This window comes from Triticum dicoccoides, chromosome 5B (assembly GCF_002162155.2).
Source record: "Triticum dicoccoides isolate Atlit2015 ecotype Zavitan chromosome 5B, WEW_v2.0, whole genome shotgun sequence".
NCBI lineage: Eukaryota > Viridiplantae > Streptophyta > Magnoliopsida > Poales > Poaceae > Triticum > Triticum dicoccoides.
The window spans coordinates 621,819,008-621,891,096 of NC_041389.1; the positions used below are offsets into that span (position 1 = coordinate 621,819,008).

The 72,089-nt window shown below is 48.1% G+C and overlaps 1 pseudogene; it reads right to left on the reverse strand.

Moving 5' to 3' along the window:
* Nucleotides 1-39,318: 39,318 nt before the first annotated feature.
* Nucleotides 39,319-47,557, reverse strand: LOC119312130 (annotated as a pseudogene).
* Between the last annotated feature and the right edge of the window lie 24,532 nt (nucleotides 47,558-72,089).

A 72,089-nucleotide genomic window follows, 5' to 3' on the forward strand; every position in this document is an offset into this window, starting at 1 on the left:
GATGAATTTAGAAATCACAACTTTATGTACCCACCTTTTACTTTCTGTTATTTAGAATAAATAAAGCAAAATAGTATTATCCATCTGTTTTCTGAATTTTCCGTGCAATACAAAATGTCCCGAAAATAAAAGTTCTCTGAATGCCCTGAAAAATTAGTACGATTTTTTGTAGAATGTTTTAGAATTTCTGGCACTGAGAATGCACCATGGGGCTGCACCAGTGGACCATAAGGGTGGAGGGCACACCCCCAGCCTTGTGTGTTCTACGTGGGCCCCATTCACTTATTCCAACACCCATCCACTTTGTATTCCTCCAGAAAAAATCATCCAATTGCTCAAACCCATGTTCTAGCTCACCTTGCTGCCATTTTCGATCTCCTTATGCAAAGCTCCATTTGCAAAACTGTTTTGGGGAATTGTTCTTTGGTATGTGACTCCTCCAATGGTGCAATTAGTTTTTGTTCTAGTGCTTTATATATTGCAAATTTTTGCTATCGTGGTGACCTTGTTGTTGAGCTTGCATGTCAAATTTATATGGTCCAAAGTAGTTTTGATGCATGATATAGCCCCTAGAAACTTGTAGGAGTAGTTGTTATCAGTCTTTTTGAGTTTGGTTCACTTTTATTTTGAGTCACTAAAATTTTTAGAAAATTTTCAAAGAAGAAAAATGTTTAGGAAGATATACCAAGGTGGTTCCTCAAGCAAGAAAGCCCCAAGGCTCGCTATATGTGAGCCGGATCTTGAACCACCAAGGGAAGCTCAAGTACGGCCTTGCGAATGGCTTCATGGTTCATGCAGGTTTCAAAGAGGAATTTGATGCGTACGTACAAAATGTTAATCTTGAGGACTTTGTTTCAGATAAGTGCAAGCAATACTATCACCTCACAGATTCATTTGTGCGAAGGTTTAAGTTTACATCTCAGTGCAATACGCATATCATTTTATTTGATCTTTATGATAAATCATATACCATGGACCTAGAAGATTTTAATGAAGCATGCAAAATCCCCCATGGGGCATCATTAGTGAACCCCATAAGACCGAGTATAATGATTTCCTTACTAGCATCATTGTGGGAGAAACTAGAACTACTACACAAGCTACCATGGGGAGCATTCACTTTCCTGTTATACATTATTTTGCTCTCTTTATAGGTAGATGCATTAACGATAAGCATGAGCATAGGCACCTTTGCATTCCAGATCTTAGTATCCTCAAGTGTGTTGTGTTGGGTGATAAACAATATAACTTGGGGGCTATTATTGCGAGGAGGTTACATCTTAATGCTAAAGACAGAGATTTCTTTGGTGGAATTTATGCCACTCGTCTAGCTAATTATCTTGGGGTGCCCATAAAGGGGGATGACATTGAATTACCACCTGCTTTCCTTGATTATAATGCTTTGGTACACTACCAGTTTCTTGTGAGGAACGAGCAGTACCTCCTGTACAGACTAATCTTTGACAGACACATGCTGTCCATATTACCCTTCCTACTCCTGCCTTCTTTAACTTTCAGGTAAAATGGAGATATTTTATAACTATGGAGGAGGCAAACAATTATGAAAGAGAGGTCGAGGCCGCTCGCCTCCATGCTGCAGCCCTTCAGGCAGTAGCTGTCGCGTCCCAGTACAACCCCGACTATTGCTGTCGTGGTGGGCGCACGGCAGGTGCCAAGGGATGGCTAAAGAGAGAAGGAGGCTCGAGGGCGCTGGTGGGCTCCAGAGGCGAGGTTGATATGCGCGGGCGCGGGACGCTGGACATACCCAGGTTCGGGGCTCTCCGGAGAGATAACACCCCTAGTCCTGCCGAGTTTAGTTGGATGGTCGATAGTACAATGTCGCTCCTAGAGTTGTATGGAGGAGGAAGGAGACTAGGCAAGTCTTGGGCTGCTCCTTCTCCCCGGCGTTGCTGTGTGGTGGCTAGTCCTATGCTTGCCTGGGTCCCTCTTACATGCGTCTTGTGTCTCGCATCGTATTGCGTGTTCTGTTGCTTGCTTGCCCTTGGGTTTTTGCATGCCCTACGTAGGCGTGGGCTCCTGGGGGGTTTTATAGATCAACCCACCCAGGGTTACAATGGTAATACGTCGGGTCGGTGGGTTCGTATTGTCGGTGTCCGGAGTACCGGGCTGGGTCCCGCTTGTGGGCTTGTGTTTCGCCGGGTTCCCCTAGGTGCGGGCCCCGCGTGCCTAGGGGGACTGTGCGCCGTCTTGTGGATTGTCATGGCATGGCCGAGTTGAGCCGCGCAGTGTTCTCCGTCAGGCCGCCGCTTGCTGTCGTCAGCGGTGAGGGCGGGAACACTGTTGCCACGCCAGCCCTGGTCAGCGGGTAGGTAAGGGGCACTGTTGCCACGCTCCGGCTGACCACAGGCATGGGCGGGAGCACTGTTGTCTTGGTCATCGGTGATTGAGGTCTCGTCCCATCGTACGACCTGGATGGGACGGGAGCTGACCCGTGGCTGGGTTGCCGTGGACGCCACGGGTGGGTTGGCTTGCTGGGGAAGCCATGGCTGTGCCGGGTTGAGTTGTCTTGCGCCAGCTTCTGCGACCGGGTCGACGTACCTTGCCGAGTCGAGGGTCTTGGCCGGGTTGCGAGCCTTGCCGGGTTGAGCGACCCGGCCAGGCGCGTGCTGGTTTGCGGGGCGATGCGGGCCCTGCTGTTTTTGAAATAGATCTGGGTTCCATTGCCTTCCCGGGGTTCATCCCCCCGACAGTAGTCCCCGAAGCTGTGAAGGTCCGCCGTCTTCGGATGACTGGGCCTTCGTAGTTTCCCCCTTGAGCAAGGCGGAATCTGTGAGAGCCGGGTTCGACAACACCCACTGTGTGCCGGTTTTCTCAGAAACCGGATCGTGGCACCCCGACCGTGGCGGGAACCGAGGAGTCCGTCGAATCTTGAGGCGACCCCTCGGGCTTCGCGCAGGCGCCACGTGGTGCCCGGAAGTCGGAGGGGCCTGACAGGCCACGCGCGTGACGGGACTAGGCGACGGGCCGAGGCCCGTCGCCGCGCGCCTTTGGCCCACGCGCGCGGATTTATTGCAGCGTCTGGGAGCTGGTTGCACTTCCCCGCGCAGTTAGTGCGCGTGTACGTGCGCACTTATTGCGGGGTAGTGGAACGGGCGTGTGCAGACGATCCCACTTCCCCACGTTTGAATCCGGGGGTTATAAATTGAGGGGGGCAAGGGGGCGGCGGACATTATTCTTGCTCGCGCCCTCCTGTCCCCCTGCTCCTGCTCTACTCCTTGCCACCGACGCACAGCTGCGCCCGCGGCCCCCAGCAGAGATCTCTCCGTTGTCGTTCTTCTCTCTTTCTCTTCCGGCGATGTCGCTGCTATCGGGCTCCTGGATGGGCTCGACCGTCACCACCGACGACATCACCTACCTTCAGTCTTCGCGGCGCCTGCCGCGGGAGACGGACGTTGGTGTCCGTCTGCTACGCGGTGAGCAGAGGCCCCGGCCCGAGGGGCAGGAGCGCGTCGTCTTCCTCACGCACTTCGAGCGTGGCTTCGGGCTACCGGCGATCACTTTCTTCCGCACGTTCTTGGAGTTCTTCGGGCTCCAACCGCACCATCTTGGCACTGGCGCCATCGTCCAGCTCTCCGGCTTCGTGACCCTGTGCGAGGGGTACCTAGGGGTCGAGCCAACCATCGACCTCTGGGCGCGCTTCTTCTCCTTGAAGCAGCAGGGCCTGTCGGCCGGGGAGTTTGCCGACTGCGGGGCCGCCGTCATCTCGAAGTGGTCGAGGGCGGACTTCCCCAAGATCCCGCTCGAGGATTCTGCCAAGAAGTGGCGGGACTCCTTCTTCTACGTCCGCAACCACGGTGCATACCACATCAACCTTCCTCCCTTCGCCGTCGCGCCCCCGCGGGCGAAAACGAACTGGGGCTACTCACTCCGGCGCCCGTCATAGGAGATCGTCAACCTCTGCGAGCGGGTCACGGTGATGAGGACGCAGGAGGGGCTCACCGGCACCGACCTCCTTGCCGCGTTCATCACCCGCCGGGTTCTCCCGCTTCAGAGGCGCTCCTGCCTCATCGGCGAGATGATCGGGCTTCAGGACCCCTACCGAATGGGGTCGACGCGGCTGTTTGTGGAGCAGGTCGCACGAGGCATGAACGGCATCTCCAAGGCCAACCTTGGAGACGACTGGCGATTCAGCAAGGCGTCATACAGCCAGGCGAATCCGGCGCCGCAGGTGAGCGTCTGGTCTTCTTATTTTTCTGCCGCGCATCTTCTCATTCGTCCCGACACGTCACAGGAGATACTTCTGAACGCGATCCGACATCCTTACGCCTGGGCTCCGGCAGGTGGCGTCGGTAGCACTAGAGGAGCTCGCGGCCCACGTCGGCTAGGAGGTGGCTGAGTCCGATGCCGGCGTTGGCCGTCATGCGGGTAAGTCTTGATTCTTCTGCTTCTTCATTTGTCTCGAACAGTTGGTTACGTTGTGGCGCGGGTGACGTTGACGCCGGTTGTTGGTGCAGCGGCGTTGGGCGGGGGAGGCGGCAAGGCGGACGGAGACGGGTCCTCTCATGGGGCGGCGCCGAGCCGCCCGCACGGGAAAGATAGTATCGCGCCGCAACCCCGGGCCCCGAAGCGCACGGCGGACCCGGCCGAGCCTGGGAGGCCGGCCAAGAAGAGGCGCGGGAAGCCGACCCCGGTCCCAATCTTGATGGGGCAAGTCCTATTTCCTGCTTGCGCCTGGATTCCTTGAGTCAGTCTTGTTTCTTGCTTGCCTATCCTTTCTTCTTCTTAAGGTCGCCGATCGCGCTAGCGAGGGCGGCGGAGGAGGCCGCGGCCGCCGAGGGGGCCGTGTTCCGCAGGAGCCGGTCCGACCTCGCTGGCCTGGCCGGGGAGGAGGGACGGGGCGACTCAGACCTCGGCCTAGACCCGGACGACGCCGAGGCCTTGGCCTGGCGGGATAGGAACAGGGTCGAGGCGAAGTTGGAGGCGACGTCGGTCCGAGCTTGGACCGACGCGGCGGCAGCATGGGCGCGAGGCGGCACGGAGCCGGCCTGGTGCGAGATGCTGGAGGGCACGGTGGTGGCGGCGACGGTTTTTGAGCCGTCGACGGTGAGGGAGCGCGGCCACGGAGGCCGGGCTGAGGTGGTGGTCCTCGACCGGGAGGTCGTGGAGGTGGGGGGCGATACACCGCCGCGAGCCGACGTGGTCGAGCGTGCGGGGGCCGATGGTAGCGGAGGCGGCGTTGTCTTGGAGGAGGCGCCGCCGGCTATGGAGGAGGCACCGCAGGCGGCGGTGCCTGAGGTGGCGACGCAGGGCGTCTTGGCGTCCGAGTTGCTGACGACGTCGGGAGGAGCGTCGAAGGAGGTGTTGGCCGCATCGCAAGCGGCCAGGGGGGGGGCATGCCTTGGTGCTCCGGCCGGGAGGGCGCCGAGCTGCTGTGCCGCAGCCCGCGTGAAGCGGGGGCACGACCGTCTTCGGGCCTCAGACCCAGGAGGAGGCAGCGCTGGACACTGTCAGCCGCCGTCTGCGAGGCCGGACGGAGCGGCTCGAGGCCTTCGCCCAGGCCGAGGTGGAGCGAACGCGCGACCTGGAGCGCGCCATCTTGGTAAGTTCCTTTTTCTTCTGTTTTCTTCTTTGTGGGGGCGCGACAGCGCACCCACTGGGTGTAGCCCCCGAGGTTCGGGCCAACTATGTATTAGTTGGGTCGAATCTTAGGAGCGTCGGCCTTGTTCTAACTTTGGTCTGCTTTCAGCATCTTGACGCCTTTCGGGTTGCCGCCTTCAACCGGCTCCTGGGCAAGCATCGGGAGCTCAAGGAGCAACTCGCTGCCAAGGAGGAGGAGCTTCGCGTCGCTGCAGGTACTTTTGTGCTCTTTTCTAGTGGGGGCGCGCTAGCGCACCCACTAGGTGTACCGAGCCGCCAGGCCAGCAGTGCGTCGCGCCCGACCCCGTATCGCCTTGGTCACCCGACCTCTTCCCTCTCTCTCTCTCTCTCTCACGCTAACAGAGGGACCCACCTCATCTCCTTCCTCCCAAAACCGCCGTGCCGTATCTCGCACGCGCTTGTGCCGCCCGACTCTGCCTTCTTCTGCTGCAGCCGCCGGACGTCTCCGCCGCCTTCCCCGACCACCGGAGCGACCCCGCCGACCACACCCGAGCCGCCGCCGTTGTCTCCGTCCATCGCTGTTGTTCGCTGTAAGCCCGAGCCCCTCTCCAACGTTAGATCTCAAACCAACGCCCTAGATTAGAACCCCGAAGGGGTATGGTTTTTTTATATTTTTGGATTTTTTTATGGTTTAGTTAGTGGTTCAGTTAGCGCGAGTGTGTTTTAGTTAGTTTTCGCCCGAGCGATAGATAGGCCCAGTAGCGCCTGTTTTTTTTTAGTTTCTGTTTTTAGTAGAAATAGTTCTGATCTTGTAAAAGCCATAACTATTAGGATATTTATTATTTTTAGTTGTTTCTTTTTTTGTTGATTTACAAATTTCTTGTAGTTTCTGTAGAAAATAGGTTCGGCCATGTTTAGGTTTATAAAAATTGTTTTATATTAGTTTTCGTTAGATTAGTATTTCTGCTATAAATTAAGTTAGGATTATTCTATTTTAGTGATTCCTTTTGCTACTGCTTAGTTTGACTTTGCCTAGCAGTGGGAACTTGTTTGTGTATTTTTAGACTTTATAAAAAATAGTTTTACTCAAAAACAAGTTTTTTCTAGTTTTTCTAGCTTGCTGTTGTTCTTGCTGTTCTAGTTACTTTAGAATTTTATTTTACCTCTGTTATGTTTTTGTTCAGATTAGTTTCTATAGTTACAGAGGGTGAACTTTTATTTACAGTAAAATAAAAGGTTTTATTTTATCTTATTGCTAGTTTTGTTCTAGGCATAATAGGAGTTGTATAATAGCTTTTGATGTGATTCTTTTTGCACCTAGTTTATATGATGTTTTCCTTTCTGTTAGTTAGCAAAACCCTTGTTTAGGTTCTGTTAAGAAAAGTTTTAGTAGGATAAAACTATTTCCAAGTTGTTTGCTTGAAGTGATGAAAAGCTTGATTTGATTTCTTCGAGTTTTCTTTGGTTTTGGTTTGAGTGCTTGTGTGTTTTACTTATCTTGTTGTTATGTTATATAGTGGTATACTTATTTGTGCTATGTTTGACTCGATAGAATTTCCGGAGTGCGAGGCCTGCTATTACGAGTCGCTAGCTTTCGAAGACCGTCAGCCAGGCAAGTCATTTGATCATGTTTTTACAATACCTATGATTTTGTTGCATTAGAACTGTTCCTCCCCACCATGCATGCAGTAGGAGAATTTTAAGTTATGTTCTTGAGTAGTATCATGAGGTAGGATGAACCCATTTCCCTTTTTACCAATGCCCGGGATTATGTAGTTGATTGTTATGCTTTCGTAGACGGGGTTGGTTGTGTGATTCATAAGGGAGATGTGAGAGTCAAGATGATGACAACCCCATGACTTAAAGCTCAAGATGGACTTCAAAATTCACTACTGGGTGGAGGACGGTTGACGGGCACCCTGGAGGAACTAGCGGATGGCCGGGATGCATTGAGAAGTGCCATGACATCTTGCGGAAAGCTTCACCCAGCCACGAAGAGACGAATGGATACCCCCTTAACCATAAGTTTCATGTTTGAAAAACTTTGAAAAAATCACAAAAAAATGTTGCTTGCTTCTTTTCGGTTTTTCTTGCTAGCATAGTTAGTTGTAGTATCAAAAAGAAAACCCCAAAAAGATTTCCTTGTTCTTCTTTTACTTGTTGGGAGCTCTCCTGTGTAAATAGTTTTTCTTGGTTTTGTTTTCTCTTTAATTTGCTTTGTTCAAGAAAAACTAAAAACTCCAAAAATATTTCAGTGGGTTTCTCTAAAATTCTTTTCTTTTTATTGAGTCATACCGAGGGTAGACCATGATGAAAATGTTGAGTGGCTCTCATATGCATTATTGTTGATCTAACAAATAGCTCAAATTGCCTTGTCTTCTCATCTTGAATAAGATGTTTGCAGATTCCAGCTTAGTCCATGGCACTCTTGCAATTATTATTTTCATATCATTCGGTCGTGCAAATGAAAGACAATAATGACGATATTTGATGAACTAGCTGTGGCAGAGAGAAACAGGTATGAACTCAACTTGTTCTGTTTTTGTAAATATGTTTAACCTAGTATCCATGATTCAACCTATTATTATCAAACATGTTTGCAATGACAATTAGAGATTATTGTTTCTCATGTCATGCTTAAGTAGCTAGGAGTGGATAATGATTTATCTTGGATGTTAACATGCATTAAAATGATTGTGATGTGGTATGATGATATGGTATCCTCTCCCGAATGTTCGAGTGGCTTGACTTGGCACATGTTCATGCATGTAGTTGAATCAAAGCCGACATAGCCTCTATGATATTTATATTCATGGTGTTCATATCCTACTCATGCTAGTATCCAATGTTACTTATGCATAATACATGTTCATGACCGTTTTCTCTCTTTAGTTGGTTGCTTCTCAACCTATTTGCTAGCCTTTGCATGTACTAAGCGGGAAAACTACTTGTGCATCAAAATACTAAAACCCAAGATATTCTAGATGAGTCCACCATATATCTACATATATGAGGTATTACCTTGCCATTCTAAGTAAATTTGCATGTGCCGCCTCTAAAAACTTCAAATAAGCATCCATTTTTGTGTGACTGGATTGTTCATAGAGTGAGAGGAGGTAGTCAATATCTTCCATGCTAAGCGGGTTATTCTCATGATGAGTGTTTATTCATTCGTCCTCGCACGAGCAGGGCGGTAATAAGGATTCCCAGTCTCAAATTTAAAAAATGCAAATAATTAAACAAAACTCCCCCAGGACTGATGTTGGTATGGACGATACCCGTGGATTCGGCTAGCCTTGGAGTGTGGTTGTTGGTGGAGGAGGAATAAACCTTTACTTTTATCGCTTGGGAACTGCCACTAATGTGCTTAGCATGGAAGATATCTATAACCAATGTCACCGAGTAAACAGGAAGGGTGCATTTCTCAAAATTTCATTTATTTCTGTTTTAAAACTCTGAGCTCTGGAACCACTGCAAATCACTGCTTCCCTCTATGAAGGGACTATTTATTTAATTTTATGTTGTGTCATTACCTTCTCAAAGAAGCGCCAGATCTGAGAGCACAATTTTCATCCTCATGCATTGTGTATAGCTAATGTTGGATGCATCATGACAGGATCTTTTCTACCATGAATTACAATGTTTAGCCGCTGCCTGAACTTTGGAGGTGCTCTGCATTTATGTTTCTGCGGTCTCAGAAAGGGCTAGCGAGATACCACTGTTGTCATATTATATCATGATTGTTTTGACAAAGTGTTTTCATTCGAGATATCTTATTATTGGTCACTAGTTGCTTATGCCATTGATATGAGTTAATATAATTTCTAAGAGTTATTGTTGACATGGTTAGTTATAATCTTTGCTGAAAACCTGTCGGTATAACAAACCTTCACGTGTGTTGCCTGGACTGTACATAGGCATGGCAGCAAGGAAGCCAACTTCATCAAGTATCCAAAACAAGAACCAAGCCAAAGAGAGCTCTTTGAGAAATCAAAGGGCGGATCAAGAAGACCAAGACAAGCCAAGACAACAAGATATCACCAAGGAAAAGCCTCCCTTACCAGGCAGGCGAGCCCAGACATGTCGAGGCCATCCTGAAGACAAGTCCCAAGACTTTCCCCGCAAAGATTGTTGGGGCCACTGGTGGCCTGCATCCCCGCTAAGACCCCACCGCTTAACCGCATCGCAATGTAAGTCATCCATCAGTGTGGTGTCGAGTCCCACATAGATAAGTGGTTGTCATTTGGCACGTGGCAGCCATTTAGGAGGAAGATCGCCTCTATATGACACACGTCCAAAGGCGTGTCAAGCAAACAGGTGGAAGGTGACTAAGCGGCGCGGAAGGCCTGCCGGGCCACATCCACAGCATGACACCTAGCAGTGCATTTAATGCACTTTGTCCTAACTGCCAGAGTTAGGTGTGATAGCACTGTTAGCTATCTAATCACTCGATAATGACCGTTCTGCCATTGTGGTAACCCCTTAGCCTATAAAAGGAGGACTGTAGCAACCTTAGAAAGGATTCGGACCCTCGTGCACTCATACGCGCATAGCTTCTCTCCCCAAGGCGACATTGCCGGGCTTCAGCGTTGTGCGTTCTTCACGGTCCCTCCATCAATCCACCAAAGCAGGAGTAGGGTTTTACGCTTCTCAGCGGCCCAAACCTAGGTAAAAACCACCAGCATCATCACTATCGTGCTGTCCCATGGCCTCCTCTCTTTGTGCAATGTGACCTCCCCCCTACCGAACCACAAAGGGGCCGATGGCCCCATAGGTGGCCGTGTTCTACCATGACATCTTTACCGCGCCAAGTAGGGGGAAGCACTTGCGTGAACCCAAGGGTGTAAGCAACGCGTCAATCCTCATCATCATCTTCTTCATTAGTAGCTTAGTCATCCAGGGCGCCCAAGAAGAAGTCCGGGACAACAGCTCACCCTTCCACCTTGAAGGCCCCCTCGCATGCAGCCACTGATACCGTGGGGGTTGCGGTGGCGTTAGGGGACGTGGCCGCCACGGGGAACATGACCGGCGCAGGCGGCGCTGTCATCGTTCCCCCTACGGTCGAAGTAGGAGCAAAATACGCCAGAGGAAAGCACCATCAGCAACACCCCGGTGGCCATGTTCCATAAGGCGCGGGCGGGGAGAATATCTAGTCTCCGCCTCTCCACCTTGCTGAAGGGCGCAGCCGCAGCGATGGCGCCCGCTCTGGCGCAAATCACAACCCCTAGTTGTCCCTGCTGTGGGCGCGGTTACAGGGCGCGCGCCTTCCCCAGGACAAGGTAATCAAGATGAAGCACCGAATGGGGTCATTATCAGTGTCAAAACCGACGGATCTCGGGTAGGGGGTCCCGAACTGTGCGTCTAAGGCTAATGGTAGCAGGAGGCTGGGGACACGATGTTTACCCAGGTTCGGGCCCTCTCGATGGAGGTAATACCCTACTTCCTGCTTGATTGATCTTGATGATATGAGTATTACAAGAGTTGATCTACCACGAGATCGTAAAGGCTAAACCCTAGAAGCTAGCCTATGATTATGATTGTTGTTGTCCTACGGACTAAACCCTCCGGTTTATATAGACACCGCAGGGGGCTAGGGTTACACAGAGTCGGTTACAGAGAAGGAGATCTACATATCTGAATCGCCAAGCTTGCTTCCACGCAAAGGAGAGTCCCATTCGGACACGGAACAAAGTCATAAATCTTGTATCTTCATAGTCCAACAGTCCGGCCAAAGTATATAGTCCGGCTGTCCGAATACCCCCTAATCCAGGACTCCCTCAGTAGCCCCTGAACCAGGCTTCAATGACGATGAGTTCGGCTCGCAGATTGTCTTCGGCATTGCAAGGCGGGTTCCTCCTCTCAATACCTCATAGAAGATTTTGAACATGAGAATCGTGTCCGGCTCTGCAAAACAAATTCCAAATACCACCGTAGAGAGAACAATATTCCATAAATCTAATCTGCCGACAACTTTTTGTAGCGTGACATCACGCCATGGCCCGGTCATTATTCGAACCGTTTTTTCACAACCAGCTACTGCGCGTATTGCGAGGTGGTTTCCTTGGCACGTCTTATCGAGGCAGAGATCGTGTCCCCTTATTGCAGGATTCTCATCAATACGGGTGTGGGTAACCCAACCGTGTTTGTTAATATGACTCCTTGATTTAGGCAAGTTCCAAATGGTCATGCAGGGGACGCTTGATATTCACCACCTTTATAAAGGGGCCAAGGTCTTATCTTTCTATACCAACGCTTGATCCTCCCCTTCCCCCACCTCGAGTTCCAACACCCAAGGCTCAGGCTTAAGCACTTCGGACCTTCAATCATGTCTGGATCCAACCTTCAAGGCCGGTGGATGGCCTCCTCCGTCACAGAGGAGGACATAAAGAAGCTCAGGGAGGCCAGGTATCTGACCGCCGACATCTTGCATAGGCTGCCTGCTCAAGGGTAGGTCATCCCCACCCCCAAACCCAACGAGAGTGTTGTATTTGTTTCCCACTTCCTCCGAGGGCTAGGCCTTAGTCTTGATCCCTTTGTTAGAGGGCTCATGTTCTATTACGGGCTAGATTTCCACGATCTGGCTCCGGATTCCATCCTTCACATCTCGTTGTTTATAGTCGTGTGTGAAGCCCTCCTCCACGTTACCCCACACTTCGGTTTATGGCTCAAGACATTTAATGTGAATCCGAAGATGATTGACGGGCGACACGCGGAGTGCGGAGGTGGTATAATAAGCAAAGGCGTCGATGCCCCGTGGCCCAAGGGTTCCTTCCCGGAGGTGTCCGACTTATGGCAACATGAGTGGTTCTACATCACCGCTCCTCGAGGCACAAAGTGGGCGGATGCCCCTGCCTTCCGCTCGGGCCTTCCGCCTCAACTGGAGTCATGGGTCAACAAGGGACTGGACTGGGGGGCTGCTAATGACGTACCGACATTGAAAGCCACATTCGGGATATTCTTAAGAGGGATGTCAGTCTTGTCAAGGTAATGCTAGTAATGCTAGTCCGTCGGGTCCTGCCGTGCAAACGTCGACCTCTCCGGATGTGGGAGTTCAACCCAGAAGGACCGCGAACTATTCAACACTTCTTCGGCATGACGCTCGAAGGGATGTATCGGTTATTCTTCGGATCACGAATAAAGTGTCCGGATACGAACGAAGATGTGGGCCTGAACTACAATCGTCCGGATACCCAAGTAAGTATTTCCACACCCGAACACGCTATTTTATGTTCTATCACAACATTATTCTGAAAACTACCCTCGGCCAGCAATGGCTAAGAAAGGCAGAGAGGATCGGGTGTTCGTCCCTTCTTCCTGAAAGCTTATCAGATCCCTTATTAACCAGGATGCTTGAGCATGCACCGTATCAGGTGCCATCAGGAGAAGATGAGGGGGGGGGGATAGAGAAGCTGAAATCGGGCTTCATGCATTATACATCCAGACTAGTGGAATTGATGTCCCCAAGAAGGAGGGTAATCGGGAAGGTGAATCAAAAATCCCCTCCCCCCACGGGAAGAAAAGGGTTGCCTCCAAAAACATGGAAGCGGAGGTTTCTAAACAAGGGAACAAACCTTTGCTAGGGGGCCCTGCCCCGGAGGGCGTCCTCACCGCGCAGCGCCCGCAAGAGGGACAGCCCTCCACCGAGCCGTAAGTGAATCAAAAGTACTTCGGCAGATATATCATGTTTTATCTGGGAATAATAACTGAGACCCTTCTCTTGCAGTCCGGCTCGTAGCCCTTCTCAATAGAGCTCGTCTTCGGGGGATCTTCTTCCGGAGATGATGGAGAGCGAAACGCCTCCCCCTGCCTCCCCGCCCCATGGGGCGGATGACCCCGAGGTGTCGTCACGGAGGATTTCTCCTGATCCGCCAAGGCCAGAAGCTAATACTTCGGCCGCCCAAAGCCCAGAGTACTCGGCTCCGAAGGAGAGCAATAGGAGGAGTCCAGGGTTGTCCGGCGCACAGCCGGACACACTGATGGGTCTTCTAGAGCAAGCGGCTATCCCAGAGGCGCATCGTACCTTAATGGGTACGGTGTTTGAGAGGATTTCGTCCGCCAAAAGCGGAGTGGATGAAGCTTTTACGAGCCTGCTCAAAGGCTTTGAGGTACACAAAATAATATGTACATTTTCAGCTGTACCGCACATGCTAGGTGTGCTCTGTGTAGATAGTATCCCCTGAGACTCTGGTTGCCATCCAGAGGTGGCAAACAGAGGATCACAATCCGAGGAAATAACCATACTGCTTTTATGTACATGCAGCTAAGAGTCCGGCGGCTGACCGGACTGCTGATTTTGCCGAACTAAAGCGGCAACTTGACGTGGCGGATGCCGACATCGTGCTTGTGAACAAGCGGCTTGACGAGGCCCAGGGTATGTATTTTCGGCTTGTCAGCAAATATTAAGAGGAGCATGATGCTAGTATCTATAATGTGCTATGACTGCAGATGGAGCTGCTACCGTGGAGACCCTTGGGGCGGAGCTTGCCCGAGCAAAGGAGCAAGCCAGGAGAAGTGATGCGGCTACCCTAAAGGCGATCGAGGAGTTGAGAGCCGAACAGGCTGCTCATCGCCAAAGCGAAGATAAAATAGCCAAGATGGTTGTTGAGCTTAAGGATGCCGCCGACCGATATGAGCTCCTTGAAAAAGAAAATCAAGTGAAAGTGGCTGACCTGAATAAGGCCTTGGAAGCAGCTAAGGAGACTCGCTCTGAGATCAGGGCGGCAAAGGAGGAGCTTCGTCAAGCCGGAGATATCACGGCTGGGAAGCCCTTTCTGTTGTGGACGAAGTATGGAGATCCTAAGTATGCCCCTCTGGATCAATTATGGAGTGTTGAGGACGCGTACTTGGACTTGGCCAAGAGTGTTGCTGATGCGACTGAATATTTCAAAGATCAGAAAGATCAAGAGGCAGAACGGTTGTTCTGGTCGCAGTTCAGTGCTCCAAAGCGTCAGCTGCTATTGAATGAACAAATGGCCGAGTGGGCCGAGCTCCATAGGTTATCTGGGCTTTCCATGAGGTCTGTCGTGGATCATCTTTGGCCGAAGGGGCCAAGGCTGAATAGTTATTTTGGTTTAGTGTAACAATTCCTTGGTGCTGTTTCGCATATCAATGCTGTGAAGAGGTCGACGTGCATAGAGGGTGCGCGGATGGCTCTTGCCCGTGTCAAGACATACTGGGCAGGGATGGAGGCCACTGCTATTGCGACCCGGGGTTCGACGGGAGGCCAGGACCCAGCCGAGCACTATTTTGAAGAAGTCCTAGAAGGTGCCCGCTTAATAGAGGCGCAATGCTCGAAGAGTATCATGTTCGAGTGACATGTATCTGAATTGTAAAAACAATGCGATATTGATTATAAAGGTTGTGTTTATACTTTTGCCTGAAAGTATTATAGTGCCTCCTGTGCGGCCGTTTATGTATGTATGTATGTATATAACCTGAAAGTTAGCAGTCGTCGGCTTCCGCCCCCACGCATATGATGCAGGGGTGTTCGAAAAAGCGCGTTATCACACTTGATCCAACGTCTTGGTCCATTAAGTAGGTGATAGCACGGCGAACCAGGCAATCGGACTATATAGCTTTAACACTTTCACTTAGCCATAAGAGTTTGACGGTGGGGCTACTATATAGCCCCTGGTACATTCGCGTTCATCCGAATACGGTGCACGTACATACGTGACCAGGAAACCGGTCCTTCGTTAACGGAGGAATCGCAAAGATTCCGCTGAGTCATCGAGTGGTTGACCAGTCTCTTGATTTATCATGACAGTCAGTTTTCGGCTTTCTCTACTGAGGTGCTCACCCATATGAACCAGGGCACAATCGCAGTAGTTCTCCCAGTGCCCCCTTAGCCGATAGAGCGGAACATAAGGCAACAAAACACGGGAGCTGGGCAAACCCAACATTTGACCAAAGACATGATTCGGAGCTGATGCATATAAGGAAAAACTCGCGACGCCGAACACTCCCTAAGGTATTCGAACTTTATGACATATATTGGGCTGAGTAACGCCCTTGATAATGAGCCATGTGTTTCCAGATACATGCATTAGTCTGGCATGATGAAATTTCAAGAACGCCAGTATCCCTCTCTGTTCTGTGAAGTGTCCGGAGGGTATGAAGCAACAAGAGATAGTAAAAAAGGTTTACGCAGGGTCTTAATCTGAAAAGAAACCTTTGGGTGGGGCCCTGCTACATGTCTGCACCTTTATCTCCGTTGTTCCGTATTCTGGAAGGGTGTAGCACGATGATCATCTGTAAAAAGGAAAAACCTAGGTGAAAAAAACATTGTGCGAAGAGTTGGTTAATCTAAACAAACCATGAAAATGCAATATGTTATTAATAGGGTCGAGCCGAACTATGGGCTTCTTCTTGTGAGCAGCCCCTAGCACCACCTATGGGAGTATATCATCTATTAACACAAGCTCAGGTTCATCTGAGTTGTTACATCTGGTGGGGAGCCGGACTCGCATGGCCGTGTCCGTGGTCCTGACGACCGACCGTTCTTCCTGGTTGGAGGGGCCGCTCAGTGTTCGGCTGCTAGAGCCGCCACATATTCTTACGCACTTAAGGAACACTTTGTGTTTCTGCTAATTGTAATGACGCCGCATGGACCGGGCATCTTAAGTTTAAGATAGGTGTAGTGTGGTACTACGTTAAAACGAGAAAATGTTGTTCTCCCGAGTAGTGCGTGATAGCTGCTTCGGAATGGAGCGATGTCGAAGATTAGTTCTTCGCTTCTGAAGTTGTCGGGAGAACCGAATACAACCTCTAGTGTTAGAGAGCCCGTGCAGCGGGCCTCGACGCGTGGTATCACTCCTTTAAAGGTAGTATTACTTTGGCTGATTTTTGACGGGTCTATCCCCATTTTGCGAACAGTGTCCTGATATATCAGGTTAAGACTGCTACCGCCATCCATGAGGACCCGAGTGAGATGATATCCATTAATCACTGGGTCGAGCACTAAGGCAGCCGATCCTCCGTGCCGGATACTGATACGTCTCCAACGTATCTATAATTTTTGATTGTTCCATGCTATTATATTACTTGTATTGAATGATTATGGGCTTTATTATACACTTTTATATTACTTTTAGGACTAACCTATTAACCGGAGGCCCAGCCCATATTGTTGTTTTATTGCCTGTTTCAGTATTTCGAAGAAAAGGAATATCAAACAGAGTCGAAACGAAATGAAACCTTCGGCATCGTGATTTTTTGGAAGATTATCATCCTGGAGGCTTGGAGATGAAGTTAGAAGATCCTCGAGGAGCCCACGAGATAGGAGGGCGCCCCCCCTCTTACAGGGCGCGCCCCCTGTCTCGTGGACCCCTCGAGCACCTCCCGACCGACTTCTTTCGCCTATATATTCCCCCGTACCCTAAAAACATCGAATATCAAGATAGGTCGGGAGTTCTGCCACCGCAAGCCTCTGTAGCCATCAAAAACCTCTCGGGAGCCCTTCCTGGCACCCTGCCGGAGGGGGGATCCATCACAGGTGGCCATCTTCATCATCCCGGCGCTATCCATGACGAGGAGGGAGTAGTTCACCCTCGAGGCTGAGGGTATGTACCAGTAGCTATGTGTTTGATCTCTCTCTCTCTCTCGTGTTCTCTCTCGTGTTCCCTCTATGGCACGATCTTGATGTATCCCGAGCTTTGCTATTGTAGTTGGATCTTATGATGTTTCTCCCCCTCTACTCTCTTGTGATGAATTGAGTTTTCCCCTTTGACGTTATCTTATCGGATTGAGTCTTTTATGAGAACACTTGATGTATGTCTTGCCGTGCTTATCTGTGGTGACAATGGGATATCATGTGCCTCTTGATGTATGTTTTGGTGACCAACTTGCGGGTTCCGCCCATGAACCTATGCATAGGGGTTGGCACACGTTCTTGACTCTCCGGTAGAAACTTTGGGGCACTCTTTGAAGTACTTTGTGTTGGTTGAATAGATGAATCTGAGATTTTTTGATACATATCGTATAATCATGCCCACGGATACTTGAGGTGACAATGGATTATCTAGGTGACATTAGGGTTTTGGTTGATTTGTGTCTTAAGGTGTTATTCTAGTACAAACTCCTGAATAGATTGATCCGAAAGAATAACTTTGAGGTGGTTTCGTACCCTACCATAATCTCTTCGTTCGTTCTCCGCTATTAGTGTCTTTGGAGTGACTCTTTGTTGCATGGTGAGGGCTTGTTATATGATCTATCTATGTTATTATTGTTGAGAGAACTTGCACTAGTGAAAGTATGAATCCTAGGCCTTGTTTCCTATCATTGCAATACCAGTTACACTCACTTTTACCACTTGTTACCTTGCTGTTTTTATAATTTCAGATTACAAATACCTTTATCTACCATCCATATTGCACTTGTATCACCATCTCTTCGCCGAACTAGTGCACCTATACAATTTACTATTGTATTGGGTGCGTTGGGGACACAAGAGACTCTTTGTTATTTGGTTGCAGGGTTGTTTGAGAGAGACCATCTTCATCCTACGCCTCCTACGGATTGATAAACCTTAGGTCATCCACTTGAGGGAAATTTGCTACTGTCCTACAAACATGTGCACTTGCAGGCCCAACAACGTCTACAAGAAGAAGGTTGTGTAGTAGACATCAAGCTCTTTTCTGGCGCCGTTGCGGGGGAGGTTAGCGCTTGAAGGTATATCTTTAGATCTTGCAATCGAATCTTTTTGTTTATTGTTTTATCACTAGTTTAGTTTATAAAAGAAAACTACAAAAAAAATGGAGTTAAGTTTGTCTCATACGCTTCGTCTTTTTAATATCTTTCGTGAGTGTGATGGAAAGGAAAATTGTGCTCAAGTGCTAGAAGAAGAATGCATTAAAATGCTTGATACTAAATCTTTGAATGATGAGCATTATTGCAATGTTGTTAGTATAAACTCCTTGAATATAGATAGTACTAATGATGATTGCACTAGTTATGATGAAAATATCTCTCATAAGCATGTCAACTTTTGTGGAGTGCATGTTTGCATGAACACACCAAATAGAGAAGATACATATTGCAAAAAGCATAAGTATTTAGAAACTAAGAGGCTGCAAGAAAGGCTAGATAAGAGTGCGGAGAATTTAAGATATCTTTCCCGTTGTGAATTTTGCAAAAAACAAGATCATTTACATCTCCAATGCAAATTGTTTCATGATCGGATCGTGTCCAAAAATTGTGATGATTTGATCTCCCCTTCTCATTACAATGAACTTAGATTGGTTTTGGGTTGTGAAGAGTTGAAACGTTTAACTAAGCCTATTCCATAATTTAATCTTAGGCATTTCCTTGTTATTGATCTAGAAAAGATTTATATGTTTTGTGCGGAGAATTGCATTGAAAATCCTTATATTGTGAATTACATAAAGAAAAGAAAGCAAATAGAAGATGATGAGAATACTAATGAAAGGGAAGAGACTTCCCAATATCCTCCTATTATTTCTCATAATCTCTTCGTTCGTTCTCTGCTATTAGTGTATTTGGAGTGACTCTTTGTTGCATGTTGAGGGCTTGTTATATGATCTATCTATGTTATTATTGTTGAGAGAACTTGCACTAGTGAAAGTATGAATCCTAGGCCTTGTTTCCTATCATTGCAATACTGTTTACGCTCCATATTGCACTTGTATCACCATCTCTTCGCCGAACTAGTGCACCTATACAATTTACCATTGTATTGGGTGTGTTGGGGACACAAGAGACTCTTTGTTATTTGGTTGCAGGGTTGTTTGAGAGAGACCATCTTCATCCTACGCCTCCTACGGATTGATAAACCTTAGGTCATCCACTTGAGGGAAATTTGCTACTGTCCTACAAACCTGTGCACTTGCAGGCCCAACAACGTCTACAAGAAGAAGGTTGTGTAGTAGACATCAGATACTAGTCGTATTATCCCTGTCATCAAAGGTGATCGAGCAGGCCGACCAGGGATTGTATTTGGGGGCCACGGGCTCTACAGCATATACGTCTCGGAGTGCGTGTTTGCGCCTTTTCTTTGGAATGTGAGTTGCGTATATCATATTCACTGTTTTCACTGCTGGTGGGAATTTTTCTGTCCCCCAGTGTTCGGCTGGCGAGGTTCTATCTCATCTTCACTTGGCGTCTCCCTTCCTTCGTGTTCGGCATTTAGCTTGCTGGCCTGCTTGAAAACCCAACACTCTCTATGGGTGTGGTTTGCAGGTTTTTTTGGGGGTGCCATGAATCTGACATAACTTTTCTAGAATCTTATTTAAGCTGGACGGTCCATCTCTAATGCCTTTAAATGGCTTCTTCCGTTGACCGAGTCGAGAGCCCCTGAATCCGACATTGACCGTCGTGTTATCTGGGCTGTCTTCATTATTCGGTGCTTGTTTTTATTGCGTCGCGGCTTCCTGTTGCCATCCCTGACTTCGGATGTACCTGGGTCGCTGGTGCCGCTACGGGCCAACCAGATGTCCTCGCCCGCGCAAAAGCGGGTCATAAGGCTTGTAAGGGCTGTCATTGTTCTCGGCTTTTCTTGGCCGAGGTGTCTAGCGAGCCATCGTCTCGGATACTGTGCTTGAAAGCCTCTAAGGCTTCGGCATCCGGACAATCGACGATTTGATTCTTCTTACTAAGAAATATGTTCCAAAGTTTTCAGGCTGACTCTCCGGGCTGTTGAATTGTGTGACTTAAATCGTCTGCATCCGGAGGTCGGACATAGTTCCCTTGAAAATTGGCCCTGAAAGCATCCTCAAGTTCTTCCCAACTTCCAATGGAGTTTTCGGGGAGGCTTTTCAACCAATGCCAAGCTGATACTTTTAACTTGAGGGGCAGGTATTTAATGGCGTGGAGATCATCTCCGCAAGCCATGTGGATATGGAGGATAAAGTCCTCAATCCAGACCCCAGGGTCTGTCGTTCTGTCGTATGCCTCTATATTTACGGGCTTAAATCCCTCTGGAAATTCATGATCCAGCACCTCATCGGTGAAGCACAGGGGGTGCGCGGCACCCCTGTATTTGGATGTGTCATGGTATGTTGTCGACGGTTGTTGTGTTCAGTATTGATTACGAGCTAGTATTCGATCGGTACAATCGTTTTGGTGGATGTGATCTTGCGCCGGAGCACATTTTATAGATCCATAAATGGACCTGGCCACCCCGGTTTTTTGTCCAAAAGCTCACGTAGATCGTGTGCTGACTTGTGTGTAGCGTCAGCAGCCGCTCTGTCGCGGGCACGGGGTGGTCGGTCTGGCTGATCGGCCGTATTGTTTTGGGGTGGAATAGGCTCTATGGCCTCATCGTCGAATTTGGGCAGCAGCTTGCGCTTTGGGTAGCTCTTTGTGTGGAGATCATCGCTATATTTTTCTTCAGTGTCGAGCACTTTGTTCCATTTGCCGTTGAGCGTATCCTGCGCGGCTTTAAGCCTTTGCTTCTTCTTCTTCAAGCTCCTCGCCGTGGCAATAACCCTTCAATGGAAGTTATCTTGTTCCAAGTGTTTTTCCGGGATGATGAATGCATCATCGTCCGGACTGTTCTCTTCTCCGGAGACGGGTTGATGAATTTTACCCTCGGGATCGGTGTCATCTGATGTCAGCTCCGGACTATGTTCACCGTCCCCTGGCTCATCCTGCTCCATCGATGGGTCCATGGGGTCGTCGTTTCCATTGGAGTCGACCGGGGTGTTATTCTTTCTTGCGTTGTTTTTACTGTGGCTTGATTTAGAGCGGCGCCTACGGTGTTGCTTTGGTGGCTTATCGAGGGGTTTATCCTTCGTTGTATCATCGCCATCGCCTTCTTTTGGCGTGTCCACCATATATATATCATATGATGAGGTGGCAGTCCAGCGCCCGGTGGGCGGTGGTTCCTGTTCTTCTCCTGCATCGCCGTGAATACCGTCGATGTCTTCGGAGTCGAAATCCAACGTGTCGGTTAAGTCATCGACAGTGTCTATGAAGTGGGTGGTGGGTGGGGAACGAATTTCTTCGTCGTCCGCTTTCCACTCGAGCCAAACATAGTTTGGCCAAGAGTCTCCTGACAAAGAGAGACACCTTAATGAGTTTAGCACGTCACCCAAGGGAGAGTGTTGGAAGATATCCGCGGAGGTGAACTCCATGACCGGTGCCCAATCAGATTCGAGGGGCACGGGTGTACGCGGTTCGGATCCTGTAGCCGGAGACGAGTCCGCGGGTCCGATGATACCGACCTCATGGGAGGTGGGATTAGTGTTCGGCTCCAAGGCCGATGGGTGTGCGGCCTCCATGGTGGGGTCCATCCACCCGTTCTCGGATGGCACAATCTGCTCCGGATTGTTCCCCGGGGCAGCCGCAGGCGCGATCCCCCGAATACCATTTGATGGCAGATCTAAGTCATACTCATTGTGACTGTTCGGCGCACCTGACACGGGCTCGAATCCGTCGAAGATCGAGTCTCCGCGGATGTTGGTGGTGTAGTTCAAGCTTCCAAACCTGACCTGATGGCCAGGGGTGCAGCTGTCGATCTGCTCCAGATGGCCAAGCGAGTTGGCCCGCAGTGCGAAGCCGCCGATTACGAAGATTTGTCCGGGGAGAAAAACCTCCTCTTGGACCGTGTTGTTGAAGATGATTAAAGGAGCCATCAAGCCTTATGGCGATGACATAGAGGAACTCTCAATGAAAGCACCAATGTCGGTGTCAAAACCGGCGGATCTCGGGTAGGGGGTCCCGAACTGTGCGTCTAAGGCTAATGGTAATAGGAGGCTAGGGACACGATGTTTACCCAGGTTCAGGCCCTCTCGATGGAGGTAATACCCTACTTCCTGCTTGATTGATCTTGATGATATGAGTATTACAAGAGTTGATCTACCACGGGATCATAGAGGCTAAACCCTAGAAGCTAGCCTATGATTATGATTGTTGTTGTCCTACGAACTAAACCCTCCGGTTTATATAGACACCGAATGGGGCTAGGGTTACACAGAGTCGGTTACAGAGAAGGAGATCTACATATCCGAATCGCCAAGCTTTCCTTCCACGCAAAGGAGAGTCCCATCCGTACACAGGACGAAGTCTTCAATCTTGTATCTTCATAGTCCAATAGTCCGACCAAAGTATATAGTCTGGCTATCCGAATACCCCCTAATCCAGGACTCCCTCAGTCATCAATCCCCAGGCACATCCTTCTCGTCATCATGCTGGCATGGAGACTAGCTCGTGGTTACGAGAGCACGGCGCCGCCACTACCATTACTGTTAGAAGTCGGGCGATGTCGTGGTCTGCATCGTTGTCCATGCCAAGCACTGCTTCGGAAGCCATGGCGCGAGCCGAGCTCCTGCTAAGACTCCCCCCAGTGGCCAATCAAATGGATGAGTGGAGAGCCACCATTCAAATTTTGATTGGTTTCACTGAGGCAGGAGCATCATAGCGGACAGGTCCACCATGGTACCTGCAAGCAGCAACAACGACCCGAGCTACTGACCATACTGAAGGGCCACTCTAATGGTGCAGTCCCCTCCATGGTAGCTAGCATAGAGGTTGCAGCCAGAGCCACGCGACTGAGAGCCCGACGAGGTGTCGATGGCTTCATCTGATCCTCGGGCCCGTCGAGATCAGCGGCAGGTCCTGGAAGATAGGCGGAGGGAAGACACGCGCGTCACCATAGAACGGCGCCGCGAAACCCGCCACAAGTCTTACAGGCGCAACGGCCACAATGACAATGAACCCGTGCCCAGTGGAGGTAGATACCTACCTTTCAAGGTTGGGTTCCCCGCCTTCACTCGCGAGATGTGGCAAGTCCATTGGCCGTCTGCCCGTGTGTTCAAGCCAGATATACCAGAAAAGTATGATGGAAGACTAAATCCGGCAGAGTTCTTGAGCATCTACACCATCGCCGTTCAAGCCGCTGGAGAAAGGGGAAAGGGTATTCGCCAACTGCTTCCCTTTGGCACTCAAGCCAAATGTGAGGTCATGGCTGATGCACCTTCCGGAGAATTCCATCTCATCATGGGCTAACCTATGTCATGAGTTTGTTGGCGCCTTCACGGGTGGCTACCAAGAACCAGGATGGCCTAGCGATCTGCAACTCCTTCCACAAAAGGAAGGGGGAGCTTGTAGAAGTACATGCAGAGGTTTAGCCGGATGCACAGAAACATTCCAGATATCCACCCGGTAGTTGTGATTGTCGCGTTCTAGTCCAACATGCCCAACAGAAGGATACGTCCCAAGATGAACGCCCGGTTGCCCAAGACTGTGAATGAGTTGTACACCTTGGTGGATAAGTGTGCCCGCACAGAGGAAGGGAGGCGGCTCCCCGGAGAAGAGGATGGTGTCAAAGTTGACTCAGAGGAGGACGATGATGTCGCAGACCCAAAGAGGAAGAACAAGAAACGCAATAAGAAGCATAAGGAAAAGGCAGTATTGGCTGTTGAGGGCTATGGCACTCCTAGTACTGGCAAGAAGGCCAAGACTGAAGCCCCAGGCAAGGAAGTTGCCGCGTGCACTGATTACCTGGAGGCTGCGGCGGCCGAAAAGGCTGGGAAGGCTGACGGGACATACTACAAGATCCACTGGACAAAGGGCCATGATCTCCAAGAGTGTCTCCAAGTTGCGCAACTTGTCAAGAAGCAAAAAGCTGAGTATGGGAAGCGTGACAAGGAAAGATACCAAGAAGGTGTTGGCGGGAAGGGCCAAGGCGGCAGAGGAGGCCGCCACGGCAAGGTTCCACAGCATCCAGAGAAACCTGCAAGAGGCCGTGAGAAAATAGAAGGAAATGATGAAAGTGATGAAGGGGATGAAGAGGAAACCGGTGAGCAAGAGTTCTAGAAGGCTACTGAGGCCCTCTGTGTTGACGGGGGCACATCTTTGCACTCCTCTCACTGCCAGCTTAAACAGTGGACGCGTGAGGTCAATGTCGTAGAGCCAGCGGCACACTCCCGGAAACCGCTCAAATGGTCCCGCCCACCCATCATCTTTGACGAAGAAGATCACCCTAACCATACAAACGTGGTAGGGTGCTTGCCGTTGTTGGTTTCACCAACAATCTGCAACCTCAAGGTCACAAAGATGTTGGTTGACGGCGGGGCTGGGTTGAATCTGATTTCCCCCAAGGTGCTCATCTAGCTTCAAATATCAGATGAAGAGCTCAATATTACTGGCACTTTCCAAGGGATCAACCCCGGCAGGAGTCGTCCTGAGGGAAAGATCAGACTGTCGGTAATGTTTGGAGGAGAATTAAACTATCGGACCGAGAATGTTGTGTTTGATGTGGTTGATCTCCCCTGCCGTACAATGGAATCCTTTGTCGTCCCACCCTGGCAAAATTCATGGCGGCGTCCCACTATTCCTACAACACACTGTAGATGCCAGGGCCAATGGGCATCATTTCCATTTCATCAGATAAGAAGGACGCAATCATATGCATGGATAATATGTACCGAGACACAATCGCTGCCGAGACCGTGAAAGCAATAGCTCCTGCCAAGGAAAACGAGAAAGGGAAGAAAGCTAGCAAAGATACCGGCAAGCAATCTGAGAAGCGCACCTCTCCGGAGTGTGCTGCACCCGTTGATGATTTGCCGGAGAGCTCCACTAGCAAGAAACCCAAGGGTACCTCACATGCAGTGAAGAAGGTCCCAGTAGGGCTGGATGGCACTAGTGGTACGTTCACCATCATCTCCGCCCTTGATGGCAAATAGGAAAGCGCGCTTGTTGCCTTCCTGCGGGCGACTGTAGATGTGTTTTCCTGGCAACCATCTAACATCCCCGGTGTTCCCAGGGAGGTAATTGAGCACCACCTAGCTGTCTGCCCTCATACCCGGCCCATCGAGCAGAAAGTCGGGAAGCAAGCTTTGGAGCGGCAACAGTTCGTTGCTGAGGAGATCAAGAAACTTGAAACGGCTGGTTTGGTCAAAGGAGTGTTGCACCCAACATGGTTGGCGAACCCGGTGGTGGTGCGCAAGACGGATTGTAATCAATATCAAGAACAATAAAATCTATGAGCACATAATTCCTATTTGCAAGAATAAGAACATCATTAATTCTTCCCATAGGCTCTTTAATAGTAGAATCCCCCAAGTGCAAATTTAAAGAAATTTCTTCAATATTGGTAAGACCAAGCACATCACATAAAGATTTCAGAATTGTGGAAACACTAGCACCCAAGTCAAATAAAGCAAAACACTCATAGTTTTTAATCTTGACTTTGATGGTAGATTCCCATTCATCATGTAATATTCTAGGAATTGAGATCTCTTATTCCAATTTTTCTTCCAAAGCTTTCATCATAGCATCAACAATATGTTTAGTAAAAGCTTTATTTTGTTCATAAGCATGGGGTGAATTTATCATAGATTTCAACAAAGAAATACAATCAATCAAAGAGCAATTATCATAATTAAAGTCTTTGTAATCCAAAAGAGTGCGCACATCACTAGTTAAAGTTTTGACCTCTCCAAACCCACTTTTATCAATTTTTTCATCAAGATTTTCACTCTCCGAATTATTGGGATGCCTTCTAACCAAAGTTGACTCTTCTTCAGTCCCTTTATCATCAACTTTAATCTTACTAAACAAGGAACCAATAGAGGAAACACCATTCACTTTAAGATCTTCATCATTTTTATCTTCTCACGAGATTGGTTTAGCGGCCATTTGATTTACTAGGGTAGCTTGTGCATCGGATATTTCCCTAGCAAACTTTCAGCAGAAGCATACTTAGATTGGAGATTAGAAACTTCTCTACTAATATCATCAAGTTGTTTTGTTATAGCATCCAGTACAACAGAGTGTTCCTTAAGTTCTTCGGTAAAATATCTATTGTGCTCAAATTGTGTAGTCATATATTCCTTAGTACTTTTCTCAATTTCAAGAAAAATATTGGGGTAAGGAACATCATAATATTTTCTTTAAGGCATCAAGACTACGCAAACAAGATTGCACACAAAAATAGATGTGACGAGAAAAAGGCGAATGAAAAAGGGGGCGAATAAAATGACAAACTTTTGTGAGGTGGATGAGATGAAAACGAGAGGCAAATGGCAAATAATGTAAATTGCAAGGAGATGAGATTTGTGATTAGGAACCTAATAGATGTTGATGTTGTCTCCCCGGCAACAACGCCAGAAATCCTTTCTTGATGGCTCATATCCGCATCAGTATTTCCCCGAAGAGGAAGGGATGATGTAGTACAACTTTGGTAGGCATCTCCCTCGGTTATGAAACCTAGGTTATCAAACCAGTACGAGAACCAAGCAACACTATGTAAATGGTACCTGCACACAAAGAACAAATACTTGCAACCCGGCGCGTAAGAGGGGTTGTCAATCCCTCTCGGGTAAAAGATAGATTTGTTTGTATGATTTTGGGTAAATAGATCTCGCAATAAAACAAAACAAAATAAATAAATAAAAAGTGCAGCAAGGTATTTTGGGGTTTTTAGAATAATAGATCTGAAAACAAAAGCAAATAAAAATAGATCTAGAAGCAAATATGATAAAGAATAGACCCGGGGGGCATATATTTCACTAGTGGCTTCTCTCGAGAAAAATAGCATACGACAGGTAAACAAATTACTGTTGGGCAATTGATAGAACTTCAAATAATTATGACAATATCCAGGCAATGATCATTAGATAGGCATCACATCCAAGATTAGTAGACCGGCTCTTGCTTGCATCTACTACTATTACTTCACACATCGACAGCTATCCAGCATGCATCTAGTGTATTAAGTTCATGAAGAAACGGAGTAATGCAATAAGAACGATGACATGATGTAGACAAGATCTATTCATGTAGGAATAGACCCCATCTTGTTATCCTTAATAGCAACGATCAATACGTGTAAAGAGATAGAGGAAGCCATCTAGCTACTAACTACGGACTCGTAGGTCTACAATGAACTACTCACACATCATCGGAGAGCACCAATGAGGATGATGAACCCCTCTGTGATGGTGTCTAGATTGGATCTGGTGGTTCTGGAACTTTCCACGGGTGGAATTGTGTTTCGTCGACTCCCCTAGGGTTTTTTGATTTTTGGGGTATTTATAGAGCAAAGAGGCGGTGTGGGAGGCAGCCGAGGTGGGCACAACCCACCAGGGCGCGCCTGGGGGCCCAAGCGCACCCAGGTCGGTTGTGCTCCCCTCGGAGCCCCCCTCTGGTACTTATTTGGCCCAACAGGTGTCTTATGGTCCAGAAAAAATCTCCAAAAAGTTTCACTGCGTTTGGACTCCGTTTGGTATTGATTTTCTACGAAGTAAAAAACAAGCAAAAAACAGCAACTGGCACTAGGCACTATCTCAATAGGTTAGTCCCAAAAAAATGACATAAGTTGCTATAAAATGATTGTAAAACATCCAACAATGATAATATAACACCATGGAACAAGCAAAAATTATAAATACGTTGGAGACGTATCATGGTGACACCCGCGTCCAATGCCAACTTTGCCGTGGCCCTGGGCACTATGCTTGGGTGTGTGGCCAGCGCTGCAACCACGCCTTTCAACCCCAACACTCCAAGATGCCCAGCCTGGCAGCTGCTTCTCCACCGTCCATCCTCGATGATCCGACCTGGTTCACTGACACGGGGGCATCCAATCACTTTACCTCTGACCTAGATCGCCTCACTGTAAGGTAGAAGTACCCAGGGAGGGACCGCATCCGCACTGCCGTCAGCTCAGGTTTGCACAAAGCTCATCATGGTCATGCAATCCTACCTACCCCCCTCTACCAATCTTAAGCTTCGCAAAATATTACATGTTCTCAATGCAGACAAGAACCTTCTCTCTGTAAATCATCTTGCCGTTGATAATCATGCTTATCTAAAGTATTATCCTACTCACTTTCCTATGAAGGATTTGATCACCAAGAGGGTTCTTCTTCAAGGCAGATGTGAAAATGGGCTTTACCCCAGTCGGCCTTCCCCCTTTCATGCTCTATCTTCGGTTAGGCTCTCTGCTGCAGACTGGCATGCTAGGCTCGGTCACCCCTCCACACAAGTCGTTAAGCATGTTTTGGTGTCCAATAAATCACCATCTTCCAGTTGGTCTATGACCCATGTGTGCAATGCATGTAAACAAGGCAAAGCACACCAGTTACCTTTTCCTAGATCTTCGAGTGTTTCCTCTTTTCCATTGGAACTTATTTTTTCGGATGTGTGGGGACCCACCAAGACCTCGTCTGGTGGATTCTAGTACTATGTTTCATTATTGATGATTATAGTAAGTTTGTGTGGATCCATCTTCTCAAAAGAAAATGTGATGTGTTTGATGTTTTTTGTGGTTTCCTTGCTCATGTTGAATGCCTCTTGTCTTGTAAAATCATATGTGTTCAATCTGACTAGGGGGTGAATACGAAAAACTTAGCAATACCTTCTTTCGTCAACTTGGCATCACACATCACATTTATTGCCCCCCCCCCCACACACACCAATGGAATGGTTCTACCGAAAGGAAACCTCGTCACATTGTTTATATGGGCCTGTCATTATTATCACATGCATCCATGCCTTTATGTCTTTGGGACGAGGCTTATTTGTCGGCATGTTATCTTATCAACCGCCTCCCTAGTCGCGTCATCGACAACATGAGTCCTATGGAGAAATTGTTTCAAAACAAACCCAACTACACCTCTCTCTGCATGTTTGGTTGTGCATGTTGGCCCAACTTGCGCCCCTACAACACTCACAAACTTGCGTTTAGGTCCCAACAATGCGTGTTTGTCTGGTCTAGTATTTGTCACAAGGGTTACAAGTGTCTACACTTGCCTACGGCTCGTGTGTACATTTCCCGTGATGTCACTTTCGATGAGAATGTTTTCCTTTTGCTAATACTCAACCCTCTCTCGCACCACCTCGAGTTGTTGAACATGCCATTCTCTTATTCCCGCATGACCACATGAACTATGGCACACCTGTTTTGCATATTAATCTGGATGTAGGATCATCTTCGGCACAGAAGATCCCAGCTATGGGATCCAGGAGGATCCTGGTGCCGGATCCACAGCGGATCTCTCCTTGGATCACGCGTTGTTAGCCGACAGCGATGCATCCTCCCTCGTGCCTAGAGACACCGATCGGGGTGCGCTGCGATCCTCCATGGGCCGCGTGGCGTCCGTCGATGGGCGGCCCGACTCGTCATGCGCAGCGCCCACTCCTCGTGCAAGTCCGCCGCCCGTAGTGGTGGGACCTGGCTCTGGGCTGGTCGCTATCCGTCTTGCCATGGGCTGAAGCCCACGTGGCCCCTACTGGACCGATTCCTGCTGCGGGGCCAACTGCTGTGCCCACCTGCGGCTCCTGATCCCAAGATGATTTGTCGGCTATCTCTGCACGTGACGACGACACGGGATCCCAGGTCGATTTGCCCGCCTGATCGGCTGCATGCATTCCCTCTGAATCTTCTGTGGCGCCCGGATCCGCTGCTCCACCGCCTCATACTATGGTCACACGCACTCGTGACAACACACGAAAACCATTGCAGCGGAATGATGGTACGTTCATGTATGATCCGTCTCGTCGTGCGTTCCCGGCATCATGGGAGCCTGTTGATCACCGAGAGGTTGTCACCTCTCCGGAGTGGCGGCGGGCCATGCAACTGGAGCTTGATGCGCCTCATCACAATGGCACTGTGACCCTGGTTCCTCCTCCATCTCATGTCAACGTCATTGACTGCAAGTGGGTTTTCAAGATCAAGCACAAGTCTGATGGCTCTGTTGATCATCACAAGGCACGTTTAGTTGCAAAGGGGTTTAAACAGTGATATGGTGTGGACTATGATGACACGTTCAATCTTGTGGTTAAGCATGTCACTGTTCGTCTAGTTCTCTCCATCGCAGTATCACGTGGTTGGTGCTTACGTTAGTTGGACATTCAAAATGCGTTCCTTCATGGCCTTCTTCAGGAGGAAGTGTACATGAGGCAACCTCTTGGTTTTGTGGATCCTTCTGCTCCTCGTCACTTGTGTAAGCTCCGCAAAGCTATCTATGGACTCAAACAGGCTCCTCGTGCATAGTACTCCTGGTTGAGTGCTCACCTTCAACAACTTGGTTTCTTGGCATCCAAAGCTGACACTTCTCTCTTTGTCTTCAATCATGGTGGTGTTACCATTTTTATGCGTATCTACGTGGATGACATCATTGTAGCCAGCTCCACTTCTGCTGCCATAACCAAGTTGTTTGCTGACCTGCAGGCCTCATTTGCTCTCAAGGACCTTGGTCCCTTGCATTTCTTTCTTGGTGTACATGTCCAGTCTTCGCCAGGGGGATAATTCTGTCTCAACAGAAGTATATTGGCGATATCCATATCCTTCATCGTGCCAACATGGAAAATTGCAAGGTTTCCACCACGCCTATGTCTTCAAATGAGAAAATTCACAAGGATAGTGGATCACCACTATCTATGGACGATAGCACCAAATATCGCATCCTAGTTGGAGCACTTCAATATCTGACACTCACGAGACCGGATATCTCGTTTGCTGTAAATCGTGTTTGTCAGTTCCTTCATGCTCCCACAACTACACACTTCTTGGTAGCCAAGAGGATTCTGAGATACCTGAAGTACACACGGAGCATGGGTCTCTCTATACGAAAATCCCCATCAATGTTACTTAGCTGTTTTTCATATGCAAACTGGGTTGGGTGCAGTGATGACCGTAGGTTAACAGGAGGTTTTATTGTCTTTCTTGGTCCCAATCTTGCTTCATGGAGCTAAAGAAAGCAAGCTACGGTCTCTAGGTAAAGTACGGAGCCAGAGTACAAGGCTCTTGCTAATGGAATGGCTGGGCTAATCTAGATATAGTCAGTTCTTGGTGAACTTGGTGTTTTCCTATCTCATTCTACTGTCTTATGGTGTGATAACTTAGGAGTCACTTATCTCTCCGTAAATCCGGTGTTTCATGCCAGAACCAAACATATAGAACTGGATTTTCACTTTGTTCGAGAACGAGTTGCGGCCAAGGCACTTGACGTTCGATTCATCTCCTCCAAGGAACAAGTGGCGGACATCTTCACAAAGAAATTGGCTGAGGCGTCGTTTGTTTCCAACAGGCACAATCTGAATCTTCTCAAAGGAAGTTCAACTTGAGGGGGGATGTTAAACTGTATTCTGTTAGTATCTAGGAGTTTTTAGCGGCTAGGGTTTTGGTATATCTCTTGTAACAAACTCTTGAGTTATCGGCCGAGCCGCATGCCCTAGAGGCAGTATATATATGACCTAGAGGCCACTGTATTGGTTGCGCTATTCCAATCTACATCTCTCTTGTTTCACACACTCTGGCTTTGTCTTTATATCCATTTGTAAAACACTGCCAACATGTAGCAGTGTAGAGGATGCAGAGGCTCGAGCAATATTGAGCGGAATGCTGGCGCTGGTAGATGTTTACAAGGGGCCCATTGTTTTGGAGATGGATAGCCAATCAATTGCTAAGGATCTGGCTGCCCATGTCCCAACGCGGTCCCCATGCTATGGAGTGATAATGGATATTAAAAGGGCCATGACAGTATTTGCTTATTGCAGCTTAAAGTGTATCAGGCACAGTGGTAAGAGCAACTCCAACACAGGTACCCATTTCGTCCACCGCCGTTCGTTTGGGTCGCCGCGGACAAAAGAGGTGTCCAACGCACCGACTCATTTTCAAAACGCATCCGCTTTGCATCCGCGCGGATCCATTTGCGACCCAAATTTGTGGCTGAAATGCATCGGCGCGGATGCAAAGCGGACTCGCCGCGCGTCCTCTCGATGTTCGTCGCGTCCCCACCTGGCGGCCGCCCAACTACCGCGGTCAGCTTTATTAATGACGACCGCCCCCGCAAGCCCACGCATCAACGACGGCAGTCGGCCTTTTTTAATCCGAGCGTGTGCTGGGGGCCATCCTCATTCGCTTCCAGACGCCTCATCCCCATCTCGCCACCCTGTGCTCCCCAGCCAACGACAAAGCCTAGCAAACCCTAGCGACTGCAATGAGCCTCTTCTGTGGCAAGGGAAAGGGCAAGGGCCCCGCTGCCTCTCCCGCCTCGTCTTCTTCCTGCCGGCCCAGGCAGCACATTGTCGTCCCAGTGCACCAGGCAAAGTGGCACTGGGAGCACCGTGTCCCCTCCCCTACACCGACGTCACGCTGTCGCACGACTAGCACTTGGATCCAGAGAGGATCCTAGTGCCGGCGGTGCCGCAGTCAGCGCTGGTTCGTCTTCGAGCACGAGGAGGCCAGGAGGTGCGGTGTCCACACGTCCGCCGTGGCTCCCCGCCGCCGGCCCTCGTCGTGTGCGATGAGGACCAGGAGGAGGAGGCCGCCTACCAGGCGGCGCTGGCCGCCATCCTCTGTGAAAGCGAGGAGGAGGAGTGGCAGAAGGAGGAGGAGGCATACCATGCGAGCATGGCGGAGGCCATGGCACTCTTCGCAGCCATCGATTGCGTTGTGCAGCCGTTGGCGCCGCCGTCCCCCGTCAAGGCCGAACCCGAGCCCGAGCCCGAGCCGACCCCCATCGAGCGCTAGTCCTAGACGAGGCATGTGCTTGAGTGGGTCAGCGCGCCACCGGTCTGTACATATGTGGTAAAATATGTAGAAACCTTCTTGTATGATTAAAATGACAAAGAGGAACACGGCTAAATATATAACTCTAACCTCCCCCTCCCCTAACTGATAGTGGATAGACAATACTAAATTTGAAGAGACAGAAGCCATATTGTGCTATACTCTGAGTCTTCGTAAAGTAATCCATCAATTGTATCTCGAAAGACACATACTAAAGAGCAACAACATGATCCTACACACCAGCACACAAAAAAAGCATCACTAGTATGTTTGATGAGCTCATGCTTCACAGGTCGACGTGCAATACTAATAGCACATATAGTGTCAGACAATAACAGAGTACGCGTAGTGACAAAAACATCAAACTCTTGAAGTAACTATTGTAACTAAGTCATCTCTGCCGTCAAAAGGGCCACAACATATAACTCAACATCTGTCGAATGGGAAATGCAGTATGTTTCTTCATCTTCCAGGCAATAAGAGAACCACCAAGAAAAACGCAATAAGCAGAAATGAACGGCGATCTGAGGCATTGCTAGCCCATGTAGCATCCGAATAGGCCCGAAGTTGTATTGAACTGGAACGGAGAAGAACAGACGTTGAGTGATCTTGCGGTGAAGATATCAGAGAACATTGAGGAGGTGACTATAGTGAACTGAAGTGGAGAAGAGACAAACTGACTCAAAATATGGACATGATAGGAGATATTCGTACAAGTGACGACTAGATGGACAAGAGTCCCAACAAGATGATGGTAACATGTGGACTCAAACAAGGGGTCACCATCAGTAACACAAAGGTGAATATTGAGCTCCATGGGAGTCTCAAAAAGTGTGGACACCGACAACTTTGAAACACTTTGAAAAGCTCCATGGGAGTCTCAACAGTGCGTTGATTAGTAAGAGCAACACAAGCAAGAATATCCTAGATATTCTTTCTTGGAAAATAGAAAAGCCTTTAGAGATAGAAGAAACATCAATCCCAAGAAAATAGTGATTGGCAAGATAAAATATAAGAAACTTCTCACTAAGATGTGCCTTCGCAAAGGCAATATACTCAGGGTCGTCGCCAGTGATGATCATATCATCAACATGTAGAATAAGAAGAGCCCGACCACGAGCAGAAAGGTGGACCAATAACACATGATTATGGCCACTCACTTAAAAACCGGTGGCAGTCACCAGAGAGGCAAAATACTCACCCCAAGTACGATGGTCTTGCTTAAGGCCATAGAGAGAGCGACAAAGACAACATATCATGCCATCAGGAACAGGATACCCAGGCGGAGGCTACATGTAGGACTCCTCACGCAACTGACCATGCTAACAACATTCTTAACATCAAGATGAAATATAGACATGTGGAGAACAAAGGTCACGCGCCACAGGAGCAAATCGTAATCAAGACCATGCTCCCATTGAAAGACACGAGCCACAAGACAAGCTTTCTAGTGCTCAAGAGAACCATCAGAGTGAGTCTTAACCTTGTAGACCCACTTACAAGTGATGGAATGAACATGGGGAGGAAGAGAAACAAGAACCCACGTGTCGGTGGGCTCAAGAGCCGCAATCTCATCTGACATTGCATGTTGTCATTTGAGATGAACAATAGCATCACGATAAGGAGTCGGCTCAAGAACAGTTGCACTAGCTCTTGGAAAACCAGGGCGGTCAACAAGCGAAAGCGAACAAGGAATCGAGGATGCAGGCCATAAGTTGTTGGAAATATGCCCTAGAGGCAATAATAAATTGGTTATTATCATATTTCCTTGTTCATGATAATCGTTTATTATCCATGCTAGAATTGTATTGATCGGAAACTCGGATACATGTGTGGATACGTAGACAACAACGTGTCCCTAGTGAGCCTCTACTAGACTAGCTAGTTGATCAAAGATGGTTAAGATTTCCTAACCATAGACATGAGTTGTCATTTGATAACGGGATCACATCATTAGAAGAATGTTGTGATGGATAAGACCCAACCGTAAGCATAGCATTTAATCATATTAGTTTATTGCTACTGCTTTCTTCATGTCAAGTATCTGTTCCTAAGACCATGAGATCATGCAACTCCCTGACACCTGAGGAATACCTTATGTGTATCAAACGTCACAACATAACTGGGTAACTATAAAGATGCTCTAAAGGTATCTCCGAGTGCGTCTGTTGAGTTGGCATGGATCAGGACTGGGATTTGTCACTCAATGTGATGGAGATCTCAGGGCCCACTCGGTAATACAACACCATAACAGGCTTGCAAAATGTGACTAAGGAGTCAGTCATGGGATCTTGTATTACGGAATGAGTAAATAGACTTTCCCGTAACGAGATTGAACTAGGTATGGAGATACCGACGACCGAATCTTGGGCAAGTAACATACCACTGGAAAAAGGGAACTGCATACGAGATTGATTGGATCATTGGCATCATAGATCGACCAATAAAGATCTTCGTGGAATATGTGCGAACCAATATGCGCATCCAGGTCTCGTTATTGGTTGTTGACCGAAGAGGTGTCTCGGTCATGTTCACATGATTCTCGAACCCATAGGGTCCGCACGCTTAACGTTCGGTGACGCTAGAGTAGTATTGGGATATTCACGTTGGTGACGAATGTTGTTCGAAGTCCCGGATGAGATCCCAGACATCACAAGGAGCTCTGGAACGGTTCGGAGGTAAAGATTTATATATGGGAAGTCATATTTTGGCTACCGAAAAAGTTTCGGGTTTTACCGGTATTGTAACAGGAATGTTCTAGAAGGTTCTAGAAGGTTCCGGAGGAGTCCAGAAGGGTCCCTCCAGAACCTAGGGCGTGCATGGTCTGTATAGGGCGTCCTATCCTTATTGGGCCAGGGGCACCAGCCCCAAAGAGGCCCATGCGCCTAGGGGAAGGGAAACCCTAAGGCGGAGGGCCCTCCACTTGACTTGGAGGGCACTCCTCCCCTTGGACGCCTCCCCTCCTTGGAGGAGGGGCTGCACCCCCAGGCCTCCCACACCCCTATATATAGTGGGGAGGGGCGTGGGGGCTGGGCACAACAATTCCCATGCCCTACGGCATCTCCTCTCTCCCATACTGTTGGGAATCGTTGCATGGAAAAAAATCTAGGCACACGCAATGATCTATCCATGGAGATGCATAGCAACGAAGGGGAGAGTGTGTCTACGTACCCTCGTAGACCGTAAGCGGAAGAGTTTCACAATGTGGTTGATGTAGTCGAACTTTCTTCGCGATCCACGATCGAGTACCGAACGTACAACACCTCTGAGTTCTGCACACGTTCAGCTCAGTGACGTCCCTCGCCTTCTTGATCCAGCAAGATGTCGAGGTAGTAGATGAGTTCCGTCAGCACAACGGTGTGGTGACGGTGATGTGAAGTGGTCTCCGCAGGGCTTCGCCTAAGCACTACGAAAATATGACCGGGGGTGTAAACGGTGGAGGGGGCGCCACACATGGCTAGGCAATTGTCTGGTTTGTGCTAGGCGCCCCCTCCTCATATATATAGGTGGGAGGGAGAGGGGAGAGGCCAAGCAGCACCCCAAGTAGGTATGAATCCTACTTGGGCTCCTGCCCTTGGCCGCCCCCTCTCCCCCATGCCATATTTGTCGGAGGGGGGAGGAAAGAGGGGGGAGAGGGAAGGAAGGGGGAATCCTATTCCACTCTTTCCCTTCCCTTCCCCTCTTTCCTTCTCCTCCTAAGCCGGTCCATATGGGGGGCGCACCAGCCCCTTGTGGCTGGTGCATTTCCCCTCTTGGCCCATATGGCCCATATCTTTTGCCAGGGGTGCCCGAAACCCCTTCCAGTGACACGATAAGTACTCGGTACCCCCGAAACACTTCCGGTGTTCGAATACCATCGTACTATATATCAATCTTTACCTCTTGACCATTTCGAGACTCCTCATCATGTCCGTGATCTCATACGGAACTCTGAACAACATTCGGTAACCAAATCACATAACTCATATAATACTATATCATCATTGAGCGTTAAGCGTGCGAACCCTACGGGTTCGAGAACTATGTAGACATGACTGAGACACCTCTCCGGTCAATAACCAATAGCGGAACCTGGATGCCCATATTGGCTCCTACATATTCTACGAAGATCTTTATTAGTCGGATTGTTATGACAACATACGTAATTCCCTTTGTCCATCGGTATGTTACTTGCCCGAGATTCGATCGTCGGTATCTTCATACCTAGTTCAATCTCGTTACCGGCAAGTCTCTTTACTCGTTTCGTAATACATCACCTCGTGACTAACTCCTTAGTCATTTGCTTGCAAGCTTATGATGTGTATTACCGAGAGGGCCCAGAGATCCCTCTCCGGTACTCGGATTGGCAAATCCTAATCTCGATCTATGCCAACTCAACAAACACCTTCGGAGACACCTATAGAGCATCTTTATAATCACCCAGTTATGTTGTGACGTTTGATAGAACACAAGGCATTCCTCCGATATCTGAGAGTTGCATAATCTCATAGTCGAAGGAATATGTATTTGACATGAAGAAAGCAATAGCAATAAAACTGAACGATCATTATGCTAAGCTAACGGATGGGTCTTGTCCATCACATTATTCTCCTAATGATGTGATCTTGTTATCAAATGACAACACATGTCCATGGTTAGGAAACCTTAACCATCTTTGATCAATGATCTAGTCTAGTAGAGGCTTACTAGGGACGCGATATTTGTTTACGTATTCACACATGTATTTAATTTTTCGATCAATACAATTCTAGCATGAATAATAAACCTTTATCATGAATAAGGAAATATAAAATAATAACTTTATTATTGCCTCTAGGGCATATTTCCTTCAGAGACGTCATCGAGTCGTACGTGTGCTGAACGCGGAGGTGTCGTCCGTTCGGCGCTTGGATCGGGAGTTCGTGGACGGATCGTGATTGGGTCGCGAAGATGTTCGCCTACATCAACCGCATTTCTTAACACTTCCGCTTAGCGATCTATAAGGGTATGCATATGCAATCTCTCCTCTCCTAGATTGATCTTGGTGAGCGTAGGAAATTTTTTGTTTTCCATGCAATGTTCCCCAACATAAGTAGGCAGAGACGAGGAAGATGGCGCATCATAAGTAGATGGTGCATCAGTAGATGCACCCGCACCATGAGAACGATGAATATAAAAGTGAGTAAAAGATGGAAGAATACAAGGAGGAATCACCGGGATAAACTCAGTTGATGGAGATGGAAGCCACCGGGGATGAAGGTGTAGAATCCTGTAATAAGCAAGGTGAGGAAACCACGGGAGATGGCGGCATCAATTATGTAAGAGTCGAAGAAGCAGGAGAAGTAGTACGGGTGGAAAAGGGCTCAACAGGAGTGATAGGAGCACCGGAAAAAGTGAGGAAAGTGATATCATGCACTAGAAGTTCGAGGAAAGTGGGCGTGGGTAGAAGGGGCGAGACTCATAAAAATTCACATCCCAATAAATAAGCATCTGACGACCAACATGATAAAAAGTGATACCGTTTTGCTCACCACTATATCCTAAGAAGGCACATTCAACAGACTTAAGGATCAGTTTGGTGCGTTCACATGGGACAACAAGGATACAACAAATACAACAAAACAAATGAAGCGCCATCAGGAGAACGATCAAAGAGATGCTCGAAAGGAAGCCACCCTGCAGAGCAATGGATGGCTGAAGGTTGATGACATAGGTGGTAGTCGAGACAATCTCTGCCCACAAGTGAGGCGGAAGAGAGGCGGTGATCATCAAGTCACGAGCCATCTCAAGAACGTGATGATGCTTGCGCTTAGCCATACCATTCTGAGCATGAGCACCCGGACAAGAGAACTGAGCAAGAGTAACCTGCTCAACAAAGACTCCTAGCAACATCTTGGGTACTCTTTAGTAGAGTCATGCGCTTCCTCCTGATCGTCCATCACGAGTTTTACACTTTCCCTGTCAGTCAGATTCATCCTCTCCATCATCTTCTCCATCCCTTCTCTCTCCTTACCAGTGTTCGTTGACGAACTAGCCATCACCACCGATCCCCCTTGACTTCTCCCTGAACCGTCCCGTGTATAACGAGGGTGGGCAGGGTCGCCAGGACCCCCCGTGATCACCCCGAACAAACTAACCAAGAGCGGCAGAGAGGGGCAGAGCCTGGGGCAGGAGACCGCGGCCGGAATCTCACAATCGCGCCTCGGGAGATAGAGTCGCCCAAGTGCCATCAGTCCACTCGAAAACCTAGAAAACATTTTGGGGATTAGATTTGCTTTTATTTATAACAGGAATTGAAGATATTCATTCTCGTAGTAAAAAAATACTGTACATTATAAGCAGAATCGCAGCACGTGCATGCCTGCCGTTAGATGAAAACCCAACGCTTATGATAGATCCACGTCGATAGCTGTTTTATCTCCTCTCATCTATACACAGCAGCACACAGGCAAACCGGTCATTGTTCAGCGTACCACACCTTCATCGTGTCATTACAGCAGTACATATACCCACGTTTCGACACAACTTACATGCAACTACGATCACGCCTTCACGGCGGCGCTGGTGGCGGCGGAGCTGAGGCTCTGAAGGTGCCTCTCGACGACGTCGAGGCCGCACAGCTCCTTGACGTCGGCCATGGTCGCCGGCACGTCCATCTGGAACGTCAGCGGCGAGTTGGCCTTGAATTCCTTCCTGGCCGCCCTGATGGCCTCCCGCATGGCGCAGTGCACCGACGCCGCCAGCAGCAGCGGCGGCTCGCCGGACGCCTTGGAGGAGAGCACGCGCTTCTGGTCGCGCGCGCTGTTGATGAGCTCCACGTTGAACTGCTTAGGGATGGTGTCAACCGTAGGGATCTTGTACGTCCAGGTGCCGTCGTTCACCACCAGCCCGTCGGCGTTCCTCGCATAGTCCTCGTTCGTGAAGAACCCCACCCCTTGCACGAACGCGCCCTCCACCTGATCCATCCAGCAAAAATAAATTCAGATTACAACGATCTTCAGCAATAGCAAGTGGATGTGCTGATCGGCGGCGAGCTCACCTGGCCGAGGTCCACCGCCGGGTTCAGGCTCTGCCCACAGTCGTAGACAAGGTCGCTCCTCAGGATCGTCGTGCCCCCAGTCAGCACGTCGATTTCCACCTCGCTGACGGCGGCTCCATAGTTGATGTATTTTACAAAGGCTGGGTCTGGCGTCCAGAAGGCGTGCGCCGACAGGTTCACGCTTGCCATGTTCGCTTGGGTGATCAGGGTGCTCCATGGCACCGGCGCACCGGACTTCGCCTCGAGGCCCTCTTTGATGGGCTTGAGGCGCTTGACGAGCACGGTGCACGCCTGCCTGACTGCCTCGCAGCTGCTCTCCGAGGTGGTGCTCCCGCCGGTGAAGCCGCCCTGGATCATGCTCAGTGAGTCGGCCTGGATGACACGCACTTTGTCAAGGAGTCTGTCGGCGTCGGGGCAGAGCTCCCCTAGCCCGAATGCCGTCATCTGCTTCACCTTGGTATACAGACCTTGCCCGATCTCCACACCGCCGACCTCCACGGCGATCGAGCCGTCGTTCAGGATGGACACCTTCCCCGGCGTTGGCCGGAGGGTCACCTAATAGGTGATCGGCACACATGAGATGCCGCGCTTCTTCCACCTGCTCCCGCCATTGAACCGCTCAACAGCCTCTGCCCTGCTTTGGTACTCCGCCGACGAGGCCAGCTTGTCAAAGATGCCCACGAGGCTGTATGTTGGGGCGTCTCCCGCGGAGTCGCTGTAGAACTTCGTGAGGCTCTCGACGCTGTGGAGGTTCTTTCTCCGGATGACGTTGGTGTCAGACCCGAGCACGGACGCCACGTGCTCGATGATGGCCTCGGCAATGAAGGAACCCTGCACGTCGCCAGGCGCCCGCACCACCGACTTGGACGACATGTTCGTCTTGCACAACTTGATGTCAAAGGCCAGGGCGCCCCAGTTGTACTTCTTCAGAGAAGCGATGGTGTAAGCCGGGATCAACGGGCTTAAGTCCGGTGATATCCCGGCGTTGATGCCGAGATCGACATGCAGCGCCGTGAGCGTGCCGTCCGACTTGAACCCGACGGAGTACTTTGCCTTCATCGGGTGACGCCCTCCCGCCATGATCATGTCCATCTTCCGGTCGAGGTACATCCGGACAGGGCGCCTAAGCTTGAATGCAGCAAGCGCACACGCACATGCAGCCTGAAGAACACAACAATTTCTCCATGATCAGTTTCATAAATATGTGAATCTCCTGGGTTACACAGTGGGGCACTTACATGGGATCCTTTCATTCCCTTTCCACCAAAGCCACCTCCAACCCTCCTGGTGATGATGCGAACATTGTGGCAGGGAATGCCAAGGAGGTCAGCGACGACATTCTGCGTGATCTCGGGTAGCTGTGTCGAGACGTAGACGGTGATGCAGTTGTCTTCGTCAGGGATGGCCAATGCGGTCTGCGTCTCCATGTAGAAGTAGTACTGCGATTCAAGCTTCACCTGTCGGAAATTAACAAAAGATACTAGGTGTCAATATTTGGGCCTTGTCTGAAACTAAGAATGCAGCCTCCTAAATATCAAGTGTGTACCTCTCCTGATAGGATCTTGTGATCTGCTTCAGACATCCCTTGCTCGAAGTCCCCAATTGGCTGAGGAGCAAAAACTGGGAGAACAGGGATGTAGCTGTCATGTTGGATGGCATCCTCTATTGTCAGAATTGGCGGCTCAAGATTCTCGGTGCTATAGTCAATGATAGCTTGCTTCGCTGCCATATAGGCATACTTCTGTGTTTCAGCGATCTGAGTGATGGCAAAGGAATATGATGATGCGATAAGTTCAAATGACCTCTTAAAATTCAGGGTAAAAATATACTACTGGTTATGCATTTTCCTGAAATTGAGTTCAAGCGATTCAGAAGTAGGTACCACGATGCCAATATTTTGACCAGCAAATTCAGAAACCGGATCGCCGAAAAGAGCTTCGTGTCCTAGCATCGCCCAGCCGGATCCAACATTTTTTCCACCAGCAGGAATATCCTTTGTGGAGATAACTGTGATGACCTTTTCTGAAGCCAGAGATGATCGGAAGTTGACACTTTTTATATGGGCGTGAGGGTGTGTGCTGTAGATAAATGCTCCATAGAGGCAATCCTTGGGAGCAGGGATGTCATCAACATACACAGCCTCCCCTGGAAATCAAGAAGGAATATCGTCAAGCCCATGTTTCAGGACAGAAGTTAGATGTGCCAACATTTTTTTTTTTGAAGAAATACATTCAGGGATGAGGCATTTCAAATGGTTCAGCATGATTGAAGCAGTGTACCAAAGATGAATAAAAAGAAATCCCAAACAATCTTGTTCAAGCTACAGAAATCTAAGAAGTTAAGTCCAGGACATAAATTATAAGGTTGAAGTACTACTACCACTTGTAATTCAAGAGTACAAACTAATATAAGTAAACACTTGTAAGCTAAATAAAAAAATGGAATCAGAGTGTAGGAGTATACCAGAAGCTTGCAGCTCGGCCCCGGATTTCGTGATCGGCTTGCCGACAGGTTTGTATTCGTCATTGAAAACCAGTTCTTGCCTTGAGCGAATCGGCAAGTCATCGTTGGCAACCTTACCATGCTTCTCGGGACCATTAGCACATGATCCATTGGGAGCATTCAGGTTGTTACCAAGTGCAGAAAGGAAACTGAATAAGAAACTGACAGCCAAGCTGACTCTGTATTCAGGGTGTGTGGTGCCTTCTGACGGCGAGATAACATCTTTCAGCAACTGAACTGCTTCAAGTATAACCGGTGCACTCACTGATTTCCCCTTCAGGAATTCCTCAACCTTCCGAGCCCGGGTGGCGTGATCGACGCCGTAAGCGCCAAATGCGAGGCATATATCTTCAATTATGAGCCCCTCTGAGGCTGCATCCCCTGAAGTCCTTGCCAGGAATGCAGAATTCACATAGGAGACAGCATTGCCGAATGGTCTGGGAGCTGCACGAGAGGTCTCGAAGATGATATTGTCTGAACCCCAATCAGGGACAAATATGGTGACCAGTATGGTCTTCGCATCGCAGGGAGGCTGCTCCAAGAATTCCTCCAGTGTTAGGCACAGCATCTTGGAAGCAGTCTGGATTGTGACTGTCGAACCCGCGGCGAGAAGAACAGTGACGATGTCTGAAGCGAATGGCAGTCGCTGCGCCATGATTACGTTCCCACCGATGGTCCCCATGTTGCGGATGAATGGCGAGGCCACCTTGCTGAGATGACTGGCGATCTTTCTGAACACCGGTGTGCCATCGGAGAAGATCTCGATGGCTTTGGAGATGGACACGGCTGCCCCGATCTCCACCCCCTTGTTGGTCCTGTCGATGACCGAAAGTTCTGGTATCCCTTTGATGTCGATGTATTTTTTATATAGGTCTTGATCCTTGTACACTCCGGCACCAGTGTTTGACGCCACAATCTTGACGGAGTTTTCATCGAACCAGTCGGAGTCAAAGAGGGTATGGAGCTCCTCAATGCTCTTGGGATGGTACCAGCCATCTTCGTCGGCGTTCAACACTGGAGCATCTTTCATTTGAACCTTGATCTCGGACTTGAGAAACTCAGGGAAGGTGCAGACGGCGCCGCTGGAGTATTCTGGCAGCTTGTCGACGTCGGCAGGGTCGGTGCCTTTCTTCCAGAATGAGTTGAGGCCGAGGTCCTCGAGGTCGACGTCAGCGGCGAAGCTCTTGCACGTGTCGAGGATGGGCCGGTAGCCGGTGCAGCGGCACAGGTTGCCAGAGACAGCATGCTCGGCCTCGGAGCAGGTGAGCTTGGAGAATCCCGGTGTTGGGGCGGGGCCGCCGGTCTTGTCGGCCTTGACAAGAGCAGAGAAGATGGACATGCACATGCCGGGAGTGCAGTAACCGCACTGGGAGGCATGGAAGCCGGCGAGGCGCTGCTGGACAGGGTGGTAGCCATCGCGAGTGTTGCCAATGCCCTCGCTGGTGGTGACCGAGCAGTGGTTGAGGCTGCCGAGGAGCGTCAGGCAGGAGCTCGCCGAGAACTCGGTCACCACGTCCGTGGCCGGATCATACTTGGAAATGAGGACCACGCATGCGCCGCATCCACCTGCACGCAGCAACATGACATCGTAAATCAGAAATTAAACACTGCCGGCTACAGAAATGGTTGGGCAGGCCAAGCTACAGAAGAGCACAATTTTCCTTTTCTTCAAGTTCGGACCGCACTATTTCAATAGGCATTAACTCGGTTATTTCGAGAACCATCTCGATTCCAAACAATATGAATGTCTTTTGAAAACCAAATCTACTTAAATTGCAATTTATAAACTTTGTAACAAAACAATTGACTGACAATTCATGCTACCAAATCGCTAACATTTTTTTTGTACACTTGCCAAATCGCTAACTGCGAATTTCAGATTTCTATAGCCTATAGGGAAACTGGTATTGAGAATCTGAGATGATGCCGTGAAGTGCGATTAGGGCAAAGAGAGGAATTACTAGTGCGTGGTGCCTGTGCGGCCGGTTGTGCTCGTTGGCTGGGTCGCCCGTCGCCGGCTCGCCGCAGCTAGGTCCCTGGAGTATGGCCGCGCCGCCGCAGAATGGGGGATGGGTCGCCCTCGGCGCTGCAACTGGCTGCCTGGCTGCCGGGCCTCAACGCCGCCTCCCCGTCTCCGCCGTGCGAGCTCCGTACCCTAGCGTGGCTGAATCGTGAGCGTAATGGAATTGGATTTATTTTTTCTCGACTCGAGGGGAAGAATCGGGAACGAAGGTCTGGTTTTCTCGTCGACTGGGCTGCAGTGGGCTGGGCACTCGTGCATGCTAACGATAGGTAGTATCTCGTGCCTTCAGTCAGGCTTCTCAATGAGTGGTGATTTTTTGTCCTAAATATAAATCATCAATCCACCCAGATATTAGGCCATGTATTATTGTTGGTAGTCCTAAAAAATTTATAATGTTGGTTATATATTTTTTATCTATGTTTTTGATTTTCAGCTGATGGAAATTCCAAATATTATTATTTCAAAAAGTCTAAAAAAGTTCAAAAAGAGTCTAAAAAGGTTTAAAAAGAGTCCGATATATTTTTATTCCTATTTTTTAATTATTCAGTAAGTTCAATGGAATTGAACAACAATAATTATTTTAATTTTAGTTTTCCAAAATAATTTAAATATATAATTTATAGGTATTCACATTTTAAAAAATCACTTATATTTTAATCAATTTTGGAAAAATTGATTAGTACTGTCATATTTCCGAAAATATTTCACACAGGTACCAAAATTTTCATTATCTCAAAGTTTATAAATCAAATCATGAGTTGTGCGAAAATGTAGTCAATTGTTCATGTCTTGTGTACTCATAATGACGCAAAACTTTTTACTAAAGTTGGCAACTTGCTAATTCTCAAAAAGAATAAGTTGGCAACTTGCACATTTAGTTAGGGAAGCATATTCTGTTTTCGTGGTACAATGATTCCATAGTACTATTTTCTTTTCTTTTTTCTTTTCTTTTTCCTGTCAGCTATGTGAGAAAACAAGTGGAAGACTATATAATGTCTGAACTAAAAAAAGGCAATCGTGAAGCACATAGTCCCATTAAATTACCTCGTTTATTTGCTATTTTCTGTAAAGTGATGCGAATCTGTATAAACATCAATTTAACTACAAAAAGCATCTGTCAAATTGGTACAGGCTAAAGTTTACTGCTTGATTAGAAATATCGCTAAGGAGCAAGCTGAAGCACGTGCCAAAGGTTGAAAAATCGTCGGTTGCACATGGGACCTGACCACCAAACGGAAAAATTAACAATCACAAATCCGGGGGTCAAGGTCCAATGATTTGGGATCGTTGTATGATTGCAGTGCATGCCTGCTCCACTACGAGAAAAGAAAAGTACGACGGCAGGGTATGATTTTGTCTCCATCATGCCTGAGTGGCCGTAAAGAACCAATCTTCCAGCTTACCGATTTTTTTAATCAATACTGAGTTATCCCAAATAATATTTAAAAAGATATTAATCTCCGTACCATCACTAGGCCTGAGCGTAGTGAAAGTAACGTGGTATTTGCCATTTGGCATGAGTGGTAAGCCATGTCAAGAAACAAATCACACTGAATGTTTGGAAGAATACTACCAGGTGATTCGTAAAGAAAAAAAAAGAAGAATCCAATGTCTTCCACACAAAAATTGAGTTATATACCTGAGAGCAGGTTGAATTATTTTCTTATGGATCACTATATGAAAGGAGCAGCGGCTAGTTCGATTGTCTGTGTTGTCGAAGTGTTAATACTAGGTTGGAAAGTCAGCGCCTAGATCCTCTCCGGCCGGCAAGCAATACAAGTATAGTATGTGCCTTTCTATCTCCGTATGTGCTTTTCTATGTTTCCGATTGTGTATACATGCTTCGTTCTTGTCGGAAAAAAAATGCAGGAGATGGTTAGATTCTTTATGGTGCAACCAGTCTATCAGGGTTCAAATTCTTGACTTGATATTGATGCTTACTTTTTTGATTTATTTCAATATTTATGGCGATGTGCTATGAAGGTGTCTATGGTGTCTTTGTTAATATCAAGATTGTGTGGTAGCTCAATCTCGCTTGGAGGTGCTCCTACAGGTACGTAGGTGCTCCTAGAGACATGTAGGGTGTGTGCATGCATTCATAGGGATGCATGTATGTGTATATGTACGAGCGTTTACATCTATAACTGTTAAATCTTTTTTTTTTTGCAAGAACGAAGCATGTATAGTACGTGCCTTTCTATGTCTCCGTTTGTGTTTCTTGCGATATCCGTGATCAGATCGTCGCATGCTACGCTGCGCACCACGAGGCCGGAGAAGGCAAGAGGGTTCCCAGAAGAAGAGACACATCTGTGATGGTTGCTGAATGAAAGATGGCGCCAAAAGAAGAGAAGAAACAGAGAAAGAAAAGCAGATACATGCCTACCAACCTACGATTGATCCTTTCCTACCTACCTACCTGGGCGATGTGTACGTGACGAGACGATGAAGGACACCGTAGCGCTGGCTAACCTAGGCGAAGACGAGACGAGAGGGACCTGGAATCGATGCGCATGTGGCGCGAGGTCCTACGTGCACGTATGCAGAGTTCAGTCGATCTGGCTCGATCCGCTTATTCAGGCAAAAAATCTCTCTCACACACCCACACCGTAACGAACTAGTAGCACTGACTACTGAGCGAGCTAGCCGCCGGAGATGAATCGATCGAGTTGTCGGGGGTGGTGCTGTGCTCACCTTCGCCGCAGCCGAGCTTGGGCCCCCTGATGGGCGTGCGCGTGCGGAGGAACTCCAGCAGCGTCATCGACGGGTCGACGCCGGCGGCCTCGTGCCGCGCGCCGTTCACCGCCAGCACCACCCGCTCCCGCGCCGCCGCCGCCTCCTTCCCCAACGACCCCATCTCTCTCTCTCTCTCCACAGACCACAGTCCACACCCGGTCGACCTTCCTCTTGGAGCACCACTCGCTCACCAAGTGCGCGCAGGGACACTGAGCCCCGGCTATTACTCTATCCTTTGTATATACGGGGGGCAGCCGGCCGGCGAGGCGCCTCGCTAGCTATGAAATGGCGTTGGACGGGGCCAAAACGACGGGAAATGGCTGGCGTGCTTGTGTGCTCAGCGTGGACGTAGGTTCACGTGGAAGTCGAGGGCGCGACGTTGGTGATCGCGCGGTCCGATGGAATGGGTCGAGGTTGGTACTATTCCTCGTCAACTAGTTCTGCTGTTTTTTTTTCCGAAAAACTAGTTCTGCTGTTATACGAGTAGTCCTAATTAAGTATATCAGCAAGTCGATACTATGGGCATGTACAATGCATAGCCTCAAGGTGATGTCTCGCATGTCATGTAGGATCGGATATGACGTAAAGTAGGTTTGGATAGAGAAGCGGGATCCTCTCTAGAAGGCGGGTGCTTGAAGAAAAAAAGTGTGGTCCGGTGACAAAAAATGAAAAGGTTGAAGTGAAAAGTAGGGATGCATGTATACTAGAGTCTTTATTTTCTATTTCTTAATTAGGCCACTAGTGGTAGCTTGCACGAGAAAAAATAAAATAAGTGTCTCAAATTATTTTTTGTCATCAGGCATATGTATACATATGCCACCATTGTACATGTCCTACTACTAGTGATCAGAAGAAGGGGAAAAGGTAATTAGAGATGAGTATTACAGAGAACGGTGTGAGTGGCAGGCAGGCTTTGTTTGCTTTTGCACTTTTTTTATTGGTCATGCGAATCACGAGGCCCTGCTGCATCAACACTAGCAGTGAGGTGACGGATCGCGGGCTTATTTTAGGAGAGGGGGTGGGACAGAGCGATGGGTCTGGCTGTGGGACATGAATGGTCGCGAGGCGATTTTTTTTTGACACAGAAAAGGGATCTTTATTGCTTAATGGAAATTCGGTTACAATCTGCCACAAGGCTGCTCACGAGGAAGTCTGGACTTTCCTTTAGGCAGCCCCGCCAGACGCAATGAGTATCATCTGTTGGAACTGTCGAGGTCTGGGGTCGGACTCGACAGTTGGCGAGCTTCGCTGGCTCGTGAAGCTCTACCGACCCTCCCTCCTCTTTCTTTCTCAGACAAAGATGAGGGATTCGAGAGTTAAGAACTTTATGTGGTCTCTGGGTTTTTCCAGTTGTTTTGCTGTCAGCAGCGAGGGTCTCAATGGGGGCCTGGCTCTCTTATGGTCAAGTTCGGCAACAGTGACAGTCAGGGCTGCAAACAAACGATGCATTGATGCCGTGGTCCAATTGGAGGAAGGTGAGCCGTGGAGGGCTTCTTTTGTATATGGAGAACCAAAGCGGGAGCATCGGTCTCACTTTTGGGAGCTCCTTCGACGTATGCAACCTTCCTGGTCAGGCCCTTGGATCTGTTGCGGTGATTTCAGCGAAGTTCTTCTCCAGGACGAACAGTGTGGTCCCCGGGACCGTCTGGATTCGCAAATGGCTGCTTTTCGGGAGTGTTTGATGGACTGTGGCCTATCTGATTTGGGGTACTCGGGCCCGAAGTTTACTTGGTGTAACAAGCAAGATCCCAATAGCAATGTTCGGTGTCGTCTTGATCGTGCTGTGTCTAATGCTGCGTTTTCCAGCCTCTTTTCTGAATGCAGCGTGGAGAATGTCATTGCTACCACGTCCGATCATTACCCCATCCGCATGTCTCTGGACAATATGTCCCATCAGCGTCGTCCGGCTCCAGTACAGCACGGTTTCAGGTTCGAGGCTATGGGGTTGCGGGCGTCTGACTATAAATAGACCCTCGAACAAGCATGGTCTACTGGAAGGGCTGGGCTCTCCTCTCTAAGCTCTACTTGGGCAAGTTTGACAAGTGTGGCTGCCTCTCTTCGCACATGGAGCAGGGAGTCCTTTGGCTCCATTCGCAAGCAGATTGGGAAGATGGAGTGCCGTCTGGCGTCAATCAGATCCTCCCCTCCTTCCCCAGCTTCCTATTCTGAAGAGCGACATATCGAGACTCAACTCTGTGAGATGTTTGAATGGGAGGAAATTATGGAGAGGCAGCGTTCGCGGGTGGATTGGCTGAAATATGGCGATCGTAATACAGAGTTTTTCCAGGCCAGAGCGTCGGCTAGGCGGAGGACTAACAGGATCCATTCGCTCCTTCGGGAGGATGGTTCGGTTTGTAGCGCTCAAGGGCAGCTTATGGGCATGGTTTAATCTTTCTACGAAGATCTCTTCACGTTCGAACCCCGACCAGCAACTGATGAGGTTGTGCAGGCTATCCCTAGCAAGGTTTCTTCTGAGATGAATTTGGAACTGTGCAGGCCCTACTCTGATGAGGAGATCAAGACGGCACTGTTTCAAATGGGCCCTACCAAGGCTCCCGAACCGGACGGGTTCCCTGCCCTCTTCTATCAAACTCATTGGGATTTCTTGGGAGAGGACATCTGTCAAGCGGTTCGGGGCTTCTTAGAGGGGAGGCCGATCCCTGATGGTTTTTGTGATTCCGTCATTGTGTTGATTCCGAAGACTGTCAAACCCAAACATTTGAAGAACTTCCGGCCCATCAGTCTCTGCAATGTGCTCTACAAAACCGCTTCCAAAGTTTTAGCCAATAAACTAAAGGTCATCCTGCCGGTGGTGGTGTCTGAGACTCAAAGTGCTTTCGTCCCCGGCAGATTGATCACGGATAATGCCTTGATCGCCTATGAGTGCCTTCACACTATCAGGAAGCAACGAGTGAAGAAACCTTTCTTTGCTCTCAAGATTGACATGATGAAGGCCTATGGTCGTGTGGAGTGGAGTTATCTCCATCAATGCTTGACCAAGCTGGGTTTTGCCTCTTCCAGGATTGACACTGTGATGCGTTGTGTGACTAATGTCAGGTATGCTATCAGAGTCAACGGGGAGCTTACGCAACAGGTCATTCCATCATGTGGCATCAGGCAAGGTGACCCGATCAGCCCTTATCTCTTTCTCTTATGCACTGAAGGTCTGTCTAGTCTGCTATTCCAAAAGGAGGCTCGTGGCGAGCTACATGGGATTCAAAACGGCCGTCATGGCCCGTCTATCTCACACCTCCTATTCGCGGATGATAGCATTTTCTTTGCTAAGAGTGATCCTTAGAGTGTGGCATCCTTGGAAGAAACACTCGGTTCTTATTGTGTGGGTTCGGGGTAGGCAATCAATCATGATAAATCGGCTGTTTTCTTTGGCAATCATTGTCCATCAGTGGTCAAGGACAGAGTTAAAAACCAGTTGGGTATAAGTAACGAGAACTTTAAGGACTCTTATTTGGGTATGCCTACGGAGGTGGGTAATTCCCCCACGAACACCTTCAAGTTCTTGGTTGACAAAGCTTGGCAGAATATCTTTGGTTGGGCAGACCGACCTTTGTCCAGAGCAGGGACTGAGACATTGCTGAAATCTAAAACTCAAGCAATCCCCACCTTTATTTCGAGTTGTTTTCGCCTTCTAGTTGCTATATGTGAAAAATTCAGGCAAATTGTCGCTGATCAATGGTGGGGTCACGAGGATGGCAAAAAGAAGATGCACTGGTGCTCGTGGGACTATCTTTCCACTCCAAAAGCCCTCGGTGGCATGAGTTTCAGGGATCTTGCACTCTTTAACCAGGCAATGCTTGGTAAGCAGGGCTGGCGCCTCCTGACAGAGCCCGGATCACTCTGTGCGTAGGTCTTAAAGGGAAGGTATTTTCCTTTCACTGATTTCTGGAATGCTTCGACACCCCGCGCGGCATCGGCCACTTGACGGGCCATTCTTCACGGCCGAGAACTTCTGAAGCAGGGGGTGCAATGGGGCCTTGGTGATGGCCGGAGCACACATATTCTGTCTGATCATTGGATTCCTTCCACCCCACCGGCCTTGCTACAACCTTTGATCCCGATCCCAGCTTCAGCTACGGTCCATTGCTTGTTTGATGAGGATAACGAATGCTGGAATGAGGATACGGTGAGAGCCTTCTTCCCCCATGAGGTTGCTAATGATATTCTCAATGTTCACATCAACTGGGAAGGTGGTCCGGACTTTGCAAGGTGGCCTTTCACCAAGTTTGGAGATTATACTATCCGCTCGGCCTATAACAGGGCCAGGACTTGCCGTTTCCTATCTGATCGCAATGCTAATGGCGGGGGTCAATCCTCGAACTGGGAACAGGAGGACAGTTTGTGGAAGAAGCTATGGAAGGTGCAAGATCCAAATAAAATGAAGATTGTTCTGTGGCGGCTGGCTCATGACTGTTTACCCTCGGGTGCTCAAATGCTACGCCGTCAGATACCGACGAGGACGAACTGTTTTTTCTGTGGCCGTCCGGAGAGCATAGAGCATGCTCTTATCTTCTGTGTACACGCTCGGGCTGTTTGGGATATTATCAAGGCTGCCTATGGAATCAGACAGCACCGGTCTTCTTCCAGATCACCTAAACAGTGGTTGTTTGACGTGCTCGCACGAGACTCCGACCGTGACATCTCCATCATTACGGTGGCGCTATGGCATATCTGGGAGGCAGGAACTATGCCCGTAACGAGCCGGTGGCTCCTGACCCGAAGCGCACAGTTGCTAAGGTGCAGGCCTACTTGGAGATGATCTTCCAACACCTTTTCAAGCTTGTGCAGGCGGCTCCGCGGGCGCCTCCGTTGGGTTCTTCTTCTAGCTGGTCTCCTCCCCCGCATGGCACGCTTCTTCTTTCTTCTGATGCGGCGGTGGACTTGGTGCGGGGCTCGTTGTCAGTTGGCGTTGTGGTGAAGGACTCCTCGGGCCAGTTTGTGGCAGTGGCTTCTGAACCTCTTCCTGGCGTCTCTTCTCCGGAGCTGGCCGAAGCGTTGGCCTTGCAACGTGCTGCTCCACTGGCTCGCCGGGAGGGTTTTCAGCATGTGATCTTCCACTCTGACTGTCTGGCCGTGATTCAAAGGCTGAAATCTTCAGTCCGAGACCGGTCCTTGGTGGGATCAATTATCTCTGACATCAAGGCGATTTATGAAGCTCTGTCGTCTGTGTCATTCATGCATGTTCGTCGGCACCATGTTGTCTTAGCTCATCTTCTTGCTAGGTCTAGTTTGAGCTCTTTGAGCCTTTGTGTTTATAACCCTGCTCTGGATTGCATCCGGGAGACTCTCTGTAATATGTTTGCTTGACTAATAAAGGCCGACGTTCTCTCAAAAAAAGGCTTCTCACGAGGAAGCCTGGACTTTCCTCTATCCAACACTCTAAACTACTAAGACTAGTAGCAAATTTAGCATAAATATCTGTTGGAACATTAGCATCCCTCATAACATGCCGAACCGAAAAGGAGGCAAAATAATTAGATCTTTTCCTAATTTCATCGAAGATAGGTGCCACAATTGACCTTGAATTGTGACCCGAGGTCCAGAGGTTGACTATCTCTAAACAGTCTGTTTCCATCACAACATGTGAAAAGCCTCTGAGTTGAGCAAAAATGGTACCCTCTCGCAACGCAAGAGCCTTGGCGACGAAAGGATCAGAAACACCCGGAAAGGCTTTACTCCACGCCCCCCATGAAGGAGAGATGAGATCTAGCGACTCCTCCTCCACCCCCATTCTGAGCATCCACGTCAATGGCCCCATCAGTGTTTATTTTCACCCAACCCGGTTCAGGAGGGCGCCAGTTCTGACCAACTGGTAAACGCCGACGATCCTGTGGCATAGCCAATACTGACAAGTCATCTCTTGCCCGTTTGATGGACTGTCGAGGGTCAAAACCCTCCTGATCATGAGTCCACCGATTACGAGCAGTCCATATCGCATGCATAACCGTGATGATCTTGCACCTGTCAGCATTGGGAATTATCTCGTCCAAAACAATGTCTTTAGCCCAAGTGCTAGGATGCAACCGAGGTAATTTTAGATCCAATTCCTCTCTTGTCACTGCCCAGAAACTCCTTGCATGGGAACAGTGCACTAGAGCGTGCATCAAATACTCTTCCACAAATTTACATAAATCGCACGTAGTGATTGTCCTGATGTGGTGGTATTGCAGTGTGGCGTAGTCGGGAAGAATTCCCTGCACCACCCTCCACCAAAAAACCCGCACTTTCGGTAATATTTTGAGCTTCCATAGGGTCGACCAAAGCTGTTTCTCTGACGATGAAGTCTCCGATACCGTCCTTTCCTCTAGAGCGTGATGCTCGTTGCGAGTCACAAGAGGGCGATATGCTGTTTTGACAGAGTATTCGCCTGATCTTTCTAACGTCCACACAAGTTGATCTTCTCCGCCACCAGCTCGCAAAGGAATGTTAAGAATGGCTGTAGCATCTGGAGCGAGAAAATTTCGCCTGAGAAACTATACATCCCACTGTCCCGAGGTCTGATCAATAAGCTCAGACACAAATACCAGCGGATCATTGCCGAGATGTCCCATAGGCTTGTGCGTAAGTGTTGAAGGTATCCATTGATCGTTCCAAATAGAGATCGTGGTACCACTTCCAACCTGTTTAATCAAGCCCGTGTCCAAAGCTTTTCGTCCAGCAATGATGGCTTTCCAAGTGGCTGAATATGACTTTGGAGCTCCTGCTTGCATATTCAGAATCTGGGAAATATTTCCCCTTGAGAACTCGAGAGCAAAGCGATTCCGGGTGTGTTAGCAAACGCCATCCTTGTTTTCCTAGAAGTGCCAGATTGAAGTTGCCTAAATCCCGAAAACCCATTCCTCCTTTCTCCTTTGGTGTTGCTAACTTATCCCAGGATATCCAATGTAAAGACCGCTTATCTATGGAACTGCTCCACCAATACTTTGCCATGCAGGACGACAACTGTCCGCATACTTTATTTGTTAGCAAAAAACAGCTCATGCTAAAGGTTGGGATGGCCTGAGCTACCGATTTTATTAGTAATTCCCTACCTGCACAAGCCATATTTCGTTCTGACCAGCCTTGCATCTTTCCCCAACTCCGTTCACCGAGGTGATGAAAAGTGCCACTTGTGATCCGTCCCACTGCCGTCGGAAGCCCCAAGTATTTCTCTGAGAAAGCTTCAACCTGAATGTTCAGAGTTTGCTTGATGGCTTCACGAACGGGTTGCGAAGAGTTTGGACTGAAATATATTGAACTCTTCTCTCTATTCACCGCTTGTCCCGAACACTCTGCATAAATCTGTAGAATCTCATTCAGTCTTTCCGCGCTATGCACTTGAGCACTAAGGAAGATCAGACTGTCATCGGCAAACAGCAAATGATTCACCCATGGTGATCTGAAGCTCACATGTATGCCACGATCAATAAAATTGCCACCAAAGTAATTGATCAAGGAAGTGAAACCTTCGGCGCAAATTAGAAATAGGAAAGGTGAATATGGATATCCTTGGCGGAGGCCTCTCGAAGGCGTAAAATAAGGTAGTAGGGTTCCATTCACCTTTACTGTAAACCGGACTGAGGAGACACACTTCATGATTAGTCTGACAAATTTGTCACAGACACCCAATTTGATCATCATGGCCTCCAAATAATGCCACTCGACTCGATCATATGCTTTAAGCATATCTAACTTAACTGCACATGATGCTCTCTAGGAAAAGCCCTTTGCATGTTTCGTATACGTACACTTGGAGCATCTACACTCAAACCCGCCTCATACCCCATGCGGGCCACCCGGTCACAATTTTTTGACCCAGACGGACCCCTTAAACGGTCCTCAACCATCCGGGCTGACCGGCGCCCCCATATCCAGCCTAAATATGGAGCGGATATGGGGCATTCGGGCACTCTCGCCATGTTGCCCTGACGGCATGGCCCCACACAGACTCGCCGGGAAACCCGACGGTCCGACGGGCACCTCGACCGTTATCGCGGTGTGAACGCCGTGTGGCGCCGCTCAGGCTCCCCGCCCGAGGCCGTAGACGGCTATTTAAGCCGGCCAGTGCCCCCAACCCTAGCACATCTGCCTCTTCCCTCCCTTCGCTGCTATTCGAGCCTATTAGCCATGCCCGCACGCCGCCTCTACTACACGACCCAGCACTGTCTCCTCCGCCTTGAGTAGGTTCGGATCCGTAGGGAAGCGGGGCTACTGTGGCACCCCCACTCAGAGTGACCGGTTTAGCCTGTATTGCCAACCCAGAGATTATGTCTTCTGACAACAACAACATCTTGGTACAGAAATCACCGCTTTACTGAAACTAGCGGAAGCATAGTGTGACATTACATCAAGTAGCGAGGCCAAGCGGCACACTCGGTGCGGCTGAACAATATGTACAATATTTAGTGAACATAAAGGGGCCTCGAGCACGACATCTACACGACAGCGGAACAACGACGTAGCGGGACTCCATAGCACAGGGGCACCGATGTGGACACGATCTAGACACGGCAGCACTCTGATCCAGTTAGACTTTCCTGAAATCTGGCATAACACACCAGGTCAGTACATTAAATGTACTTGCAAGCTCACAACAACATAACCATAATGACAAACAATATCATGACATTCAATCAAGTTAAATGCAAACAGCAACATGCTACTCATGCAGTGAAACCAAACTTGTGTACTGAGTCACTCGGACTCTCTCTTACCAACAGGTTGCCTCGCAACCGAACGGTGATCATGTCAGATCATAACCAGAACCATACCCAGTTCAACGGGTTACCTTGTAACCAAACGGTGATCAATCACGGATCACAACTGATACCACAACTGTCAGCCTCACTGACATCATCCCGATTCAACCAGTGCAATGCAAATAACTTAGTGTGCAAGACTTCTTTATAAAAGTTGATCCATGGTGTGACTTACTTATGAACTAGGCCCTTATCCGCGGGCGCGGCTATCGATAGATTAATACACTCTGTAGAGGTAGCGTACTTTACCCACACCACGGAACCCATGGCCTCGCATTCCCATTCGGGTGGACCAACGACATTCCGACAAAACTCTCCCATTGTCATGACACTCTTACGGCCACTCCGCCCAACTCCCCGCTGGGCTTAGTCATGGGTGGCCTAGCCTACCAAAGGCAAAACGGCCACCGTCGTGGCAAATAAATGATCCCAAACGGGGACAAGGTACCATAACAACAACATGCCCATAAGGTTATGTCTGCTTACCGGGCCAGGGTAACGCACACCCATAACCTTCCCTAGTTGGAGGTACCGACAAAAGGCATGACAACGGAACGACTAACGGCCTCCCCATACCAAGGCAAATGTGGTTGCACTTGTCAGCCCGATTCAGTGGCACCATGACCCGACCAACTTTATGTTCAACTTCAATTATTATCAGGTTTAACTTGAAAATAAAAATGCTCGAGTCACTATATGCCATACTTATGCAACCATATATCATGCATCACATATCACTTAGAAACAACAGAGCAACCTTATGCAAAGTTCTACTTGCACAAACTCAACTTTCAACATTTCTGGTCCTTACTTACTGGTTATTTATACTCGTCACCTTAGTTGGCATTTAACATATGAAACTCATTATGCAAATAAGGAAAATAATACTGATGCTCATATTACCATAGTCATGATAAACTCACTTAGTTCAACTACTCAAGCTATATCTCACTAGTTCAAGCATTCGTTTCTGTTAACTAGGCATTTTTATCATGACAAACTAAATAACACAACCATTATTTATCTTATTACTATATGCAATGAATATCATATAAATTCAAGTGGAAAATCATGGATATTGCAAAGACACCATGACAATGTTGTTGTGGCTTGCCTTAGTGCAGAGGAGCTTCACACTCCTCTTGGATGCCTTCAAGACAAGCTTCACCTTCTGAAAATAAATCAAATGACAAAAAGAAAATATCAAGAACACTTTTGAAAATTACCAGAAATTCTAGGCAGCAGAGAAAAATCCCATCTTGGGTGTGCTGTTACGATTTTCCAGTAAGAACACAATGCAAAAATAATCAACTCATTTGGACTTGTAGATTAGGAGTTACAGCTGGTCAAAGTTCTGGTCAAATTTGAATTAAATTTGAAAAAAAGAAAACCAGAAGGGGGAGGGGTGATGTCGAAGGCGTAAATTGACTGGGCGCCACCACTCATACTGCTTCGGGCGCGGCCTGAGTGGCTGACAGTGGGCCCCAACGGTCAGGCCGGAGGGGAGGGGGAGAGAAGTAGAGTCGGGCGGCGCGGCGACGGCGCTTTCTCCGGCGAGGAGTGCCCGACGATGAGATCTGAGAGGATAGGATTGTAGAGGAGATCAAGGCGCACTTGCCCATACCCGTAGCATGGCTAGGGGTGGCCGGACGGGGTCAGAACGAAGCTCTCCAGCAGCGGCAGCGGGCGGAGCTCGTCGGATATGGCGATTCCGGCAAAGCATGGCCAGTCCAATAGCTCCAACGGTACCAACACGCACCAGTGGTGACCACCACGGACACACGGGAGAAGTCAGTGGGGCTCGAGCGGCTCTGGAGAGGGAGGGGTAGAGGACGGGGATCGCCGGCGAGCTCGAGGCGGGACGGCGGCCAGAGGCCTGCCCGGCAGGGCTACGGCTTCCTATGGTGTTGTGGAGGTGTGCTGAGAGTGTGTGTGGAGAGAAACGAGCTTGGGGGAGCTCTATTTATAGGCGAGGCCGAGGCGGGGATCGAGAGCTCGCCGGAGCTCTCTAGAGTGTCGCCCGGCAACGAATGGCGTCAGTGAGAGGGGGAGAAGGCGCTGGAGATCACGTGGGGACTGTAGACGAGCAGCGATGAGCACAGGAGCGCAGTAAGCGATGAGCACAGGGGCACGGGCACACTGTTGCCTTGGCCGCGTCGTGCCCGTGCTCGCTGTGGCGAGCTCCGGCGTTGGAGAGAGCCGAGGCTGAGTTAATGAGGTGCAAACGAGGACGGGGGCACGATTTGGCAAGGTGCAGCGGCCGGGGCAGCGAGCACGCGTGAAACAGAGGCGCTGGCGCACCGCAGAGTGCATTGGCTGCATGCCAACCCCCTTGGACGAACATGGTCACCGCGTGAACTTTGGCATCAGGCTGAGCTAAGCGCAAACACCATATCTGGCATGTAGTCCTTAGTGGTTTTGGTTGTTTTGCATGGTTGGTTAGGTCACAGGTGAACTGTGGGAGTGGCTTTCTTCCTGGCAAGTTTCTGGACAGAACTTGTGAGCTTCACTGAGAAAAATCTAGTGAGAACTAAAGGCTGTGCTTTGGGGTTTAGCAATCTCTTAGGAGGGTAATGAAGCTCAGAAAAGATCAGCCCCAAAAGATCAAGCAAAAATATACTTGTTGTGCAATGTGGTCATTCTGTCCAAAACAGAAATGATTTTCTATAGAAAAAATATTCCAAAAAGTTCTGCAATATTTTTGCTCAAGAAGGTACCCTAGGGTTCAAAGAATATTTGTGAATTTTTCCAGGATTTTTGGAGCAATAAAACTAGGGGTTTCTTTGGAGCATACTTTTCCGAAGTGATTTTCAGGGAAGAAAATGAATATTTTTCTTTTATGAAAAATATTCCTTGGGCTTTTGATGGAGTTTTTCATAGAAGGAAAGGTGAGTTAGAGGTGGATGGGTCACTTGGGTGAAAATCAAGGGTAAGCCCAAGTGTTCAAGTCCATTTGAATTGATTCGAAACTCCAAATGCAAAAGAAGTCCGAAAAAGAAAGAAGGCAAATCTAGGCTGTCACAAACCTCCCCCACTTAAGATGAATCTCGTCCTCGAGATACGATTGCTTGGGAAAACAATTCTAGGTAGGTTGTTCTTAAAAATTCCTCTCTTTCCCAGGTTGCTTCTTCTTTGGTGTGATGCTCCCACTGGACTTTGAAATTTTTGATCGCTTTACTGCGTGTGACCCTTTCTGCCTTATCCAAGATTCTGAACGGTCTCTCCTCATAAGTTAAACCTTGGCAAGCTCAATTTCTGACATATCAGTCCTCTTCTCGGGTGGTGAAATACACCTTCTCAGCTATGATACATGGAACACGTTGTGTACTTCCGACAATTCGGGTGGTAATTCCAACTCATAAGCAACTATGCCAACTCGTGCCTTGACCGGGAACAGACCAATATCTTGGTGCCAATTTGCCTCGGGTCTGAAATCTCTTGATTCCCTTCAGGGGTGTGACTCGGAGATACACGTGTTCACCAGGCTCAAAACTAACTTGCCGATGTTTGGCATCATAATAACTCTTCTATCGTGACTTAGCCAATTGTGGTCTATCTCGAATTTCCTTGACTTGTTTCTCTGCCTCCAATATCAAAGCAGTACCGAAGATACGACTGTCTCTTGTTTGAGACCAATTTAATGGAGTGCGGCACTTACGACCATACAAAGCTTCAAATGGTGACATCTTCAGACTGGTTTGGAAACTGTTATTGTATGAGAATTCCGCATATGGCAGGCAATCTTCCCATTTGGGCCCATGGGCTAAGGCACATGCTCGAAGCATGTCCTCAAGAATTTGATTTACCCGCTCAGTCTGACCGTCTGTCTGTGGGTGATAGGCGGTGCTATATTTGAGAGCGGTCCCTAAGGCTTGATGGAGTCGGGACTAGAATGCGGAGGTAAACAGTGAACCTCGGTCCGAAGTGATTGTTTTTGGTACTCCATGCAAACTGACAATCCGAGATACATATAATTGTGCAAGTTAATCAACACGAAAGGTAGTGCGGATAGGAATTAAGTGAGCCTCTTTAGTTAGAGTGCCCACTATGACCCATATAGCATCATTGCCTCGATGAGTCTTGGGTAGACCGGTGATAAAGTCCATGCAGACATCATCCCATTTCCATTGCGAGACGGGTAGAGGTTGGAGAAGTCTGGCGGGTTTCTGGTGTTCCGCCTTTACTTTGTTGCAGATGTCACAACAAGCGACAAAATATGTGATGTCCCTTTTCATTCCACCCCACCAAAATATCTGTCGGAGGTCTTCGTACATTTTAGTGCTGCCTGGGTGTATCGAATATGAGGAATCGTGTGCTTCTACCAAAATTTTCTTTCTCAAATCTTCTTGCTCAGGTACACATATCCTTACTCAAAACATGAGAGTACCCAGTGGGTTCTCTGAGAAATCTTGAGTCAGGCCTTCTCTCAGATGGTGGAGATGTCTTTGCAGAGTCTTGTCGCAACCTGTGCCATGCGAATCTCCTCCTCGAGAGTAGGAGTTACTTCCAAAAGATTTGCAAGGCCGGCATTTACAATTACCAAGTTGAGCTGAGCGATCTCTTGTTGGAGTTCCGGAGGCAAGGACTCCAGCATGGCATTTAAACTGGCAGGCTTGCGACTGAGGGCATCGGCAACCACGTTGGCTTTTCCCGGATGGTAATTTATTCCCAGATCATAGTCCTTGACCAACTCGATCCATCTTCGCTGTCGAAGGTTTAAGTCTGGCAGGGTAAATATATATTTGAGGCTCTTGTGGTCGGTAAATATTTGACATCTTTTTCCAATGAGGTAATGTCTCCAATTTTTTATAGAGTGCACAACAGCGGCCAGTTCAAATCATGTGTAGGATAATTTCCTTCATGAGGTCATAGCTGGCAAGATGCATAAGCTACCACCTTGCCGTCTTGCATGAGTACGCACCCAATACCTTTTCTGGATGCGTCACAATACACATCAAAGCTGCGTAAATGTCCGGGAGAGTCAGTACTGGTGCTGATGTCAACTTGGTTTTTAGCTCATTAAAGCTCTTCTCCCAATCTTCAGTCCATTCAAACTTCTTGTTTTTCTTGAGGAGTTTTGTCATTGGCTTGGCAATTTTGGAAAATCCTTCGACGAACCGATGATAGTATCCAGCTAATCCAAGAAAACTCTAGATTTCGGATATCGTCGTGGGTGCTGCCCAATCAAGCACATCTTTTACTTTGCTGGGATCCACTGCTATACCTTCTGCTGATAGAACATGTCCCAGAAATCCGACTTGTTTGAGCCAAAACTCACACTTGCTGAATTTTGCATAAAGCTGATGGTCACGGAGTCTTTGTAAGACTGCTCGGAGGTGTTCCTTGTGTTCTTCGTCATTTTTAGAGTATATGAGAATATCATCGATGAAAACCACCACAAACTTACCCAAGAATTCCATGAACACCTTATTCATGATATGCATGAAAAAGGCAGGGGCATTTGTGAGACCAAAGGACATCACCGTATATTCATAGAGATCGTAACGGGTGGTGAATATGGTCTGAGGAATATCTTCCTTCTTGATCTTTAGTTGATGATATCCAGTCCTTAGATCAATATTGGAGAATACTTTTGCCCCACTGAGCTGATCGAACAAATCATCAATCCTTGGTAGCGGGTATTTGTTCTTGATGGTGACATCGTTCAACCGACGGTTGTCCATGCACATTCTGAGACCGCCATCTTTCTTGTCGACAAATATTGTAGGTGATCCCCATGGTCACGAGCTTGGGCGGATATATCCTTTCTGCAGCATCTCATCCAACTGTTTCTTTAATTCCACGAGTTCTGAGGAAGGCATCCGATAATACTTTTTGTACAATGGAGCAGTCCCAGGTACAAGATCAATTCCAAACTCAAGCTCTCTATCTGGTGGCATTTTGGGTAATTCCTCAGGGTATACATCGAGAAATTCACTGACCACATGAATCAGATCCAATTCTTCGGCTACTGTTGTGAAGACTAGCTCTCCTTTGGGTATGCCTTTGCGGGCATAAAATTTTATGGATTGCCCTTCCTGATTTTTCAGGGTGACTTCTCGGGTCGCACAATTTATGCATACTTGATATTGGGTCAACCAGTTCATTCCCAAAATAACATCCAGCTTGGTAGACTAGATGACGATCAAAGTGGTTGGAAAACGGACTCCCTTGATATCAATTTCCAAATTTTTGCAGACCAGATTGCTTTTGAGTACGGATCCCGGGATTGAACCAGCATACTTTTTCCCAAAAGCGAGCAAGGAAATTTGTTTTGGGAAATGAACTCCGAGAAATAAAAGAGTGGGAAGCCCTAGAGTCAAATAAAATTATTGCAGGTATGCTATTAACGAGAAACATACCAATGACGACTTCGGGGTTTTCCAAGGCTTCGTCTGCGGAGAGGTTATGAATTTGCCCTTGGGTGATCTTCTGGGTATGATATGGCCCCATGTGATTGACTTGCCGCCGGAATGGGGCGTTTGACTTCTTGGGACACTGCGTGGCATAATGTCCGGTCTGGGCACAATTAAAGCAGGTGTTGTTGTGCTGATGCTCCTCGTGAACTGGACTGGTCACGACATTCTTGACTTGAGTAGTGGTCGTGTTCACATTCTGCTGCCAATTTGGTTTGTATTCCACTTGAGTCTGTTGCCAGGTACAGGCCTTCTATATGGGTTGTCCGTCCTTCTTCGGCTCGAATTTACGCTTGTGGTCATTATTTGCGGGTCGGTTGTCTTGCACATGCTTGTACTCTCTTTCTGCAATGAGGGCCTTGTTTACTAGAGACTGGAAATCTGGAAAATCGAGCATGCGTAGAGCACTCTTGAGGTGTTGATTTAATCCTCCAATGAACCTGTCGATCTTCCTTTCTTCCGTGGCCACATCAGAGAGGGAATAATGGGCCAGATGGTTGAAATTGTGCAAATATTCACTTACTGACAGACTTCCTTGGGTGAGACCAAGGAATTCGTGTTGCTTGACCTTCATGATACCAGCTGGAATATGGTACTTGAGGAATTGGTCCTTGAAATTTGTCCACGTGATTTCTTCTCCAGTAGGCCACAGAGCTTTAGCATTATCCCACCATATACCAGCGGCTCCATCAAGATAGTGGGTAGCGAATGCAACCTTGTCAGCTTCGTCTGTGCGAGCAATCTCAAGTCTCTTCTCAATAGTTCATAACCAATCATCTGCTTCCAAAGGGTCAACCACTTGACTGAAACTGGGAGACTTCGTCCTTTGAAAATCTGACTGCTTGGAGTGATGACCATTTTGATTCCCATTCTGCCCAACCATAGCTTGCACACTTTTTAATAGCTCAATCAGATCATTGTTCCTTCTTTCCTCAAACATGCGCATAATTTGTTCAGTGGAGGGTGGATTTGGCGGTGGAGGCGGTGGTTGCGGATACGGCTCGGGGGAGTGTCATGCATGTCTTGCTAAGCGACGAACATGGACATCCTCACCAGCCTACGTGCTGCTGCCTCCCCGCATCATCCTACTGTTTATTTTTTCCCAATAAGAGCAACCGCGATGAGAAACATCCAATCATGGGAAGAAAAGCCAGCGACAAACCCGAAAAAGCAAAACGAACGAACCAAGAAACACGGTGATCGAATAAAAAGTTTCAACAAAATTATACATAGACTCATACATGAAAGGTAGACATCATGACTGGTGCGACTACTAGCATACATGCAACGATACATCATGGCTCATACAACTACATCCGTACATTACATGACCACTGCGGATACTCAGACGCTCTAGGACTCTGCCGCTGCTGCCGGATCTTCTCCTGAGTCAGACCCAAATCCTGAACTGACGACGCTAACCGAGACCTCCGGGTTAAAGGTAGCACGACGATGCTGCCTCGAGGGCTCTCCCTCAGGGGTAGGCGCGGGATGAGAAGGGATCATGGGAGCTGCGGGGGTAGCAAGAAGAGACGCCCACTCAACAGGAGTACTGTGTGGGTTCACAGTCGAGGTGCCTGAGCTACTCGGAGGAGTAACCGGGGAAATAGGCGAGCTAGAACTCGACACTATATAAGGAGTAAACCCCATATAAGGTGGAGTAGGGTAGGATCTAGCGGCGTCTAAAGCAGAACGGGCACGATTCAGCTCTCGAGCCAACTTGTGAATCAGAAGATAACTAGCAATGATATATCGAGAAAGGTGGCTAGTCTCACTATGAGACGCCGGATCAATGGAACGAAAGCGAACACAACCATCATCGTGTAAAGATGGGTAGAAGCGAAAACCTGGGTGGTTATGCATCCGAGCCTCTGTATAGCGTAACTCAACAAGAATCTCGAATGCAGCATACTAGACGGCCTGAGCGACAGTGGATGCATAACCGCTCCGAGAGGTACGAGTGTAAGAGCCTGCTGACGAACTGGTGCGCAGAGTAACCACGGCGTGATACTCATACACGGAGTCAGCTAGATGCTCCCGGTAGACCTGATATGTTGGGTCGTCACCGTGGGGGTACAGTCGACGCCACACGTTACGAAGGAGATGCGGTGAAGTGTATGGCATCAGCTGCAACTGACACGGATACAACACCGGAGCCATCTACACTCACAACCATTAACCGGTTAGAAATAACAATAAGTCTAATGCATGCAATGCAGCATCCAGATGCAAGCGCTAATGGCACTCAATTAGCAAACTAACTAACGTTTACTTTGGGTGTCGGGGTCTAGCGTGTCCTACAGTTAGTGAGGTTCTGATACCAAGCGTTGTGGCACCCCGTCTTGGAGCGACCGGTTTACCCTGTATTTCCAACCTAGAGATCATGTCTTCTAGCAACACACAACATCTTGGTACATAAATCACCGCTTTATTGAAACTAGCAGAAGCATAGTGTGACATTACATCAAGTAGCGAGGCCAAGTGGCACACTCGGTGCGGCTAAACATTATGTACATTATTTAGTGAATATAAAGGGGCCTCGTGCACGACATCTACACGGCAGCGTAACAACGACGTAGCGGGACTCCATAGCACAGGGACACCGATGTGGACACGATCTAGACATGGCAACACTCCGATCTAGTTAGACTTTCTTGAAATCTGACATAACATGCCAGGTTAGTACATTGAATGTACTTGCAAGATCACAGCAAACATAACCATAATGACAAACAATATCATGACATTTAATCAAGTTAAATGCAAATAGCAACATGTTACTCATGTAGTGAAACCGAACTTGTGTACTGAGTCACTCGGACTCTCTCTTACCAATAGGTTGCCTTGGAACCGAACGGTTATCATGCTGGATCATAACCAGAACCATACTCGGTTCAACGGGTTACCTTGTAACCAAACGGTAATCAATCACACATCACAACTGATACCACAACTGTCAGCCTCACTGACTCAACCAGTGCAATGCAAATAACTCAGTGTGCAAGATTTCTTTATAAAAGTTGATCCATGGTGTGACTTACTTACGAACTGGGCCCTTATCTGATGGCACGGCTATCGATAGATTAATACACTCTGCAGAGGTAGCGCACTTTACCCACACCACGGAACCCATGGCCTCGCATTCCCATTCGGGTGGACCAACGACATTCCGACATAACTCTCCCATTGCCATGATACTCTTACAGCCACTCTGACCAACTCCCCGCTGGGCTTAGTCATGGGTGGCCTAGCCTACCAAAGGCAAAACGGCCACCGTCGTGGCAAATAAACGATCCCAAACAGGGACAAGGTACCATAACAACAGCAGGCCCACAAGGTTATGTCTGCTTACCGCGCCAGGGTAACGCAGGCCCATAACCTTCCCTCGTTGGAGGTACCGACAAAAGGCATCACAACGGAACGACTAACGGCCTCCCCATATAAAGGCAAATGTGGTTGCACTTGTCAGCCCGATTCAGTGGCACCATGACCCGACCAAGTTTATGTTCAAGTTCAATTATCATTAGGTTTAACTTGAAAATAAAAATGCTTGAGTCACTATATGCCATACTTATGCAACCATATATCATGCATCACATAACACTTAGAAACAACGGAGCAACCTTATTCAAAGTTCTACTTGCACAAACTCAAATTTCAACATTTCTGGTCCTTTCTTACTGGTTGTTTATACTCATCACTTTAGTTGGCATTTAACATATGAAACTCATTATGCAAATAAGGAATATAATACCGATGCTCATATTACCATAGTCATGATAGACTCAATTAGTTCAACTACTCAAGCTATATCTCACTAGTTCAAGCATTCATTTCTGTTAACTGAGCATTTTTATCATGACAAGCATTATTTGTTTTATTACTATATGCAATGAATATCATATAAATTCAAGTAGAAATCATGGATATTGCAAAGACACCATGTGTCGGAGTAAATGATCACGGGTAGCCCAATCTGCTCCCCATGATATTTCAAGACATCGGGGCCGGTTGCGCCCCTCAGGCATCAAAGACAAGGGACCGCCTTCTTGTGGCTGGCTGTTCCGATGTCCGGCTGCTAGAAGGCAACAAAGCCTAAAGAGCGGCCCTAGCGTGGGCCAACTCCTAGTAGTCGGCCAACAGAGCAGCCGACTCCTAGCAGGCAGCCCACACTCGCGCCCTCAAATTTTGCACCCACATAACAACAATGAGATGGGGCGTGGCTACAGTGCAGCCTGCCACCCCAAATCCAGGAACGAACGTGGCCACAGTGTAGCGTACCGGGTGGCTATCCCTAGCTCGGTGCGGCACTGTTGCCACGCAGCCCATGACATCTGTTGGGGAACGTTGCAGAAAATTAAAAATTTTCCTACGGTTTCACCAAGATCCATCTTTGAGTTCATCTAAGCAATGAGTCATGGGAGAGAGATTGCATCTACATACCACTTTGTAGATCGCGTGTGGAAGCGTTCGAGAGAACGGTGATGATGGAGTCGTACTCACTGTGATTCAAATCACCGATGACCAAGTGCCGAACGGACAGCACCTCCGCGTTCAACACACGTACGGAGCGGATGACGTCTCCTCCTTCTTGATCCAGCAAGGGGGAAGGAGAGGTTGATGATGATCCAGCAGCACAACGGCGTGGTGGTGGATGCAGCAGAACTCCGGCAGGGCTTCGGTAAGCTGCTGCGGCAGTTCTAAGTAAACGAACTACACGATCTTGTGCTATGCTTAGGAATGGGTCTTGTCCATCACATCATTCTCCTAATGATGTGATCCCGTTGTCAATGACATCTAATGTCCGTAGTCAGGAAACCATGACTATCTGTTGACCAACGAGCTAGTCAACTAGAGGCTTACTAGGGACGTATTGTGGTCTATGTATTCACATGTGTATTACGATTTCCGGATAATACAATTATAGCATGAATAAAAGACAATTATCATGAACAAGGAAATATAATAATAATCCTTTTATTATTGCCGCTAGGGCATATTTCCAACAGTCTCCCACTTGCACTAGAGTCAATAATCTAGTTACATTGTGATGAATCGAACACCCATAGAGTTCTGGTGTTGATCATGTTTTGCTCGCGAGAGAGGTTTAGTCAACAGATCTGCGACATTCAGATCCGCCTGTACTTCGCAAATCTCTATGTCTCCATCTTGAACATTTTCACGGATGGAGTTGAAACGACGCTTGATGTGCCTGGTCTTCTTGTGAAACCTAGGCTCCTTGGCAAGGGCAATAGCTCTAGTGTTGTCACAGAAGAGTTTGATCAGCCCCGACGCATTGGGTATGACTCCTAGGTCGGTGATGAACTCCTTCACCCATATTGCTTCATGCGCTGCCTCCGAGGCTGCCATGTACTCTGCTTCACATGTAGATCCCGCCACGACGCTCTGCTTGCAGCTGCACCAGCTTACTGCTCCACCATTCAACATATACACGTATCCGGTTTGTGACTTAGAGTCATCCAGATCTGTGTCGAAGCTAGCATCGGTGTAACCCTTTACGGCGAGCTCTTCGTCACCTCCATAAACGAGAAACATGTCCTTTGTCCTTTTCAGGTACTTTAGGATATTCTTGACCGCTGTCCAGTGTTCCTTGCCGAGATTACTTTGGTACCTTCCTACCAAACTTACGGCTAGGTTTACATCAGGTCTGGTACACAACATGGCATACATAATAGATCCTATGGCTGAAGCATAGGGGATGACACTCATCTCTTCTTTATCTTTTGCCGTGGTCGGGCATTGAGCCGAGCTCAATCTCACACCTTGCAGTACAGGTAAGAACCCTTTCTTGGACTGATCCATTTTGAACTTCTTCAAGATCTTATCAAGGTATGTGCTTTGTGAAAGACCTATGAGGCGTCTCGATCTATCCCTATAGATCTTGATGCCTAATATGTAAGCAGCTTTTCCAAGGTCCTTCATTGAAAAACACTTATTCAAGTAGGCCTTAATGCTGTCCAAGAATTCTATATCATTTCCAATCAAAAGTATGTCGTCTACATATAATATGAGAAATGCTACAGAGCTCCCACTCACTTTCTTGTAAACGCAGGCTTCTCCATAAGTCTGCATAAACCCAAATGCTTTGATCATCTCATCAAAGCGAATGTTCCAACTCCGAGATGCTTGCACCAGCCCATAAATGGATCGCTGGAGCTTGCATACTTTGTTAGCATTCTTAGGATCGACAAAACCTTCCGGCTGCATCATATACAACTCTTCCTTAAGATAGCCGTTAAGGAATGCCGTTTTGACGTCCATCTGCCATATCTCATAATCATAGTATGCGGCAATTGCTAACATGATTCAGACGGACTTAAGCTTCGCTACGGGAGAGAAAGTCTCATCGTAGTCAACCCCTTGAACTTGTCGATAACCCTTAGCAACAAGTCGAGCTTTATAGATGGTGACATTACCATCCGCGTCCGTCTTCTTCTTAAAGATCCATTTGTTTTCTATCGCTCGCCGATCATCGGGCAAGTCAGTCAAAGTCCATACTTTGTTTTCATACATGGATTCTATCTCGGATTGCATGGCTTCTAGCCATTTGTTGGAATCTGGGCCTGCCATCGCTTCTTCATAGTTCGAAGGTTCACCGTTGTCTAACAACATGATTTCCAGGACAGGGTTGCCATACCACTCTGGTGTGGAACGTGTCCTTGTGGACCTACGAAGTTCAGTAGCAACTTGATCCGAAGGACCTTGATCATCATCATTAGTTTCCTCTTCAGTTGGTATAGGCACCACAGGAACATTTTCCTGAGCTGCACTACTTTCCGGTTCAAGAGGTAGTACTTCATTGAGTTCTACTTTCCTCCCACTTACTCCTTTCGAGAGAAACTCTTTTTCCAGAAAGGATCCGTTCTTGGCAACAAAGATCTTGCCTTCGGATCTAAGGTAGAAGGTATACCCAATGGTTTCTTTGGGGTATCCTATGAAGACGCATTTTTCCGACTTGGGTTCGAGCTTTTCAGGTTGAAGTTTCTTGACATAAGCATCGCATCCCCAAACTTTTAGAAATGACAGCTTAGGTTTCTTCCCAAACCATAATTCATACGGTGTCATCTCAACGGATTTAGACGGTGCCCTATTTAAAGTGAATGTAGCTGTCTCTAGAGCGTATCCCCAAAATGATAGCGATAAATCGGTAAGAGACATCATAGATCGCACCATATCCAATAGAGTGCGATTACGATGTTCGGACACACCGTTACGCTGAGGTGTTCCAGGTGGCGTGAGTTGTGAAACGATTCCACATTTTCTTAAGTGTGTACCAAATTCGTGACTTAAATATTCTCCTCCACGATCCGATTGTAGGAATTTTATCTTTCCGTCACGTTGATTCTCTACTTCATTCTGAAATTCCTTGAACTTTTCAAAGGTCTCAGACTTGTTTTTCATCAAGTGGACATACCCATATCTACTCAAGTCATAAGTGAGAGTGAGAACATAACGATATCCTCCGCGAGCTTCAACGCTCATTGGACCACACACATCAGTATGTATGATTTCCAATAAGTTGGTTGCTCGCTCCATTGTTCCGGAGAACGGGGTCTTGGTCATTTTGCCCATGAGGCATGGTTCGCATGTGTCAAATGATTCATAATCGAGAGACTCTAAAAGTCCATCAGTATGGAGCTTCTTCATGCACTTGACACCAATGTGACCAAGGCGGCAGTGCCACAAGTATGTGGGACTATCGTTATCAACTTTACATCTTTTGGTATTCACACTATGAATATGTGTAACATTGTGTTCGAGATTCATTAAGAATAAACCATTGACCATCGGGGCATGACCATAAAACATATCTCTCATATAAATAGAACAACCATTATTCTCAGATTTAAATGAGTAGCCATCTCGCATCAAACGAGATCCAGATACAATGTTCATGCTCAAACTTGGCACTAAATAACAATTATTGAGGTTTAAAACTAATCCCGTAGGTAAATGTAGAGGTAGCGTGCCGACGGCGATCACATCGACCTTGGAACCATTCCCGACGCACATCGTCACCTCGTCCTTTGCCAGTCTCCGCTTATTCCGCAGCTCCTGCTGTGAGTTACAAATGTGAGCAACGGCACCTGTATCAAATACCCAGGAGTTACTACGAGTACTGTTAAGGTACACATCAATTACATGTATATCAAATATACCTTTAGTGTTGCCGGCCTTCTTGTCCGCTAAGTATTTGGGGCAGTTCCGCTTCCAGTGACCCTTCCCTTTGCAATGAAAGCACTCAGTCTCAGGCTTGGGTCCATTCTTTGACTTCTTCCCGGCAACTGGCTTACCGGGCGCGACAACATCTTTGCCGTCCTTCTTGAAGTTCTTCTTACCCTTGCCCTTCTTGAACTTAGTGGTCTTATTGACCATCAACACTTGATGTTCTTTCTTGATTTCAACCTCTGCTGACTTCAGCATTGAGAATACTTCAGGAATGGTCTTCACCATCCCTTGCATATTGTAGTTCAACACAAAGCTCTTGAAGCTCGGTGGGAGCGACTGAAGGATCCTGTCAATGACCGCCTCGTCCGGGAGGTTGATCTCCAGCTGGGACAGGCGGTTGTGCAACCCAGACATTTTGAGTATGTGCTCACTGACAGAACTGTTTTCCTCCATCTTACAACTATAGAACTTGTCGGAGACTTCATATCTCTCGACCCGGGCATGAGCTTGGAAAACCATTTTCAGCTCCTCGAACATCTCATATGCTCCGTGTTTCTCAAAACGCTTTTGGAGCCCCAGTTCTAAGCTGTAAAGCATGCCGCACTGAACGAGGGAGTAATCGTCAGCACGTGATTGCCAAGTGTTCATAACGTCTTGGTTCTCTGGGATGGGTGCTTCACCTATTGGTGCATCTAGGACATAATCTTTCTTGGCTGCTATGAGGATGATCCTCAGGTTCCGGCCCCAGTCCGAATAGTTGCTGCCATCATCTCTCAGCTTGGTTTTCTCTAGGAACGCGTTGAAGTTCATGTTGACATGAGCGTTGGCCATTTGATCTACAAGACATATTTTGCAAAAGTTTTAGACTAAGTTCATGATAATTAAGTTCATCTAATCAAATTATTTAATGAACTCCCACTCAGATTAGACATCCCTCTAGTCATCTAAGTGTTACACAATCCGAGTCGACTAGGTCGTGTCCGATCATCACGTGAGACGGACTAATCATCATCGGTGAACATATCCATGTTGATCGTATCTTCCATACGACTCATGTTCGACCTTTCGGTCTCTGTGTTCCGAGGCCATGTCTGTACATGCTAGGCTCGTCAAGTTAACCCTAAATGTTCTGCATGTGTAAATCTGTCTTACACCTGTTGTATGTGAACATAAGGATCTATCACACCCGATCATCATGTGGTGCTTCGAAACGACGAAATTTAGCAACGGTGCACAGTTAGGGGGAACACTTTCTTGAAATTATTATAAGGGATCATCTTATTTACTACCGCCGTTCTAAGTAAACAAGATGCATAAAACATAATAAACATCACATGCAATTATATAGTAGTGACATGATATGGCCAGTATCATATAGCTCCTTCGATCTCCATCTTCGGGGCTCCATGATCAT